This window comes from Desmodus rotundus, chromosome 1 (assembly GCF_022682495.2).
Source record: "Desmodus rotundus isolate HL8 chromosome 1, HLdesRot8A.1, whole genome shotgun sequence".
NCBI classification, from domain to species: domain Eukaryota; kingdom Metazoa; phylum Chordata; class Mammalia; order Chiroptera; family Phyllostomidae; genus Desmodus; species Desmodus rotundus.
Genome location: NC_071387.1, coordinates 89,750,980 through 89,817,758, shown reverse-complemented (window position 1 = coordinate 89,817,758; position 66,779 = coordinate 89,750,980). Strand labels below are relative to the sequence as shown.

Sequence of the window (66,779 nt, the reverse complement as noted above, 5' to 3'; positions counted from 1 at the left end):
AGGAATCTCCATGATGTTTTCCACAGTGGCTATACCACCTTACATTCCCACCAACGGTGCACAAGGATTCTCATTTCACCCCATCTTTGTCAACACATTTTCTGTTTTTTTGATAGTAGCCATTCTAATAGGTGTGAGATGGTATCTCATTGTAGTTTTGATTTTCATTTCCCTAATGATTAGTGCTGTTGAGCATATTTTCATGTACTTGTTGGCAATTTGTATATCTTCTTTGGACAAATGTCTGTTCAAATCCTTTGCCCATTTTTGAATCAGGTTGTTTTCTTGTTGAGTTTTAGTTCTCTGTATGGTCTGGATATTAATCCCTTATCAGATAATATGATTGGTAAATATTTTCCTCCATTCTGTGGGTTGCCTTTTTACTCTGTTGATAGTGTCTTTTTTATGAATAAACTTTTTTTAATTATAAGAGTTTCATTGTTTTAGGTCTCATATTGAGGTCCTTGATCCACTTTGAGTTAGTTTTTTTATATGATGTTAAGTAAGGGTCCAACTTCATTCTTTAGTATGTGGATATCCAGTTTTCCCACCATCGTTTGTTGAAAAGACTGTCATTTCCCCCATCGAATGGTCTTGGGAGCCTTGTCAAAAATCATTTGGCAATATATGTGAGGGCTTATTCATGGCCTCCCTATACTATTCCATTGGTCTGTATGCCAATACCACACTGCTTTTGTTGTTGTAGCTTTGTAATAGGTTTTTTTTAAAAAAGAAAGTGTGAGTCCTTCTGTTTTGTTTTTCTTTTTCCAGATTGTTTTGTCACCTGACCACGGTGGCTCAGTTGGCTGGGCATCATCCTGCAAAGCAAAAGTTCTCTGGTTTGATTCCTGGTCAGGGCACCTGCCTAGGTTGTGGGTCAGTCTCTAGTCAGGGTGCATGGGAGAGAGGCTACTGTCAACATTTCCCTCCCTCCCTTTCTCCCTTCCCCTTTATCTCAATATAAGTAAATGAAATCTTTTTTAAAAAGAAATTTAGCCCTGGCTGCTGTGGCTCAGTGGATTGAGTGCCGGCCGGCAAACCAAAGGCTTGACAGTTTTATTCCCAGTCAGGGCACATGCCTAGGTTGTGAGACAGGTTCCCAGTGGGAGGTGCACAAGGGGCAACCACACGATGTTTCCCTCTCTTCAACCCTTCCTCTCTCTCTAAAAATAAATAAACCTGTTAAAAATTTTTAAATTTTAATAAAAAATCTTAAAGATTGTTTTGGACTTCCAGTCAAGATGGAGGCATAGGTACACAGCCTGCCTAGCACAACCACATCAAAATTACAACTAAACTAGAACAACCATCACTCAGAGCTATCAGAAATCAAGTTGAATGGAAGTTTGACAATCATGGAATTAAAGGAACCACACATCCATCTAGACTGGGAGGAGGGGCAGAAATATGGAACGGGCTTGTCCCACATCCACATGTGGTGGATAAAAAAATTGGGAGTAATAACTCAGGAGTGAGGAGTTTCAGCCCCACACCAGGCCAACCAGCTCAGGGTTCCTGTGCCAGGAAGATGAGTCCCCATTACTTCTGGCTGCAAAAACCAACAGGGATTGAGTCAGTGGAAGAAGCTGGTGGAGTCCCAAGCAGTTGCTCTTAAATAACCTCCACATAGACTCCCTCAGACTCACTCCTGAGCTCCAGAACTAGGGTAGCAGCTGGAAAGGCACCAGTGACACAGTGAGGAAATGAAGTGTCTGACATCAAGGTGAGAGCTGGGGGACAACATTCTCCCAGACAGAAAGGTGGGCAGAGGTCATTGTCCTTTTTCTGAACTCTTTCCCCCCACAGAGCCACAGAGCTGGCATGCTGGTGCCATATCTGGGTCTCCATCAACCTGGCTAACACTGTTTGCCCTGCCTTGGAGATCCGGAGGCTCCATCCCATCCAACTTACAAGCCTACCCAATCTATTAACAGTAGCTTTTCCCTAAGAATGGCTGGCCCTGGCTCATGCTTTATAACTTTCTAAATCCTCTCAAACAAGCAACAGCCAGCATCAATTAGCACCCAGTCCCTGTAACTCTTGCTGAGTGGCCCCAGGCCTGGCATTGGCAGCAACCAGCTTAGGTTCACATCTTGGCTTTGCCTCACTGGGGTGCTAAAAGGAGAAGAGAAAGAGCAATAAATTGGAAATGTATTTGAAAAAATAATGAAAGAAAGCTTCCCTAATTTGGTGAAAGAAATAGATATGCAAGTCCAGAAAGCACAGAATCCCAAACAAGATGGATACAAAGAGGCCCTCTCTAAGACAAATCATAATTAAAATGCCAAAGGTTAAAGATAAGAGAGAATCTTAAGAGCAGCAAGTGAAAAGCAAACTATAGGGGAATTCTCATAAGACTGTCAGCTGATTTCTAAAAAGAAACTTGACATGCTAGAAGGGACTGGCAAGAAATATTCAAAGTCATGAAAAGTGAGGACCTACAGCCAAAATTGTTCTACTCAGAAAAATTATCATTTAGATGCAAAGGGCAGAGAAAGAGCTTCCAGACAAGAAAAAGCTAAAGGAGCTCATCTTTACCAAACCATTATTATATGAAATGTTAAAGGCTCTTATTTGAGGAAAAGAAGAAGATCAAAACTATAAACAATAAAATGACAATAAAACATATCTATCAACAACTGAATCTAAAAAACAAACAAAGCAAACAAGGACAGATCAGCATCACGGATACGCAGAGCACTTTGATGGTTTCCAGACAGTAGAGGGGTTTTGTGGAATGGCTGAAGCGGTGATGGGATTAAGAAGTACAGCTTTTTTCCACTGTCACAGAAGAAATGAGGACTAGAAGAGCAAGGGAGCCAGAGCAGTTTTCTCAGAACACCATATGGATTGTAGGTACCTGGCATTTGAACTCTCTTACTTTCAGAATGTCCCTTTGAGGTCACTTCCCCTTTGGGCTGGACGCAGGCCAAACCTGAGGCAGAAGTTGGACATCCTTCTGCGAATACACCAGATTTGGTTTATATTGAGATTGCGAGAAGATGGCGGTAAGGTAGGTGGAGCAGAGCCCAGTTCTCCCTGTGCCCAGCTGGAACACTTAGCCAATCTTCTGAGGAACAGAGTTGAACAGCCAACAGAATCCCACCTTATATGAAGTTTGGAGGCCAGAAATTATAGAGGACATTGAAAAACAGACAGTGAGGAGATTGCACTGGGAAGGTAAGGTCCCTGGGATCTGTGCAGCGCCCTAGGCTGCTGTGGCCCCCCAGCCTGGCGCCTGCCACAGGATACGGGGAGGAGAGTTAGATCACCAGCACCCTCCCCTACCAGAGCAGGGTGGGCAGGCCCGGCAGCAGGAGGGACCTGGATGCTGGAAGTCACTGGGGAGAATAGAAATGAAGTGGGAAACACACAGAGGTGGTACACATCCGCTGGGACTATGAGCACCAGCACCAGAGAAATTGGGGTGTCAGGTGACATCTGGAGAAGGGAGGAGTAGGGCTGTGTCAGACCCTGACTTGGATAGGCTCCAGACTGGTTGGAAAGTTGGGCTGAGTGAAAAGCTGTGTGCTTGTTAAGAACGGAGGGCAGCTGCTTTGTAAGAAACTCTCAAGCAATGGCTGGCTCTCCCCAAAGGTGATTTGAGCTGCACACACCCAGAGGCTGAGTGGAACAGCGCACCCGAGACTGATTCCCACTGTGTGCCCAGAGACTGAGTGGCTGATTTGAGCCTACAGCACACTGAGGACCTGGGCCAGAGGCTGGGCAACTATGAATATTGTGGCCCAGACTTGGTCCCCATCCACTCAAAACCATAGGAAGGGAGAAAAGTGAAGCCCAGCCCCGCTCTTCCTGTGGCATCTAGGAAGACCAGCAGAACTCGCTGAACAGGTTTAAAGTCAGCAGGAGGCTTATTTTTTTTCATCCCTCTTTTCTTTTCCTTTTTTTTCTTCCCCCAAGTAAGACAATAAGATGTGGAGTTACAAAGGGTCCAGAGACAGATCCAAAGGGGAAGCACAAGGATAACCCCCCAAAATTGAGAAAGTGAGACAAATGTCACTTTGCTATCCCACAGAGCTGGCATTTTATTGTTTATGTGTATTATTATTTTTTTCATTATTTTTACTATTTTTAGTTTATTAGTATTTCTTTTATTTCTCTTATGTTTAGTTTTCCTTGTTTTATTTATCTGTTTAAATGTATTGTTTGACTGGGTTTCCTTATTCTCTATTTATTATATTTTAATTTTCCTTCTTTCACATCACCCGTGTTCCAATAACACACAACTCTTGATCATACACTTTTTATTCTGGTAATCCAAATTATATATTTCTTGTCATATTATTGTTCTTTCAGTACTATTGTAAATAATTCTTGTTCCATACAATTGTACATACTACACAGCAACCCTCCCTGATCTTAGCCCACTGCACTTTATTCCTGAGCATTATTACTGTTGTGGTTAACTCTAGTCTCTCTCAGACTATGCCTACTTTCTATCCTATACTCTCACTATATCTCATCATCTAACCTGGCACAAGCGCTTGATTTTCTGGATTCAGCTCACAATTGTCCTCCCTTATAACAAGAGTCTTATCTCTCTTTCACCTTTTATAAAAGGTGGCTAGTTGGGTGAAATATCACAGTTAATGCTATACTTACACAAAGAATCTCCTATTGCTCCTCTGCTTGCTGGTATTTTAAATCCCATAAAATACTCTCCTGCTGTCTTAATCCATTTTGCCCACCGCTAGCTACTGATCACATACAAGAATAGGTGGGAGCTGTGAACGTCAGTAACCTGTTGGAGGAGAGAAACCACCAACAAAGGAACCACCAAAAGGTAAAAAGCCAAATACAAAAACAAATCCAACACAAACAGAAGAAAGGGAAAAGGGCAACCGTAGAGCGTCCAGAAAAGGAGATCAAAGAGACCACACCACTGAACCCCACAGAATTCCTACCATAGAATTTAACCCTACAAAGACAGCTAGTAAAGTGAAACATCAGGAAGCACAGAAACAAACAAAAAGAGTCACCTAAAATGGGAAAACAAAAAAAAGAACACGCAATCAAAAGGAACGGAAGACTCCCCACTAAAAGACCTAAAGGAAATGGAAGCAAACAAACTATCAGATATAGAAATCAAATTAATGGTAATAAAGATACTTAAGGAACTCACAGACAACTAAGAGGAACTCAGCTACAACTACAACAGCATGAAAAAAGAAATAGAAACTATAAACAAACACGAGGAAGAAATGAACAATAAAAACTCGGAAATAAACAACACACTAGAAGAGATTAGAAGCAGGCAGGATGAACCAGAGCATTGAATCAGTGGGCTGGAGGACAAGGTAGAAAAAAACACCCAGAAAGAGCAAGACAAGGAAAAGAGGCTCAAAAAGAACGAAGAGGAATTATGGGAAATGCAGGACAATATAAAACATAATAGTATATATATATAATAGGGATACCAGAAGGAGCAGAAGAAGAGCAAGGGATAGAAAACTTGTTTGAAAAAGTAATGATGGAAAATTTCCCTAATTTGATGAGAGAAAAAGTCACACAAATCCAGGAAACACAGAGAGTCCCAAGCAAGAGGAACCCAAAGAGGCCCACTGCAAGACACATCATAATTAACATGGCAAAATTCCAAGACAAGGAAAGAATCTTAAAGGCAGCAAGGGAGAAACAGGAAATAACGTACAAGGGAGCCCTGATAAGGTTAGCAGCTGACTTTTCAATGGAAACACTCCAAGCCAGAAGACAATGGCAAAAAATATTCCAAGTAATGAGAACCAGAGGCCTGCAACCAAGACTACTTTACCCAGCAAGGCTCTCAATCAAGATAGAAGGCCAAATAAGGAGCTTCCCCAGACAAAAGAAGTCTAAAAGAATACACCTCCACCAAACCAGCTCTGTAAGACATGCTAAAGGGACTGCTTTAAGGAAAGGAAGGAAAAGAGAGAGAGGAACAGAGGTATGAAAAAATGGCAATGAATAACTACCTATCAATAATAACCTTAAACGTAAATGGATTAAATGCTCCAATGAAAAGACATAGAACAGCTGAATGGATAAGAAAACATGACCCACACATATGCTCCCTACAAGAGACCCACCTCAGGACGAAAGGCCTACACAGACTGAAAGTGAAGGGCTGGAAACAAATTTTCCAAGCAAAAGGACAGGGAAAAAAAGCAGGGGTAGCAGTACTCATATCAGACAAAATAGACTTCAAAAGAAGGGCCATAAAGAGAGACCCGGAAGGTCACTTCATAATACTCACAGGAAGAATCCACCAAGAAGACACAAACATTGTAAATATGTATGCACCCAACAGGGGAGCACCCAAACACATAAAGAAAATCTTGGAGGACTTCAACAAAGATATTGACAGCAACACAATTATAGTAGGGGACTTTAAAACCCCACTGTCAAAATGGACAGAACTGCCAAACAAAATATCAACAAAGATACTGTGACACTTAACAATACCCTAGATGAAATGGACTTAACTGATATATAGAGAGCTTTTCATCCCAAAGAAGCAAAATACACGTTCTCTTCAAGTATACATAGAACATTTTCAAAGACAGACCACATGATAGGCACAAAGCAAGCCTCAACAAAATCAAGAAAATTGAAATCATATCAAGCATTTTCTCTGACCACAAGGGACTGAAACTAGAAACCAACCCCAAAGGAAAAAACCCAAAACACTCAAAATCATGGAGACTGAATAGCATGCTATTAAACAATGAATGGGACAAGAGTAAGATTAGGGCAGAGATCAAAAACTTTCTTGAAACAAATGAAAACGAACTCACAACAACCGAAAACCTATGGGACACAGCAAAGGCAGTCCTGAGAGGGAAGTTCATAGCAATACAGGCCTACCTCAAAAAGACAGAAATATTTCAAACAAACAACCTAACCCTATGCCTAAAAGAACTCGAGGAACAACAACAAAGACAGCCCAGAGCAAGTAGAAGGAAGGAAATAACCAAGATCAGAACAGAGTTAAATGACATAGGGACTAAAAGCACAATTCTAAGGATCAATGAATCCAGGAGCTGGTTCTTTGAAAAGATAAACAAAATCGACAAGCCTTTAAGCAGGCTCATCAAGAGAAAAAGAGAGGACCCAAATGAACACAATTAGAAATGAAAGAGGAGAGATTACAACTGATACCACTGAAATACAAAGGATTGTAAGAAATTACTACAAAGAACTATGTGCCAAGAAATTTGAAAACCTAGGTGAAATGGACAAATATCTAGAAAAATATAACCTTCCAGAACTCAATGAAGAAGAAGCAGAAAGCCTGAACAGACCAATAACAGCAGACGAAATCGAAGCAGTCATCAAAAAACTCCCAACACACAAAAGCCCTGGACCAGATGGTTTCACAGGAGAATTCTACAAAGCATTTAAAGAACAGGTAACTCCTAGCCTTCACAGGCTATTCGAAAAAATCCAAAATGATGGAAGACTCCCAAACTCGTTTTACGGAGCCAACATCATCCTAATCCCAAAACCAGATAAAGACACAATGAAGAAAGAAAACTTTAGGCCAATATCTCTGATGAACATAGATGCTAAAATTCTCAACAAAATATTGGAAAACAGCATCCACCAATACATTAAAAAGATCATACACCATGACCAAGAGGGATTCATCCCAGGGATGCAAGGATGGTACAATATTCGCAAATCAATAAACATAATACATCACACAAACAACAGCAAAGACAAAAATCACATGATCATATCAATAGATGCAGAAAAAGCATTTGATAAGATACAGCACCCGTTTCTGATAAAAACACTCAGCAGTGGGGATAGAGGGAGCATTCCTCAACATAATAAAGGCCATATATCAGAGACCTACAGCCAACATCATATTCAATGGACAAAAACTTAGAGCTTTCCCACTAAGATCAGGAACAAGACAAGGATGCCCTCTCTCACCACTCCTATTCAACATAGTATTGGAAGTCCTAACCACAGCAATCAGACAAGAAAAAGAAATAAAAGGCATCCAAATTGCAAAGGAGGAAATGAAACTGTCACTGTTTGCATTACTTTCTTCAGTGTTGTGTAGATTTCTTATTACAGATATTTTACCTCCTTGGTTAGGTTGATTCCTAGGTCCTTTATTTTTCTTGTTGCTAGATCAAATGGGATTGTTTTCCTAACTTCTGTTTCTGAAGTTTTGTTGTTGGTGTACAGGAATGCCTTTCATTTCTGAGTTTTGACACTGTATCCAGCTGTTTTGCCAAATTCATTTATTAGGTCAAGTAGTTTTTTGGTGGAGTCTATAGGATTTTCTACGTACACTATCATGTCATCTGCAAACAGTGACAGTTTCATTTCCTCCTTTGCAATTTGGATGCCTTTTATTTCTTTTTCTTGTCTGATTGCTGTGGCTAGGACTTCCAATACTATGTTGAATAGGAGTGGTGAGAGAGGGCATCCTTGTCTTGTTCCTGATCTTAGTGGGAAAGCTCTAAGTTTTTGTCCATTGAATATGATGTTGGCTGTAGGTCTCTGATATATGGCCTTTATTATGTTGAGGAATGCTCCCTCTATCCCCACTGCTGAGTGTTTTTATCAGAAACGGGTGCTGTATCTTATCAAATGCTTTTTCTGCATCTATTGATATGATCATGTGATTTTTGTCTTTGCTGTTGTTTGTGTGATGTATTATGTTTATTGATTTGCGAATATTGTACCATCCTTGCATCCCTGGGATGAATCCCTCTTGGTCATGGTGTATGATCTTTTTAATGTATTGGTGGATGCTGTTTTCCAATATTTTGTTGAGAATTTTAGCATCTATGTTCATCAGAGATATTGGCCTAAAGTTTTCTTTCTTCATTGTGTCTTTATCTGGTTTTGGGATTAGGATGATGTTGGCTCCGTAAAACGAGTTTGGGAGTCTTCCATCATTTTGGATTTTTTCGAATAGCCTGTGAAGGCTAGGAGTTACCTGTTCTTTAAATGCTTTGTAGAATTCTCCTGTGAAACCATCTGGTCCAGGGCTTTTGTGTGTTGGGAGTTTTTTGATGACTGCTTCGATTTCGTCTGCTGTTATTGGTCTGTTCAGGCTTTCTGCTTCTTCTTCATTGAGTTCTGGAAGGTTATATTTTTCTAGATATTTGTCCATTTCACCTAGGTTTTCAAATTTCTTGGCACATAGTTCTTTGTAGTAATTTCTTACAATCCTTTGTATTTCAGTGGTATCAGTTGTAATCTCTCCTCTTTCATTTCTAATTGTGTTCATTTGGGTCCTCTCTTTTTCTCTTGATGAGCCTGCTTAAAGGCTTGTCGATTTTGTTTATCTTTTCAAAGAACCAGCTCCTGGATTCATTGATCCTTAGAATTGTGCTTTTAGTCCCTATGTCATTTAACTCTGTTCTGATCTTGGTTATTTCCTTCCTTCTACTTGCTCTGGGCTGTCTTTGTTGTTGTTCCTCGAGTTCTTTTAGGCATAGGGTTAGGTTGTTTGTTTGAAATATTTCTGTCTTTTTGAGGTAGGCCTGTATTGCTATGAACTTCCCTCTCAGGACTGCCTTTGCTGTGTCCCATAGGTTTTCGGTTGTTGTGAGTTCGTTTTCATTTGTTTCAAGAAAGTTTTTGATCTCTGCCCTAATCTTACTCTTGTCCCATTCATTGTTTAATAGCATGCTATTCAGTCTCCATGATTTTGAGTGTTTTGGGTTTTTTCCTTTGGGGTTGGTTTCTAGTTTCAGTCCCTTGTGGTCAGAGAAAATGCTTGATATGATTTCAATTTTCTTGATTTTGTTGAGGCTTGCTTTGTGCCTATCATGTGGTCTGTCTTTGAAAATGTTCTATGTATACTTGAAGAGAACGTGTATTTTGCTTCTTTGGGATGAAAAGCTCTCTATATATCAGTTAAGTCCATTTCATCTAGGGTATTGTTAAGTGTCACAGTATCTTTGTTGATATTTTGTTTGGCAGTTCTGTCCATTTTGACAGTGGGGTTTTAAAGTCCCCTACTATAATTGTGTTGCTGTCAATATCTTTGTTGAAGTCCTCCAAGATTTTCTTTATGTGTTTGGGTGCTCCCCTGTTGGGTGCATACATATTTACAATGTTTGTGTCTTCTTGGTGGATTCTTCCTGTGAGTATTATGAAGTGACCTTCCGGGTCTCTCTTTATGGCCCTTCTTTTGAAGTCTATTTTGTCTGATATGAGTACTGCTACCCCTGCTTTTTTTCCCTGTCCTTTTGCTTGGAAAATTTGTTTCCAGCCCTTCACTTTCAGTCTGTGTAGGCCTTTCGTCCTGAGGTGGGTCTCTTGTAGGGAGCATATGTGTGGGTCATGTTTTCTTATCCATTCAGCTGTTCTATGTCTTTTCATTGGAGCATTTAATCCATTTACGTTTAAGGTTATTATTGATAGGTAGTTATTCATTGCCATTTTTTCATACCTCTGTTCCTCTCTCTCTTTTCCTTCCTTTCCTTAAAGCAGTCCCTTTAGCATGTCTTACAGAGCTGGTTTGGTGGAGGTGTATTCTTTTAGACTTCTTTTGTCTGGGGAAGCTCCTTATTTGGCCTTCTATCTTGATTGAGAGCCTTGCTGGGTAAAGTAGTCTTGGTTGCAGGCCTCTGGTTCTCATTACTTGGAATATTTTTTGCCATTGTCTTCTGGCTTGGAGTGTTTCCATTGAAAAGTCAGCTGCTAACCTTATCAGGGCTCCCTTGTACGTTATTTCCTGTTTCTCCCTTGCTGCCTTTAAGATTCTTTCCTTGTCTTGGAATTTTGCCATGTTAATTATGATGTGTCTTGCAGTGGGCCTCTTTGGGTTCCTCTTGCTTGGGACTCTCTGTGTTTCCTGGATTTGTGTGACTTTTTCTCTCATCAAATTAGGGAAATTTTCCATCATTACTTTTTCAAACAAGTTTTCTATCCCTTGCTCTTCTTCTGCTCCTTCTGGTATCCCTATTATATATATATACTATTATGTTTTATATTGTCCTGCATTTCCCATAATTCCTCTTCGTTCTTTTTGAGCCTCTTTTCCTTGTCTTGCTCTTTCTGGGTGTTTTTTTCTACCTTGTCCTCCAGCTCACTGATTAATCGAGCGTGGTTTTGATTCTTTCTACTGTGTTGTTCAGTTCCGAAATTGTATTCTTCATTTCCTGTTGGCCGTTGTTGATAGTGTCTATTTCCTTTTTCATGGTGATATACTTTGCAGTGAGTTCATCGTAGTTTCCCTATAGTTCCTGGTTATTCTCTGTGAGCTCATTGAGCTTCCTGATAACCATTGCTTTGAACTCAATATCCGATAGTTGACTTGCCTCTATTTCATGTAGCATTCTTTCTGAGTCTTTCTTCATTCCTTTCATTTGGGGCTTGTTTCTTTGTCTTCCCGTTGTTTGTGAGACTCTTCTTGTTAGCCTCTGCTTCTTAAATTGATCTTTTCTGACTCCCTGGGTTTATGGTGTGAACGTCTACAGTAGAATACCTGTGAGATTCAGTGCTGGTGTCTCCTTAATCTCCTGAACTTGCTGGTCTTGGGCTGTGGTTTATTTTGGCTCTCTGTATGTCTTTGGGTTTAGATTGTTGTTGGGTGTTTCTTTGGTGGGTCCTTCCCTCCAGCTGGTTAGCTGAGGGTCACTTCCTCCACCACGTTTTGTATGCTACTGTGCAGGTGTGGACAGATTGTGTTGAAGGTGATTCTTCTGTGTGTACAGTGTTTGATGGTTCTCTCTCACTCTTGTTCAGTTGTTTGTCGTGGGTAATTTCTGCACCATTTAGTTGTATTTCCAGATCAGTCCTGGATGCGTTTAGTGTGGCTTCCACTCCCTCCTTCACCTTCTTCTGTTGTTATCTGTTGGTGGTTCCTCTATTGGTGGGTTTCCTCTTCCAGCAGTTTACTGGTGTTCACCGCTCACACCTTGGAAGTACTCTGCAGTAGCAAAGTGAAATTTGTCCTTCTGTCTCATGATGTTAGGATGACCCCTGTTTGGTTCTAACTCTGGCGTTTTCACAGTTCCAGGTTTTATTGTCTCACCATCTGATTTTTCAAAGTCCTCCACAATTTTTGGTCTCCCATCTTCATATATGCTGGAATACCATTGGCTGTTTGGTCTGTTCCTCAGAAGACCAGTTAAGTGTTTCACCTGTGCACAGGGGGAAGTGGACTCCATTCCCATCTATCTTGCCGCCACCTTCCCCTTCTTAAAATCATATTTAGTCTATTTTTTTAGTAAAATGATTAAATTTCCTATTTCCTTTTGTGAATTTTCTAAAGCTATTTTCTTTGGGGTTACCATGGGGATTACATTTAACATCCTGAAGTTACAACACTAATTTGAATTGATAATAGCTTAACTTAGGTAACATAAAAACTCTGATCCATCACAGCTCCATCCCCATCCCTTTCATTGTTGATATCACACAATCACCTCTTATACATTGTGTACCCCAAAATATAAACTGATAATTTTAAAATACATCTATCTTTTAAATTACATAGAAAACAAGATTTGGAGATACTAATCAAAATTGCAGTAATACTACTTTTTGCACTAATAATTGTAGAAAACAAAAAGTACCATTACACACCATTGTTAATAATACTACCTTTTATAATTTTCCATGTATTTGCCTTAATTGAATTATTTGTTTCAAAAAATCTTTGTATGGCTTCAAGTTACTGTCTAGTGTCCTTTCGTTTCACCCTGCAGGATTCCCTTGGGCATTTCTTTCAGGACAGGTCTAATGGCCACAAATTCCCTCAGCTTCTATTATCTGGAAATGTCTAAATTTCTCCCTCACTTTTGAAGGACAGTTTTGCTTGACATAGGATTCTTAGTTGAATTATTTTCTCTTTGAATATATTGGCCTGATGCCTTCTGGCCTCCAAAGGTTCTAGTGAGAAATCTGTCAGCTTATTGTAGATCCCTTGTATGTGATAATTCACTTTCCTTGCTGCTTTCAGGATTGTGTTTGGCTTTCGCAAGTTTGATCATAATGTGTTTCAGTACGTCTCTGAGTATATTTACGTTGGAGTGTATTGACCTCCTTGGTTGTTTTATATTCATATTTTTCATGACATTTCAGATGTTTTTAGCCATAGTCTCTCTACCCCTTTGTCACTTCCTCTGGGACTCCCCTGATATGGTTTTTCATTTGATGGTAGCCCACAGGTCTCTCAGGCTCTGTTCACTTCAATCTTTTTTCTCTCTGTTTCTGACTCAATTTCCACTGTCCTGTCTTCAAGTACACTGATTCTTCTGCCTGCTCGAATTTGCCTTTGAATCCCTCCAGTGAAATTTTTATTTTCTTTTCAGCTTCAGAATTTCTTGGTTTCTTTTTAGGTCTCTAGATGGATAGATAGATAGATACAGATACATAGATAGATAGATATAGATTTCTTTTTTGTTCACACATTGTTTTCTCAACTTTCTCCACATCTTCCTTTAGTTCTTTGAGTATCTTTAAAATGGCTGTCTTGAAGTTTGTCAAGTATATATGCCATTGTGTCTTTTAGGAACACTTCCGGTTGATTTTTTTCTTCTGAATGAGCCATATGTTCCTGTTTTTATATGCCTTGTGAATTTTTTTTTGTTGAACACTGGGCATTTGACTCTAATAATGCAGTAACTCTGGAAATCAAATTGTTCCCTTTCCCTGGGGTTTGTTGGGGTGAGGGGACTTGTTTTTGCTTCTTCAGTAGTTGTAGGCTGTGCCTATGCTGAGGGTACCTGAGGTGTAAACTTAAGGTCTTCTCTGTCTTTTCTGGGCCTTCAACTTGGCATGCATGGGCACTTTCTAATTTTCCCCATATATGCATTTTTTAAATATATTTTTGGTTTTTAATTATATTTTGTGATTATGCTATTAGTCGTCCAAATTTTCCCCCACTTTCTGCCCTCCACACAGCACCCACCACTCCCTCAGGCAATCCCCCCACCATTGTTCATGTCCATGGGTCATGTGTGTGTGTATAAGTTCTTTGGCTACTGCATTTCCTATACTGTAATTTACATCCCCATGGCTATTCTGTAACCACCTATTTGTACTTCTTCTTTTTAAAATTATTTTATTGTTGTTCAATTACAGATGTCTGCATTCCCCCACACACACTTCCCCCACCCCTTTACTTGTTCTTCTTAAGCCCCTCACCTCCTCACCCATTCCCCCTACACCCTCCTCCCATCTGGCTCTCCATATCAATGATTCTGTCTCTGTTCTTCTTGTTTGCTTAGTTTGTTTTTTAGATTCAATTTTTATATGTATTTATTTCCATTTTATTGTTCATAGTCTTGATCTTCTTTTTCTTAAATAAGTCCCTTCAACATTTCATATAATAACGGTTTGGTAATGATAAACTCCTTTAGTTTTTTCTTGTCTGGGAAACTCGTTTTGAAGGAAAATCTGTCCTTCAATCCTAAATGATAGCTTTAATGGGTAGAGCAATCTTGGCTACAGGTCCCTGCTTTTCATGACTGAATATTTCTTGCCAGTCCCTTCTAGCATGCCAAGTTTCTTTTCAGAAATCAGCTGAGTCTTATGGGAATTCCCCATAGGTAATTACCTACTTTCCTCTTGCTGCTTTTAAGATTCTCTCTTTATCTTTAACCTTCAGCATTTTAATTATGATGTGTCTTAGAGAGGGCCTCTTTGCATCTGTCTTGTTTGGGGCTCTCTGTGCTTCCTGGACTTGCATGTCTATTTCCTTTACCAAATTAGGGTAGTTTTCTTTCATTATTTTTTCAAATAGATTTTCAATTTTTGAAAATCTATTTCTGGTGCCCCTATGATGTGAATGTTGGAATGCTTGACATTGTCCGAGAGGCTGCTTATACTTATCCTCACATTTAGGGGCATCCTTTTTTTTCTTGTTCTGATTGGTTGCTTTTTGCTTCCTTATGTTCCAAATCATTGATTTGATTCTTGGTGTCATCCAGTCTACTGTTGTTTCCAGTCTACTGGCATCATCCAGTCTACTATAAATTGTTCTTTATTTCAATTAGTGTGTTTTTAGTTTCTGACAGAATCTTTTTTAGGCTATTGAGGTCCTCACTAAGTTCCTTGAGCATCCTTAAAACCAGTGTTTTGAATGCTGCATCTGATGGATTGCTTTTCTCCATTTCATTTAATTCTTTTTTCTGGAGTTTTGATCTGTCCTTTCATTTGGGCCGTTTCTTTGTCTCATTTTGGCAGCTTATCAGTGTTTGTTTCTATTTATTAGGTAGAGCTGCTTTGACTCCATGTCTCACTAGCGTGGCCTAATGTAGTAGGTGTCCTATAGGGTCCAAGGGCACAGCCTCTGCTATCACCCAAGATGGGTACTCCAGGTGCACCTTTGTGAGCTGAGTACGCCCTCATCTTTTAGTTGAGCCTTGATTGCTGTTGGCAGATCAATGCGGGTATTTCCCCAGGCCAGTCAGCTGCAAGGTCTGGCTGTGATGACTGACCACCAACCTCAGCCCTTTGCAAAGGATCAGCTGTGCTGTGGCAGGGTGGTGGTGCTCCAACATGGTCTGTAGCTGTCCACTGGGTTCACAGGCTCTGGGGTTTACTGGGTGGTGCAGGCCAAGGTCATCCCCTACCTGTGTTTTGCCCAGGGCCACCCTCCCTGAACTATAAAGCGGTCTGAGATGGCTGCTACTTGTGCTGGGCTTGGAGATTCCCAGGTGAAGCCATGCTGTCAATCTAGGCTGGATGCTGCTAGTGCCAGGCCTGCATCCACTTAGAAATGGTATGGGGGCTGAGGGCTCACTGAGTCTGGCTGTCACTTGAGTGGATTTAGGAAGTTGTGAAGCATGAGACAGGGCCACCTGTTCATGTGGAAAACCAGCTTGGGTGGGCCTGTAAGTTGGATGAGGTGGAGTTGGGATATTCAAGGTGGGGCAAACAGTGTTAGCCAGGTTGATGGAGTCTCAGATATGGCACCAGCCTGGCGGCTTCGTGGCTCAGTCTGGATGGTTGTAGTTTCTTTAATTCCATAGTTATCAGGTTTCCACTCAACTTATTTTCTAACTTTATTTTCTGTATTTCAGTTGTAATTTTGATGTGCTTGTGTCAGGAGGCGAGCCATGTCTGCCTACGCCCCCATCTTGACTGGAAGGCCCCTGCAATTGTTTTTTAATGTCCTAGCCTTTAATGTCTGGATCCCCAAAGGGAAAAACATGAAAACTCATGAGGGGTGGCATGCCAGGCTTTTAAATCCACTGGTATTACATAGGGGTAAGAGCTTGCAGCAATGGGGGGAGGTACAACAATGGCTGCCCAACTTTTGTCTGCACCTGTCTTCAGAATCAGTAATCAGAGCACAAACTGCTGTATTGGAGCAGAGTCCTTCTCTCCAGCACAGGATCCCTGCCTACAATGTGGTGCAAGCTGCTCCAGGAATGTGACTAGGGGTGGGAATGGGTAGTTGCTACTGTGCTACGAGCGGAAATTGAAGAAAAGTAACTGCATTGACAGTCCAAGTTTTCCCCTGAAAAGTTGCAAGCCTTCATGGACTTGAGTTCATTTATATCAGATGTATTCTGTCAACGCAATTGTCTAGGCGGAGAAACAGATTTGTAGTGCTTCCTGTTCTACCATCTTCCCAGGATCATCTTAAACGTCATTTTAAATATATTCCCCAACACTTGAAATAGCATTAAATTTCTGTACATGAATTTGAACTTATTTCTTGAATGTACTTATGTGCATTATGTGTACTTATTTCTTGAATGTACTTATTTCATGAATAAGTACATGAATTTGAACTTATTTCTGTTCTAGGATCTCATTTTCATGCACCTATGACAATTAGTTGCTATGCAGCTTGACACTGTACTTTCTTATCTGGCAAGGGGAAGTTACTCTCATTGCTTCTTCACAATTTTCCTGGATTATTTTGCATTTTTTCCCAATATGAACTTTAAAATTAGTTTTAACTGGTTCTCAGAGAAATAGTTATTTTGTTGCAATCAAGTTAAAGAAATAGGCTAAATTGAGAACAGACTATGACACAGAGACTTTGATCCAAAAACATGGATTTATGCCTTCCTATTTGTTCAAATGATTCTCTCTCATCAGGTTTTCGAATTTTATCATTTAGGCCCTATACATTTTAATAGGCTCATCTCTTGGATGTTGCAAGTTAAGATCTTTTCCATTTTCTATTTGCATATAGAAGTTATGATTTCAGCTATCTTGAACTCTCTTTGAGAATGGCTTTTAGTTGATTCTATTGATATGCCTGAAAAATGTTAATTTTGACTCCTTTACTTTTTACACTTTCTTCCTTATTCTTGTGTAACTGCTCTAACCAGTATCCACAGAATATTAATTATGGTGAGTAAACATGTCTGTCTCAACCCTAAGAAATATGTCCAATGTTTGATTTACAATGTTAGTTTTCCATTATTTAAGCACTTTTATGAAGAATCTATTGCCCTGACTGGTGTGGCTCAGTGGATTGAGCACGGGTCTGCGAACCAAAGTGTCGGGGGTTCATATTCCCAGTCAGGACACATGCCTGGGTTGCAGGTCAGGTCCACAGCTGGGGGCATATGAGAGGCAACTGCACACTGATGTTTCTCTCTCTCTCCTTCCCTTCCCCTCTCTAGAAATAAATAGATAAAATCTTAAAATAAGATTAGATAGATTTTTAATTTTTTTTAAGGACTTGTATCTGGAATGAATTGTACATTTTTGATCCCTGAGATGGTTTTCTTCATTTGGCCTGTTCATAGTGTAAGCTGTTAGTGGACACCTTGCTATCACCCTTGTATTTGTTTCAGTAGTTGTTTAGTATTATCATCCTTACACAGATGGAACATGGTAGTTACTTAACATGCCCCTGGAATTCACTATTATAATTTTTATTCATATCACGCTGCCCTTGTCTGGTTTTTAATCAGTGCTTCCTAAGAATTTGGAGGGTTGTTACACACTAAAGTTTAAGCCTTGTTTATGTTTTAAAGATGTGATATAATTCATCTGAGTTACCTGGGCTTTTTCTTCTCTAAGAGTTGGTCTATTGCAGTTTTTTTTTCTAGCTACTTTGTTTTTTTAAGATTTATTTCATTTATTTTAGAGAGGGAAAGGGATGGAGAGAGGGAGAGAAAGATCAATGTGTGGTTGCCTCTCACATGCCTCCTACTGGGGACCTGGCCTACAACCCAGGCATGTGCTCTGACTGGGAATTGAACTGATGACCATTTGGTTTGCAGGCCAGTGCTCAATCTACACCAGCCACGGCTCTAGCAAGTTTTAACACTTCATATTTTGCTTGTAATTGTCTGATTCCTCTGTAACATCTTCCATTTCACCACCTACTTGGGTTTGTGTCACTTTCATTGGTTAATCGTTGACTTATTTTATATTCATTTTTACCTCAATTTTTGCTTTCCACTTATTTCCTCCTATGTTTCTTGTGTTTATTGTTCTGTTTGAATCCAATGTTTAATGCACCCCTCTTTGTTTATCAGTGTAACTATTTAAGGCTAGGCCCGAGCACGGCGCCCTGTGTTTTGCTCTAAGGTTGTGCTGTTTCTGCTGCACCACAAGGCATCTCCCCTTTGCAATGCGCTAACAACAACAGCTGGATATACTCCACAGTAAGTTGAGTAATTTTTTACTCCTTTCAGCCTCATGTATGTTAACAACTAGAACTAAAAGCATAATTTACAATCAACCTGTTAAAACTATGTTACCAAGTATTAGATGTTTTTTTCTTCTTTGATGGTTGGGGCAGGGAGATGCACAGGCCAAGGCTGTCTGAGACCATGAGGTATTCAACCTTTTGGTGCTTTGGAAGAAGAGTTGTCTTGGGCCACACATTAAATACACAAACACTAATGAAAACTTGATGAGCAAAAATAAAAGTTTTAAGTACATTTATGATTTTGTTTTGGGCTGCATGTGGCCCACAGGCCATGGGTTAGACACCCCTTCAAGTGGGGTGGTTGTTGCCCCAAATAGATAATGGTAAAGGCTCGGTAACCAAATTTCACATCTTGCACAACCCAACTTACTCTTCTTACTTTTTCATAATCTTCTGGGACTGCACTGTCCAATAAGGTCACCACATGTGGCAACTGGGCACTTCAATTGTGGCTAGTAAATTGAGAATACTGTAAGATATCAGATTTTGAAAACTTCATACAAAAAAAAATAGTGAAAATTTTTATTACATGTTAATGTTTTAGCCTTATTGGGCTAAATAAAACATTACATTTAAATGATTTCTTTTTACTATCTGAATGTACCTACTAAAAAACCTTTGTATGTGTGATGGCACAGCTGTGCTGAGCTGTGCTGCTCCCCAAGCTCTCCCTCCCACCTCCCCCGACACACACACACACACACACACACACACACGGCTCGGCACAGGGATGACACTCCTTCCTGTATCCAGGTAAAGACAGCAGCACCATGAGGCCAGGTTAGTGTTAACATTTACTTTAAAAATACACAAAATATAAATTTTTTACATCAAAGTGTGATAACCTTACTTATACATTGTTCCATACTTACCTGATTTTGTTTGCATCCTTCTGCAAACATTAAGAATAGATGGATTTGATTCTGATTTTTTTGCTATGGTTCATGTAAACAGTTGAGACTGCTACACAGAGTAGGTTGTTTTACAAGGTAAAGTGGCCACAGAAACCCAACAGTAAAACAATTCAATTTGGTTTAATGAAATTGGCAGAAGTTTTAGCAGAGAGATAATCAAAGACTAAATATTGGCTTCTAGGCATTTTAAATATTAAAAACCTTGAGGTTTTCTTCATCTTGTAAACATAACTTAGACCTCTGTTGGCATTACATTTGAAAAGTAATACTAAACCATGATTTTCATCATCCTGCCCCATCAGAATACACTCTAGTATGAGAATGAAACCAAAAAATAAGCGAAATACATCAGGAATTTCAACTTGTACTGCAAAGAAGGTCCCGATGGTTTCTTCTGGGAGCAATGCAACTTTAGGTGATCCTACCATGGGCTGAGTGAGGTCCCCTGTCTGCTGGACAGTGCAACGCCACAGGCCACGAGATGGTCAGTCCCTCTTGCTCTATGTCTTCTGAAGCAACTGAGACTCTACTTCCTCCTCTACTGGCTCTGCTGTCCTTCCTGGGGCTTAGATTCGCTGGGGTAGTAGTTTGTGACAAGTGTCAAGACTGTACTGTCCCTTTAAGGTACCACATGCCACCATAGCTTACACAGCAGTCCTATGGAGAGAGAGAGAAGCATGTTAAGGGCACTTCAGCAGCAAAGGTGGCTACCACATTCTGTGCAGAATTTCTAGTGACCTAGCAACGGAACACAAACAGGAAATCGAGAACTGCCCAGTTTCTTCAGTGTTTGGGCCTCAGGCCCCTCTTCCTCTCCTCACTGAGGTCTTAAGAGTGAGGAACTACAAATGAATGTGCTTTATAAACACAAAATACAAAAACCATGAATAAGCTGACCAGAATAAAGGTGCTTCATAAATAGTGTCACTATAAATGGCCTTGGATGTTTAAGACACTAGATCGGAATATAAGGTAACTGTCACCAGCTTTCCATGTTCCAGTGCTTCTGCAAATGTGGTATCTGGAGCACAGTCAGATCACAAAAGCATTATAAGTAGCAGTACACTTACAGACTTCAGCATACTGAACAAATATAGTTTCAAAAGGAATGTATTAGCCCTGGCCAGGTAGCTCAGCTGGCTACAGTGCTGTCCACAGCTCTGTCCACATATGACAAGGTTGAGGGTTCGATCCCTGGTCAGAGCACATACAAGAATCAACCAATGAATGCCTAAATAAGTGAAACAACAGATTGATGTTTGTCTATTTCTCTCTCTCAAATCAATCAATAAAAAATTTGTAAAAAGGAATATATTCAAAGGAATATTTGAATTAGAATATATTTGAATTAATATATTGTACTGAAATTAATTCAGTAGAAAATGAAATTCTACTGAAAATTAAGTAGTATAGGAGTTAACGTGGCTATGGCAGAAATCAAGAAAGTAGTATGAGATTCAAAGGAGGAGTGAAGTCAGGACTGTAAAGGGCAGGGATGACCCACTAGACCACATTTTTTGAAGGTGGAGAGTACATCTTACTTACTTTAGTCCTTCTGCACAGACCCCCCACCCCACACCAATGCCAATCATTACCAGTTTCTGAGGACCTGAGTTAATATTCACAGAGTAGCAAGAAAGGCACCGGACTAGAGCCCTATCCACAAACTGCCCGCCTCCATCTAAGACTCTGGGTGTTGTTATACACAAAACAGACGTACCTTTAGCACTTTATCCACCTCCTGTTTACTTAGATCTTCTCCACACTCCTGAGTCAACCGAGACTGGATCATGTTCCGGCGTACTCGGTAGTTTTTGGAGAAAATTTCAAGCAAAACCTGTCGATGCTTTCGTAGCAAAAACATGTTATCTCAGGAAGCAATCCCCAAACCAGAAATCTAAAGCTATGACCCTAACTCCACACTGCAATCTGTGATAAAAGTCCTTGCTCAGGGACTCTGGTTAAAGATGAACATGTCTGGCAATTTGTCCTCTCAAGACCCCCACGAAAATGAAGAATAAAAATAATGGTATATGCCTGAAAGAGCTGGTGAAGAGCTGGCAGAGCACAAGCAGTTTAGACACTCTTGCATCACAAATAGGAGAGAGTGCTGATGTAGCAGGTGGGTAAAGCCACCACCTAAACTACATGAAGTCAGAGAAAGGGGTAAGGAGTGCGTGGCTGAGAGTGTTGGCATATAGACATACATGGTATTACACCCCCAAATCAAAATTAAATAGGATAGAAGGTAGCTGAAACCCCCCCAAAAGGCAGAAAAGGTGTTCAGTGAGAGAGAAAATTTGATCCAGGATGTCCAATGTGGGACTTAAGATTTAGAAACAGGTAAATTATCAAATCTATCACATAACTTGACCTAAGAATGACCTGTCTAGTTCATTACTGACCCACCCCAGGGTTTACCTGGAATTATACTGATGTACAATACAGAATAAAGAAAAAAAATCTTTAAGTTTGGGATAAAGGGAAGGGTACAATTTAAAAGACCAAGGAGCAGAATATCATTGAGCAACTCTAAAAGCTTGAATCCAATGGAAAATATCTTAAAATCCAGAGGGAATATGATTTACCCTCTAAAAATTACAGCTCCAGACAAACAACACTTAAGGACAAAAGGTCGCCATTTTAAGACATGAAAGAATACAGACAACTCCTCTGCCCCTTAGGAGCTGAAATGAATCAAGGAGGAAGACATGAGATTTCATAAGCCAGTCCTGCTGGAGAGGCTCCCCAGGAATTGGACTCAACAACAGTATTATCGTAGGCATCTGTGTTCAGGAAACCATGCCAGTGGAAACAAGGAGTGGCATAAAAGAGCAATGTAAGTATAGCACGGTACTGATATTTGCTTCTACTATGATGCTACAAGCATTGAGACCCGATTTAACTATGTTCTCCCAACAGCTGAGGACTGTCGTCACCTATCGCCAAGGGAAGCCCATAGATAACGTCAGGTTGATATATCTAACAAATATATTTTGTATTTTTTAAAAAATGGAAATATACCCTTTTGCTGGTACCTTTTGGTAGTTAAAAAGTGACAGCCTCTGAAGAATGGAAATCGGGTCAGGCAGGGCAGGGGACAGTTTCCTACAAAGCTTTGTCTTACTAGATTTTTAAATATGCACTTACTACTTTTAATTATCAAAGTATTTCAAGAGTAGGAAACCCAAATGCCCCCTACTCTGGCCAAAGCACACAAGGTTGCTCAGGAAGACCGTTCCAGACTGCTCCCCACTTACAGCCCATCAAAGCCCCCCACAGGGGACCAAGAACTCAGTGGGGGCTCTTGCTGACTCCCTTCCCCCCACATCTTTGGAGTTTTAGCAATTAAACCTTAACCTTCACAATTTAGGGAAAACTTCTGGACCTCAGTGGCCATGACTGCACAATTACAGTCTGCTGGTTTAATTCACCTTCTGTCCACTGGACCCCCATGGCGCTTCCAATTTCTACAGGAAATGATCAATTTCTATAACTTAAAAATCCAGCAGCCGAGACCTGAGAAGGAATCCTTGTGATCCCTATTGCCAGAGGCCCCCTGAGCGATGGGGTCCACGGCGGTCTGCTAGCCAGCTGGACGTCAGAATCATCCAGGAAGCTCTGTAAGAAATTTAAGTACCTAGGATGCTACCCGATTCCTGATGAACTGAATTCAATGTCTGGGGTCAGTCCTGGGACTCGTCATGTTTTTTTAAAGGCGATTTGCTGGCCCAGAGACTGGCATTTGGGAGCCACTGACTTGGGCTCAAACTACTGGTACCTCCAGCCTGTTTGACAGCAAACAGAATATTTAGAATTGGGAGGGGCTAGAAAATACAAACCAAGACTGCACCCCAAGTCCCCCAAAGCCCTCACCCCTACAGGAACACCTCCCAGCAGCAAAAGTTACCTCACCTGATCACTCATGTCTCCAGACTCCCAGAGGGCAAACACCTTCTGCTCATCCGGGGAAGCAGCTGTCTGTGGGGGAAACTAACCAAGATCCAGGTATGAGCTGGTCTCTTGTCTTTACCACGTGGACCCACCCTCCCTGCCCCATCTCCTCTCTCTGGGAGAGCAACAGCCATCCCCTTAAGGGCCTTGGAGGGCTGCAATGACAGAAGCGTGACACATCTGGCTTGAAGCCCACAGTATGCTCATTAAGGTGGGGACATGGGCTCTTCTGTTTTTCCCCCTAGCTCACCTCTCTGTTTTAACATCAACGTTCTCCTTCCCTAAATACCAACCCTCAGATATGTCCTAAGAAGCCTCCCCCAAAACTCCCTGGGGAATCTGGGCTCCTTTTAGTCCCTTCCCACAAGGACTGTGTCAGTGGTGGGTTTGTGGCCCTGCCCACTTTCCAAGCAACCCACTGCACTGGGTTTGGTAGGGACTGGAGGTGGCCTAGGCTCTGGGTGCCTGGGGATGGGGAGCAAGGAAGATGGCACCTGGCACAGTGGGTTCCAGAACATAGGTAACAGTAATGGTTACTACCCCATATATAGTCTCATTTGATTATTAAAAACCAAGAAGATAGTGAAGTATTATGCCCCAAATGTCCATGAGAAAAGTCCAGATCAGAGAGGTTTACTTTCTGCCTCTGGCCACACAGCTATTAAGTAGAAGAATAAGAAGCTAAACAAGTCTGTGAAAGTCTATTCACTTTCCCTGGGCCTCAGCTCCCTTGTGTAAAAACATGAGGCTGGATAGACCTGAGGTCTCTTCCACCTTGGTTATCACTGTGATCTGGTCCCCACATCAGGATCACAGGGAGGGAAGGCAACAGGCAAGCTGCAGAGAAGGCCACAGTGTCCCACAGACACTAACCAGACCAGGAGGAAGGAGTGCAACAAGGGCAGGTCCTGGGGGCTGAAGCAGGGTATCCCTCACCTTATTCTCTCCTGCTGCCTAGGACAGCACACCTCTCCTGCCAGGCCAAGCTCAGAGGAAGGTGACCCTGCAGATAACTGGATCCATCTGTCAGGTGGTCAAGGAGCAGGGCCTCCAAATAGGGCAGGCCCCCAGTACCTTCTATAAGAGGCGGCCCCATGCCACGAGAGCCAATTCTCCTACAACAGCCCAACCAGCCTGGCATCCAGCCCAGGGTCTCTTATCCTAGTTTCTGTTCCTTGCAACCCAGGGATGGACCTTTGCCTCAGCTCACCCAAGGCTACAGATGCTTCTGACCTTGGACTGCTAACATCAATGCTCCCTTGTTAAGAGGTGGCGGCAGCCTACCTCACCCCATTTGCTGCTAGGCCTGGATTGAGCCTGGGAGGAAAGAATAACCAGCACAGCTTCCCTAAGGCCACAGCCTGGCGCACTCCACCCTGAGCTAAGGAAATGATCTCCAACACATGCTCTGCTCCTACATTTCCTGCACTCTGGGGCCCCACCAACAGCAAGACAAGAGGCTTGGCCCCAGAAATGCTAACGGAGCCTCTATGGACAGGGAGGCCCTCCAGGACCCAGGTACAAGCTGGGGACTCTGGTGAAAAGCTCAGATCATCTTAGCTGAAGCAGAAAGTACTTAAGAGCTGGAGCCACTATGCTGACATTCAGAATCTAGCTCTGTCACTTCCTGGGCACTTGACCTTTAAATAGGTTCACCTCACTTCTCTGAAACTCGGTCTCCTCAACTGCAGGCTGCAAAAATCAACGATACTAGAAATCATCCTAAAAATGGCAAAACTGACAGGAATGAACTGAGGTGCAGGCAGTGGTGCTTGGCCCTTATCTGAGTCCTCTGACAGAAAAACAAACGTTCGTCCACTTTAGAAGAAGGTGCAGAGCCCAAGACTGGCCGGCCCAAGGTCACTCAAGGCTACCACATGACAGCCAAGATTCCAACCCAGGGCAGTGGTCTTCTCAAGTCCCCACCCTCTCGCTGGCAGGACTCAGGCCACTCCAGAGCACCCTGAATTCCTTCTCTCTTTGGCTCCTTTCTGCCATCCACCCTCACTCCGGGGCAGAGGGTAGCCATGTGTTTACAGCCCCACAGCACAGGCCCCACTTACAGGCACCAGGATCTGCTTGCAGCCAGAGGCCAGCACCGTGTCCTGAAGCATTCGGTCTGAGATGCCACTGAAGAGTGTGTGGCCCGGGGGCAGGCTGGCCAAGTGCAGGTTGAAGAGGCGTTTCAGCTCACTCAGTGTTAGCACAAACTGTCTCTGGAAGGTGGTTTCCACAAAGGCCCGCAGCTCCTGGGCCACTGGGGTGCTAGCGCAGCCGGGGGATGGGAGCCCATTGAAACTGTCCCCACCTGCAACCCACCCAGCAGGCACCCCATTGGTCAACCTGCTGTGAAGGTCCCCACTGGGGGTGGTGTCCATGGGCTCGCCTTCCTCTTCTTCCTCTCCCTCCTCACTCAGGGGCTCCTCCTTGATCCGCACACCAGGCAGGGCCCCAGACGCCCAGACCTGCTCTTTCCTCTGCTGCAGCTCCTGTGCCAGCAGCATGGAGTTCTGCTGGGCTCTGCTCTTGGCCACTTGGACCCGCTGGTCCCCAGAGACCAGCCCTGCAGGCCCTGCGGGGAGAGGAGGGCTGCTTAGGAAGACAGAGATTGGCCAGCGGAGGTCCTGAGACAAAGGTCCACAGCCCCTCTGCCCCAAGGCCAAGCTCTTCCATCCCGACAGGGGACATTCTGCTGTCTGGAGCAAGGGGAGAGGAACAATGCAGGCCAGCTGGGGCTGTAGCAAGTGGCCCAACCTTGCTTTACCTCAACCTTACCTAAGAGGGTTTAGCTACCCCAGCAGTGAGGGAAGAAAGAACTGGGAAAATCAGTCTCCCATGCGCAGCGATCCAAGCCAGGATGGGTTAGTGACGAGCCCGGCCCCCACCCCCCACCATCTCCTGGCAACCCAAGAGAGCAAGCAGATCTCAGGAGTCTGGGACCTAACACCATCCCAAGTACAGAAGTGCTCAGTCCCTGCAGCTAAGGTCAGTGGGAAGGTAATAAACCCTTTTCCCATACATCCTGTCCCCAGGCCAAGCCCCGCTGAGCCCACTGTCAGGTGACAGCCTGCCCAGCCAATAGTCTGCACACCTGATTGTCCATCCAGCTTCTTTGGCATGGTTTCATTCACAAGGTTATAAACTTTTTCTAATCTGAAAAGAAGAGTAAACACTTAATCCTAAACCATGTCCCCATCATGTAAGCCATCCCACCAGACACTGTGTGCTGGGACCTCTGGCAGCCCTGCCTGCAGGGGACAGGCCCACCCACCCAGGCTCTTGCTCCTGAGGGCCCCGCTCCCTCCACATGACAAACATTCTGCCCCCAGCAACGCTGTGACCAGCAGGGAGTGGCTATGTCAGGCCTCCACTGGGATTCTGGGGTCAGCTAGCAGTGCTGACCTGAGTGTGAGTGAGGCATGTGGCCCCAAATCTGCCTCATGCCCAGCAAGTCCTTACTTGGCCTGGATGCCCGCCCATAGCATGTGCTGCCGTTGGACCACATCTGGGTGCTTCTTGATGAACTCCCCATCAGGCGGCAAGACAAACTCCCAGCCTCTGTTGATCCTCACCATGGCCATGTGTTCCAAAAAATCCTTTACATCCTCTGCACAGAGCTGGGGGTGGGGCAAGGATGAGGTTGGCTAGCCTCCAACAGCCAACAGCCACTCCCCCGCCCCTCCCTCCAGATTGACATCACTTACTTTTGTCACTGTTGCCACCTCTTTCCTTACCACCCACCGGCTCTGCGTGAACTTCCACATCTAAGGGAGAAAGAAGTATGTTTCCAGGAAGCAGACATGGTGCTCCTGAGACTCCCCTGAACCTAGGCCACTGTTTGGGTACCTGGGGTCTGGCAGACTTGGGTGTGGATCTGGCTGTGGGCAGTCACATCAACTCCGAGACCCTGATTTTCTCCCTTGTAATGTAAAGACCCCCAGGGTTGTCTCCTTCAGGGGGGATAGCTGGACCCCACCCACCTCTACCTAGACCGCAAAGACTCCCTGGTCAAGGATGTCTTGCCCATTTGTCACCTACAATAACTCCGATTTGACCAGCCCCTCTTCCAGGCACCCAGACCAGACGGCATCTGCATGAACAGAGAATGGCTAACAGGCAGGGAGGGGCAAATGGTACACGTGCAGGGTAAGCGAACCTGGGAGTGAATACACACTGCACTCTGACCCCCCCAGAGACAAAGATAAAGCACACAGGCCCCTGGACAGTGACTGCCAAGGAGCTGGGCCAGTCAGAAAAAGAGAAACCACAGACATACTCTTCAGCTTAAGGCTGCCCTGTGTCACCAGGCCTGCCCATCACAGGTATGGTGGGCACTCTAAGGAGACAGACTAAGCAAACCCGAGAATACTGCTGAGGCAGGGACTGAAGTTCTGGACATGGTCAAGGAGCAGCTGGGTGGTGGAATGGAAGGATGACCTAGCTCTGGAGCTGCAAAAGCCCATGGCAACAATGAGAACATGCCCAGTACTCTGTAAACTGGGAATTGTCAGCCCTGTCCAAAGTGAGTGCAGTTCAGGGCTGTGGGTCAGTCATACCAGACTCTCCAATTATTGATAAAGAGCTAGAAATCTGGTCTGCATCATAATTTTGATTTGTAAAAATCAACAGCCAAATCAAAAACACCACTCAAGCCAAATGAAACATGCTTCTTGGACAGAATCCACTCATGAGCCACCAATTTGCAACTCCCAGCGAGAGAAACTCAAAGGTTCATATGAAGCCAAGACTCTAGGATTCCAAGAGGAGGAAGGAGAAAGGCAGAGTCCAGAGCCTCCTGCCCTGCCCACACATACTTGCCCTTTGCCCACAGCCAAAGTCCTAGAATCCCTGTGCTGTCCCCACCCTCCTCCCATGGCCACCTCTCCCACAACCCCGGAGGCCAGAGCGCCTGGACACTTACAACAAAGTCTCGGCCCCTGCAGAGCACCTCGGCGGGCACACCACTGTGAGGACTGGAAGAGTCCTTGGGGTACAGGATGTCACTGCCAATGAGAGTAGGGGTGGCAGGTCAGCCTCTGTCTTCAGCCCTATCTGACTCCTGTCCCCTGCCCAGGCTCCAAGTGAAAGCCCAGATCTCTTTCCAATATGGGCTAGCACAGGCTTGGGCCCGATAGCCCCCCTCAGAGCCCATGCTGTCCCCCAGGAGCCTGGCTCTTGTGAGCATATGTAGGAGAGAAGCTCCCTTCCCCCACACACCTATCCCTCACAATCCCTACCTGACGCCCCCCACTCACAACTGGCCCAGCCTCAAGGCCCACTACACAGACATGAAGGGCCCAGGGGCTCAAAGCCAGATATAGCCAGCCCAGGCCTCTGGGAAACCAGTGGGTCCCACATGGAAAGCAGGTGCAAGCTCAAGAGAGACTGGTGGTGGAGAGGGGTTGCAGGGCACGGGGCTGGGACCTGGACAGGCCCTGAGCACAAGTTGGGTTGAATCCTTGGGAGAATGGGGCCATCATGAGGCTCAGAGAACTTCATGGCCCAGAGGCGAATGAACAGGCTCTGAGGCTTACTACACGCATTTCCATAGCACAACTGTGATCCTCTTGCCCAGGAACACACAAACCACCCCCAGACACCCCATGCCGTTGGGGCCTCTGCCCCTGATACCCCACAGTGCCCCCCACCCAAATCCTACCTGGCCACCAACTATGACCCATCCTTCAAGGTCAAGCTCTGTGTCCACCCCCTCCCCCCTGTCCCCAGAGTTTCATAAAAACTCTCTGGGGACAGGGACCTGGCCTATGTTATTCATTGCTACCACAGAGAGAGGAGGTAGCTGCTGAACAGGTGTTGAATGAACGTGACCCAGGCCCTTGACCTCTACATTCAATGTGCTCGCTCTTGCCCCTCCAATCTGAGGACAGGGACAATGTCTGAATGAGAGTGCCCCACAGGTCAAAGGACAAGCAATTAGACACATTAAACAAATATACGAGCTTTACATCATCTCCTCACAGGAACCCAAAGAACAGGGCAAGGAAGGGGCATTACAGGCCTTGGTGTGGCAGTGAGGGCAGCATCAGGGCAGAGATCACAGCAGGACCTGATAATATGAAAGGTCCCGGAAGTCCTACCTTCAAATCACAGGGACAGACCACCAGCAGCACCAGGAGCACAGGTGGCGCTGGGCAAAGCTCCAACCCTAGCTGTGTGAGTCTCACTGCCAGGCTTTGGCAAGTGTCTGCCTCTCTGGGCCAGTGTCCTCCGGTGTATAATGGGATGACGCCTGGATGCTGTTCATGCATGACATAAATATACACAGGGCCCCATCTAATGAATGATATGCCATCACAAAGGTCTTCTATAATTAAAGCACAGGTACATGAAGCCTGTGCTTCCAGTGAAAAGGTGCCACCATGTGGCCCAGACACAAATATACTTTACAATTTACTTAGCTAACCAACTAGGAAATGATGGACTTTTTGCAGTGAATTACTTTCTTAAAAATTTGTAACCATTTTTTGACAGATTTTTCACCTTAGACCGTACTTTATTACAAGTGAGTACTTTAGCTCAGTGTGGCTCAGCAAACTGAGCGCCAATCTGTGAACCGAAAGGATGTGGGTTCAATTTCTGGTCAGGGCACTTGCCCAGGTTGTGGGCCAGGTCCCCAGCTGGGGGTGTGCAAGAGGCAACTGATCAACGTTTCTCTCCCTCTCTTTTTCCCTCCTTTCCCTTCTCTCTAAAAATAAATCTTTTCTTAAAAAAAGTGAGTACTTTATATTATATCATTTAGAACTAATATAATTCAAATGCACATAAAAAGACAATCACACTGTATTTACCAAGGGTCTCTCCTGAGCCAGGCATTATACTGAGTACAAGGGAAGTAGGGGAGTCAACACAGACAGCTCCTACCCCCTTGAAACTGGCAGTCTGGTGCAGGAGGCAGACAGACCAGTGGAGGAATCCCAAGAAAAGAGAAACTACTGAAAGTCACAAACTCAAGATCAGTGAACTGCAACAACGCTCATCAAAAAAAACTTCACCCTCAGGCACATCTTAGTGAGCCGTGGAAAGCCAGAATGAGGGGAAATCTTAAAAGCAGCCAGAGGGACACAAAAGTAGAATACCTTCAAATGCTATACCTAGAATTTACACCCAGTAGAAAATACCCTTCAGGAACCAAGCTGAAAGAGACATTTCCAGATAAACGAACACCAAGGAAATTCACCCCCTGCAGACTTCATTAAAAGAAATACCATGGCATTCTTTAGCAGAAGGAAATATCCCAGACAGAAATTCAGAGACATAGAAAAGAATAATGAACAAAATCAAAAGGCAAATATGTAAGCAGATGGAAAGAATACTGACCAGATAATATAATGTCTTGTGGGGCTTAAAGTAGAGAATTATACAAATACAACAGCAAGTGCGTTGGAAGACATGCATAAAACATTTTGAGTTCTTTGAATTATCCTGGATGAGGGTAAAAAGCAGCAGTTAATATAAACTGAGACGAGTCGTGAATGCACGCTGAAATCTGCAGGGAATCACTAAACAATTAAGAAAGGGTAACTTCCAAATTAACAGGAAAAACTGGAATAATGAAAGAATCCAGTAGGAGGTAAGAATGAATATAAAATGCAGTGTGGGCAGGACAAACAGAAAGCACTGTAGTAGATTTAAACCCCAAATATCAGCATTCACATTAAACTTAAGTGGATCAAGTGCTCCCATCGAGGGGCTAGAGCTGATCTTACCTCTTAACCACCCAGTTTCCTTGGACTAACATTGCCACCTTTTGGATGCCACGCAAAACAGCCACGGAGTCAATGGAGGGGCCCAGGAGGCTCATCAAGTTGGCGAAAGGCATAACCTTCACTGAGGATACAGAAAAGGGAAGTCTCAAGAGGGAAGAAGAGCTCTGGGCCGTCCCCGTCCCCCACCAGGTCTGCCGTGTCAAGTTCACACAGCAGCCCCAGCACATGCATGACAACCAGGGTACCGGTACAAATAACAGCCCACAGGACCCTGGAGGAAATGCCTATGAGGAACTGGGTACCAAGAGGCACACCCCCTTCTACTCATGCCCAGAGGTTTCAAAACTCCCCCATGATCATCTGGCTAGTAAATGGCAGAGCGCAGGACTGGACCCCAGAACGGTCCAGAGTCCATGCATGCACTTAACCACTGTTCTCTGTTCACCCCAACTACCTGAGCCCCCTGCCCAGGTGAGCAGGGTAAGGCCTGGGGAAGGCCCTCAGTCCTCTGTAGGCCCAGGCATAGCTGGGAGCTCCCCTCTGCTCAGGCCCCAGAGATCCCTGAGTGAGCCCCAGGAAAAGAGCCCAGGGCCTAGGGCTCAGCTCGGAGGGGTCAAGGTTCAGGTTTCCCAGTCACCAGCTTCCAGTCCCTACATATTCTGGCCCTCGAAGGTTCAAGAAAAACCCCAGTCCCTGCTGTGTGGGTGGCACAATACAGCACAAGTGAACGTGTTTAAGACTGTACCTCATGTCCACACACAGGGCTCAGCATTAGCCTTCACCTCAATGAACCCTCATCTTAGCCTCCAGGAGCTACCTTAGTCCCATCTTAGAGATAAGCAAACTAACGTCAGGAAAATGAGTGACCTGCCCAAGTTCACAGCAGGGGAGTAATGAGGGCAGCATGGAAAGGCTGACCCCCGAGGGACGCCAGTTTGCTGGAGAGCATCCTCACAGACCAGGATGCAGATGAGATGAGAAGCTGGGCAGCTCGGGTACAGGGAGCCTCTGGCCTCAAACTTGGTCCTCAGTCTGTGCCAGACTTAGGAGGTGGAGGATATGATGAGCAAGCGTGAGCACCCACCATTCTTCATCAGGATCTTGATCTGATCGGCCAGGGGCAGGGTGCGCAGCTGGGCCATGGACAGGACGTTGCTAGGGGCCACAGGTTTGTCTCTGTTAGAAATAAAAGCACTGTGTCAGAGGCGGCAGGCAGGGAGCCATGGCGGATTGTCCAGCCGCCTTTACTTACTTCTCCTCCTCCTGGCTGGGTGGCATCAACATCATGAGGTAGTCACTATGGAAGAGAGGAGAGGGCAGGGTCAGCAGCCCCAGGGCATCTCCAACCCACTGTGCCCATGAGCCCATGCTGTTTCCAGGCTGGAGCCTCCTTACCAGCAGTCAGTGAGAGGCCCATCCCTACCCCGCCCCCAGCTAAAAAAGGAGGACCAATCTCTTTGACATGGGGCCCACTCCCACAGCCCTCCCCCAGTCTACAGAAGGGGCCACAGTCCCAAGGGAGGACCCACACCAGTGTCAGTCCCAGCCAGGCTCACCTGGGTGACTTGACAAGCTCTGTGTTCTCGACCCCGTTGGAGCCCTGGCACAGCAAGTACTGGCGCTCGTGCTCAGAACGGCTGTCCTATTGGGCGGGAGGAGGGGCGGGGAGGACCCTTAGCTGAAGCCCCAGGCCTGACAGCCCCATGCCCTCTGCCTTCCAGTTCTCACCCCTGCATCACTATGTTCCAGTCGCCCAAGGCTGGCCACGGGATCACGTGCAACCCAGTAGGTTCGCCTCTCCAGGCCTGTGATGTGGCCTCAACCAACCACCTTCCAGGCTTTATGGCTGCACGGCCCCAGCACTGCGCTCAATGCCCTGTCTGTGTGACACAGGGACACTAGGAGCAGTGACAAAAATGACAGCTGACATTCGGTGAGCACCTACTGCGCGCCAGGCTCCGTACCAATGGCTGTATGTATACTAACCCACCTTTCCTCAAAATAATGCTACCAAGTTAGGTCCTACTATTATTCCCATAAGAAAAAGATTCAGAGAGATTAAGTAACTTGCCCAAGGTCACACACTAGGAAATAGCAGAGTTTCTGGGAGTCTGAGTCTGACCCTAAATCAAGCCTCTGTCAATACATTTCTCCCAGGAAGGTTCCAGAAAATCAGGACTCCACCCCAAGAAAAATGCTGGGGACCCTACCCTGTGGTGTGTTGGGAGCTAATACTCAGTTGCTTCCCTCCCTTCATATGTATTCAGGAACTAGGGTCTCAAGTCAGTGCATGAGGTGAAAACCAAGCACAGTAAAAACCACCCTTAGCAGGGAGTATGGTGACTCTGGCCATGTGAAAGGCGGCCAAATGAAGTGTACTTGAGTTGAGGGCCCACAGTGCATGAAAAATTATGTAACCAAACCCCAACCTCACTCTGAACCCAGCAAGATGTTCACGCTGGGGAGAGCCTGGGGCTGCGCCCAAGACCAGGAGCAGCAGACCCACCCCCGCCTCACACGCCCTTCCTCTGGGGTGCAGAGTGGATCAGCTAGCATGGAGGACAAACTGCCCACCAGACTTAACCTCCTTTCCCTGTGGTGTTATCAAGTGGCCACAACTGAAGTAAGGTGGAGGTGAGATAGTGAGGCCACGCTGCCACACTTCCTGAGCACTGGGCTCTTCCCCCAAAACTCCGTGCTAGGAGGGTCAACAGTGGCCTGAGGACCCAGCTCACCCTCAGGCCGTAGTAGTGCAGGTGGACCCAGGGCTCCTCAGCGTGCTTCTTCTGCAGGAACTCATAGGACTGCACACGGCGCTGGCGAGCCTGCTCCGACTCAGGCCGAGAGAACCGCACCTAGGGGATGGGAGGCAGCATGGCCTCAGGCCTCAGCCCCACCAGGAGGCCAGATGACCCCACATCTGGGGCATTTTCCACTCCCACCTTCCCCTCATTTCCTGACACAGGTCTTTTAAATTCAGTTCTAACCATGTCCCACTCTGTGATCTGCCAACACAGTCTAGGAAACAGCTTTTTCATGGTACTGCCTGCCTAATGCCCAATCTGTTTCCAATCACTGTTGGCTGCACCCACATTTTCCTAAGAAAAAAACAGTTCCCCTTTAGTTCCTACCTAAGAAGATTCTCTGCAAACACACACTCCCAGCTACAAGAGTGGGCAGGTAACTCAGACCTGGACAACTTGTGCACCAAATCCTCTTAGCCACAGGGACTGGTTCAGGGCTGGCCAAACCAGTGAGTCCAATCTGAAACTACTTAGAAGTAATGGAAAAAAGTTTACTCTCCCCTGGGTCTGAGAAGCTGGGAGGAGGTAAGCCTGGAGCTGGGACAACTCTCTCTACCACTGGGGACAGACACCTTGCCTAAGAAAGATGCCAAAGAGAAAAACAAAACCTAGAGATGGAGAAATCGGTCTCAGTGAGACTCTCAGCACCTAAATTCAACCATACCTAAAGCTGCCCCTCAATTTTTCAGTAACAAGAATCAATACATTCCATTTATTCAACTGTGCCATTTAGATCTGGTGTCTGTTGCTTAGAGTTCAGATGGAGCCAAGTTGCCAGTCACCTCTCTGTGAATGGATTATAGAATTCAGGGACTCTACAGGGGGCCTCGAAGGCATACAGGCATCTTTCAGTAACGCGAAAGGTCACCAGTTTGATTGCTGGTCAGGGCACCTGCTTGGGTTGCAGGTTCAGTCCCTTGTTGGGGTACGTGTGAAAGGCAACCAACCAACTGATTTTCTCTGCCTTTCTCCCTCCTTTCCCCTCTCTCTACAAAGAAATACATTTAAAAAAAAAAAAGGACCAGAGTCCCCAAGAAGGGAAAGAGTTATCTAAGGTCATCCAATAAGCTCCTGAGAGAACAGATGGGTCCCCCACATTGGTTATGCCAGAATTCACTACGTCTTCAAGGATATGCAAACATTCATAACTTTAGCCACACTATGTACTGTCCACATCATTTGTGCAATATTTTTCTTTAAATACTTAATCATTTTAATCTAAATATACTTAAATGGGGGAGACTTTATAAGCCATACATGGAAGGTCAATATTCTTCTAACAATCTTTAAAACACAGAAATAACTATTAAGATAGGAATTCTTCAAACATGCACTGCTTAAGAGACAGAATCACATGGTAGTTAACACGGGGCTGTGGCCCTGTCAAAGCAAGGGTGTCAGGGCACAGGCAGTGTCCGTGTGTGCACTGGGTCCCTGAGCCCCTGGGCCATGGCTTCCTTTTCCCAGCAATTCCAGGCAAAGCCACACACCTGGGGCTGCCACCCTATTTACAACTGGGACAGCTCGGCTGGGCAGAGGTAAGGCTGTCTCTCTGGACAGTCCAGCAGGAAGGCTCTGAAGAACACATACTGTTTCTACATCCGTTTCACACAGAGTGCACATTCTACACAGACCCTCCTGCTCCTGCTCCTGCTCTGTAGACCACTGAGCTACATAACCAGCCCTGCTGCCTCCCTGCACACTCCCTCTCGGGCTGGGGCTCACCGTGATCTGCTTCACATCTTCTTCTGCCTCGTCCTGCGAAGAGTCCCCTGCAGCAAGAAAAACCAGGCCTGCTCAAAGCCTCTAGTGGAGCCCCCATTTGCCGCTCTCGCCCCCGTCCCCATGGAGGCCCCAAGCAGAGGTGTCTGTGAAGTTTCCTTCTAGATGCAGGTAGATGAATGTCAGTGGTTCTCCAGCTGGCGCAATGTTGCCTTCACCTCCACCCCAGGGGACAATGGAAATGCAGAGACATTTTGGGGGGTGAATACTACTGGTACCCAGTGGGTAGAGGCCAGGGATCCTGCTAAGTCTACAGTCCATCCCTTTAATACTTTCCCCATGGCCAACCCATCCTGCCAAGTCACAGACTGACAACAGGTTTGGGGGGGCAGGGGTCAGAGCTCACCCTCATTGGCTACCTCCCTCTCTCGGTGCTTGGCATCTGCCTTATCCAAGTAGGAGAAGCTGGGTCGCAGCTGCAGGATGCCGTGTAAAGGTGTCAGGTGGAGCTCACCTGACAAAAGAAGAATTGCTTGGACCTGACTCTAGGAATTGAGCCAACCCACCCAGCCTGGCTCAAGGCAGTCCCAGACTTCCCAAAGACCTTGGTCCAAAGCCAAACCACCTCCCACCTCTGATCCTAGAGCCCTGGGACCACTGGGATGACCCAACTGGCCCTGCTGGACACAGCAAACACACAACTGGGTCAGAACACAAATCCAGACTCAAAGCCACTTCCTTAAAGCCTGCCTGCAAACCCTCCTCCACATGCATTCAAGGCTCTCTTGACCCTCATCCCACTGCCCTCCCTCCAGCTGCTTGCTCTGACCGCAGCAGGCAAGTAATCTAAAAACACACATGCTCTTTCCCAGCCAGGCCTTGGCTGGAACTCCCTCACTGCCTTCCCAATCCCATATATACCCGGAGTTCCTCCCTCTCTCATCCTCCCACCTCTTCCTGCCAGAATCCCACCCATCCCATTAAATCAGCTACTGCAAATGTGGCCAGGGAAGTAGCTCCTGAGGTGAAGGAGCATCTATACAGTCTCTGATGAAGGTCATGGCATTTCCCTGTGAACCAGACCGTGCCCTGGGAGGCAGTGCACAAAATCAATTTTACAGATGAATATGGGCTTCAAAGAGAAGAAATCAGAAGCTAGAGCTCTGTGAAAGCTGTCTGGACCCCAGAAGGAGCAGAAAGCTCAAATAAGGAGTAAATACATGGGTGTCAGATTCTGGTTTGGGTGCCAGAATGTGGTGTTAAAGTAAAGTATAATTACTTGATGCTACTTTGATCCTATTCTGTTTCCTAAGTGCTCTAATTTGTTTCATTTATTACTTCATAAACTCTAAATATACTTCCAGGACCTTGTACTTTGAAACAGCTTTGAGATATAACTCACATGCGATACAATATACCCACTTAAGCCATACAATTCAATGTGCTCTAACTTTTGGAATTGTGCAACCAGCACCACAATAAATTTAAGAACGTTTCATCATGCCCCCCAAAGCCCTGTATGCATCATGAGTCCCTCCGCAGCCCCTGGCAACCACTCCTCTGCTTTCTGTCTCTGCGAACTGGTCTGTTCTGTACATTTCATAGGAATGGAATCACAAAGTGTGGCCTTTATGACTCGCCACTTTCACGTGGCCCATTGCTCTCCAGGCTTATCTGTGGAACACGTATCCATCCCTCACCCTTTGAGATGACTAAGATTCTACTAAGTGGCTACACTACATTGTCATCCGGGCATCAGTTCATGGACAGACAGTTGGATGTTCCTTTTTTCGCTATCACGAATAATGCTGCTGCGAATGTCTGTGTACAAATTTTGATGTGGACATAGCTTTCATTTTCCCTGGGTAGATGCTGTGCAGGAAGAAATTGCTGGGTCATAAGTACCTTGTTTTTAAAACATGAATCTACTACCTGTCTCAAAAGTTATACTGGGTATGTCTGTGTCCCAGGAGGACAATGACTTTGGAGCCCCGTCCCTGTCAGAACAAGCAATGAATGACTTGTCAGAAGTTCCCCCAAGATAGTCAACTCTGGTCCACGTACAACCTGTTATTTGCACAAGCTGCCTGGCCCTGTAGGTGTCTAGCATTTGGGGGAGGAGGGTATGGACACCAGACTAGGGCAGGCCTCTCCCCATCCCGGCCCCCGCCCCACTTTCCTCTGCCATCAGCCTCCTTGCTCCATAGAGCCTAGGGTGCCCAGCTGAGGTACCTTGCCTGTAGAGTGCGGCGGCATAGCGGGACGTGTTACTGGTGGTCTGGGAGGAGCAGAATGTCTGCTTATCCATCAGCTTCCTGAGAGCACAGGGAGAATAGGCGTCCAGGGGAGGAAGTGCCTAACCCAGGCCTGGCAGGCACAGCCCCTCCACCCCAGATAACTTCCAAAACCCAACAGCCAGGGACCAAGCCCACAGGACAGGCTACGTGTGCTACAGGAGGGAAACTGGGGCAACAGAACCCAAAGCTTGTGTAGGCCCCAAGAGACAAGCAGGAGATGGGAGCCCCCACTCCTCTCAAGGTGCCTGGGAAGAACTTGGTAGGAGGAACCTTTTCCCAGAAGATGTGTCTTGCAAGGAAGGGACTGCACTAGGCCCAGCTGCTCCACTGTGGTTGCTGGTGGGGAGCCCAGCCGTGGCATATAAGGCCTCAGTGTCTTTAAGTCCTTTGTAAGGCTCACTCTGGAACACAATGAAGCTGGAGGCCTGGGGCTGGGGACTCACGAGGAATATGTGCTGGTCTCGTCTGCGCAGGCACCGTCCACATTCAGCGCAATCTGCTCCCCTTTGCTGCGGCAGTAGTTGGGGTTCAGGGTGTCAATGGCCATCTCAAGCTCTACCTAGAGGTAGGAAGCACCCCCACCACCAGCTATGAGGACCCCCACCCACGCCAATCCTGGCCCTACCCAAAAGTAGGACACATGTCCCTCCCCAGGGGCATCTAGGCTTCAGTCTATACCACAGAACACAAACGCCAACTCTAACAGAAAAGGCCAGAGTAGTTTTCTTGTATAATAGTTTGCCCCTTCCCCCAAGCTCCACTCCCAGAGATCTATATCTGGGATTAAAAATCAAGAGGCTTCTCATAAAAATCTTACTTCCACTTTCTCTTGAAAAGTCAGTGGCACTGGCAATACTAGAAGGACATGTCTCTGCGGCAATGGGCCTTGCGCTGCAGCCGCCCCGGCGCCAGGTCTCCAGCTGTCCTAGTCCCCACCACTCTGCCCCTTCAAGGCCCTGGATGTCTCACTAGGCCTGCTTCACACTGGCCCCCACCATACCTGTGAACATGAGCCCCCAGTGCCTTTTGCTAACTGGAATCTCACTCTTCCTGGCCTCTCTGGAGCTGCCCGCCCTCTTTATTTCTGGAAACTCCTCCCTTTCTCAGCTTTCAAGGCCCTACAAGTTGCTGGTTCTCCTAACTCTCCATTCACTCTTTCTCTGAGCTTCCAGTCACCAAAGGGCTCATCTCCTCACCTCCACCAGCTCCCACCCAAACCGCCCACCTCCACCACAGAAGGCAGCCCCACCTTCTGCTGCTTGGGCTTGATCTTGGCTGAGAGGTGTGGAATGTCACCGTAGGTCATCGAGGCTGGACGCACGGGGTACTGGGGAGGGCAAGGGAGCTGTCAGTGCGCCTTGCCCAGCCCCAGCCAGAGCCACTCAGGGAACTCCAGCCAAGAAGCCCCACCGACACCCCACCCCCACCGAGCCCAGAGACCCCTGGTCTCCACCCAGCCTCCTTCCAAAGAGCTTTTAGATGTCTCTGACATTCAAGGTTCATGCCCAAGCCTCAGGAACCCAAAGCCCACACACATCACCCTGTGGGCTCACATAACCACCGCCATGGGAGTCAAAAGTGAGGTTGGAGGTCAAACTACCAGTCTGCAGGCCACCAGGTAGGAGAGGACAAAGGAAACAGACCACGAGAAAGCAAAGAGGGAAAACAAGACTGGCTAAATGCTACTTATTGCTGAAGCCAGACAAGGCCACACAGGAGTTCATTATCCCAGTCTCTCCCCTTTTGCGTCTGTGTGACTTTCCCATTGCAGAAAGTTACAGACAGAGAAGGTCTGCATGCTACTGGGTGGACAGATGAGGCAAGGTTTAGACCGACTTTCAAAAAGCACCATGACAGCCTCGGGAGTGAGCCTGCAGAGGCGTGGCAGTATATGAAGTTAGTGTTCCTGTGGGAGCCATATTAGGTCAACTACATTCTAGTGAAGGAAACGGCTGCTTCCTAAAAGCTCACTTCAGTAGCAGCACAGTGGCCCTTCCATGCTTCCTGGGCTGAGCCTGGGGCAGGAACCTGGAGTGTAGGTGCAGGAATGGCCTGCAGCCCAGCCCAGCCCATCTGGCTGGAGCCCCTGCAAAGGGCCTGGGCTGGAAAGAGTGCTGCTGAAGGGCACAGGTTCTGCAATCAGACAGCCTGAGTCCTGGCCCTAACTCTACCACTAGCTTCTTATGACTTGGGCAACCCCCTCCCCTCCATCCAGCACACTTAGCCTCACCGCACAAAGCGTGGCACACCCTGAACACACATGGGGTCACTGCCACCAGCACCAGTCCCGCCATCACTGTATAGTCAGGGAAACAGGTGCAGAAGTCCCAAATGAGGGCCTCCAGCCCCAAAGCCCATAAAAGCAGAGCCTAGGGGATGGGCGGCAGCCCTCATCCCAAGCACAGGCTTGGAGCACTGCTGCTGCCGTGGACAAAAAATACTTAAAACAATACCCCGATTGTTAAGAATACAAAATGGTACAGGCGGTTCCTCAAAATGCAGAGTTTCCACGTGACACAGCAAACCCATTCCTAGGGGTACACCCAAGAGCAATGAAAACACACATCCACCCAAACACTTGTACAGGAATGTTCACAGCAGCATTCGTTATTCCTTGGAGTCAAAAAGTGGAAACAACCCAACACCCTTCAAAGGGCATGCATAAGCAGAAAGTGGTGTGCATATGTCCATACTATGGGCTTATTCTTCCATGGCTGCCTCAGTTTCCTGTCTTGGAAATGACAGACTACCTAACCCACCCACAAGAATAAAGAGAACTGTCCTATCATACACTCTGAGGTCTCCCATTGTTCCTGGTCCCCACTTACTGCATTTCCACCACCCCACCAACACCTGTTTTCCCCTCTTCATCTCCAGGTCCCACAATTACCTGAAACAGATAGAGCTTCTCTGCCAGACTTTTGGCCAAGTAGACATCGATCTGGGAACAAGGGAAGAAGACTTAACCAGGACGAAGAACCCTGAGCCTGACCTGCCCTGCTCGCATGAAGGGTGGTGGCCCCAAAGCAATCCGGGATCAAGGGAAGAGCTCAGCTATTGCTAAAACAAAATGGAACCAAGTCTCCAATCTGGATATATCCAGGGCCCCCCTCCCTACAGCTCTCAGGGGGCCAGTATAAGAGTCTAGCTGGCCCCCTACCCAGGTTCAAAGTAATCCAGTAAAATGCCTCTTCCCTGGGGCTGCCCAGACCAGGCAGCATCCTGGAGCTGGAGTACATACTTTTCTGATGCAGAGGAGACAGGGAAAGTATCTTCCATGTGCCTTCCACCACCGAGTCTGGATCAACCTATCACCCTGTCTAGAGTAGTCTACAAGCCCGTCGGAGACTGACCAGCCCTACTTCCTTTCTTCTCAACACTAACCACCCTGCCCCACCATGCAGTAGTTGACCTTCCTGCTTCCCAACTCCTTCATAGGAACCATGTACTCTCACATCCAGGCCTCAAGGACTAGTGAAGGGTCATCAGGCACAGGGGAGGCTTGTGTGAGGGGCCTTCTAGTGGAGGGAACAGCACGTGCAAAGGCCCAGAGACTCTAGAATGTGCCCTGATCTGAAACTGCTTTCCCCACTGTCTGCTTCTTACGACTCCTCCCTCCTCAGTCTCTCCCCAGAGATCCTAATCTGCCTGAAGGGGGGATAGGAACAGTGCCTCTCCTCACTGTTGTCACAGCCCCAGATGGATCCAGTAAATAACTGCTAAATGAGTAAGGTAAAGGGGAGATGTCAGACTCATTCATTAATTCAACAAACAATGCCACTAACTATGTATTATGTCCAAGGAACTGAACCCGGCTTTGTGGACACAGTGAACAGAATAAAAGCTCTGCTTTCACAAGTTTACATTCTAATGGAAGAATAATTATGTCTAGTAAGTATTGTGGCCAAGTGCAAGGCAAGTCCAACATAAGGGGCTAGAGTGCTGTGGGATGAGGGGCAATGTGCAAGAGGAGAATGCTACATGAGCACAGGAGTGGTCAGGGGGCTGTTCTGACAAGGAGATGCTGCATCAGAGATCTGAAGGGAGCAAGAGGCTCAGCCAGGCAGGTACGTGGGAGAAGAAGCTCCCAGGCTGGCCTGAGGGAGGACGGAAGGAACCCAGCCCCGCTGCCTGCAGCCCTGGGAACAGGCAAGTCTCCCTGGCAGCCCGGGCAGAGGGTGGGGAGCAGCAGTTACCTCCTGTATGACTGGGTCATCCTCTTCATTGGCCATACTAGGGGGGAGTCAGCTGTGAGATCCTCAGACTCAGCCTGTAAGGAAGAGCGAAAGACTTGGCCTGTCAGTCGGTTGTTCAGCCGTCACTCCGCAGTGCCCACTCAGTGACAGATGCTGCTCTGGGAGGGAGGAGCCTAAGACAAACAGAAGTTGATCTTCTTTCTACATATACCCTGAAGTCAACAGAGGATGGCCAATTATATAATCCACAGCTCCCCCCAAAGAGAGACAACCAAACAATGGGTGCAAACAGGTGGATATGAGTTGTACCTGTGGGAAAGAATGACCAGTTTTAAGGGGTTTTTGACTGCTGACAAAGAATTTGCCACCAAGTAGGGAAATGGAGGCTGGCTGACCCATAGGCATGAATACAACACTCCAGAACTGACTGGAAGCCATAGGGAGGTTTTAAAAAAAGAGTCAGAGATTTCTAGTCAAGGTGGTAGAGTAGGAAATCATTCCTCCCACAGCCACATCAAAATTACAACTAAATTATAAAACAACCACCCTTGAGAGCCACATGAAGACTATCTGAAAAGAACTCTCACAACTAAGGATATAATGAAGCCACATTGAGGAGGGGCAGAGACCAAAACAGGCTGGTCCCACACCCACATGTGGAAGTGAAGAATTGGGAAGGATAGCTTGGCTGCAGAGCTCTCCGCTGAGGAGCAAGGGGTCCTGGCCACACACCGAACTCCCCAGCCTGTAGCACCAGTGCCAGGAAGAAAGCCCCCACAACAGCTGATTGTGAAAATCAGCAGAGTCTCCATGCAGGTGAGATGAAGGGCTGCTGGAAACCCAGTTGTACTGTTAAGGGCCAAGCACAGACTCACTCACAAACACACTTGCCCTGGGCTTAAGCACTGGGGTAGCAGCTCAGAAAGTGCCAGGGACATAAAGAGTGAGCCTGAACTGACTAGCTTCAGGACAAGGGCTGGCAGAGCAGTTAGGGGTGGTTCTCTCCGGGGACAAAAGTGCTGGCAGGTGCCACTGTTTTTGTTGAGCCCTCCCCGACCCAGCCAGGACACAGCAGGGTATTAAATCTAGGCTCTCCATTAACCTAACAAACATCTTTCACCCCACAGAGGTGATTCCCTGAGACCCTGTCCCACCCAACACAGATGCTCAGCCAGAGCCTCTTTCAGGGGCTCCTTCACAGAAGCATCCTGCCTTAAGCTCATGCTAAGGACTTTCTCAAAATCTCTCTAAGGCCCACAAAGCTCCAACAAGTGGCGGCTGGCCTCGGTGTGCCCCATACCTCTTACGATGTGTCCTCAAGCCTGGCATAAGCAGTAATTGGTCTCAGCTTGCATTGTAACTCCCATGACGTAGTCCCAAACCTGACATAAGCTACATTCAGTATCGACTTGGAATGCAGCTTCAGCCAAAAGGCCACAAGCCCAGCACAAGTGGCAGTGGGCCTCAGCTCAAATCATGGCACCTACCAAAGGGTCCCAAGACAAGCATTAGTGGCAGCCATCCTGGGTTCTCAGCATAGCCTCTCCCAAGCACCACAAAGCCCAGCACAACCAGCAACCAAAAGCAGATCACTTTGTAGCTTCTACCAAGAGACCCCAAGCCACTCACAAACAATGCCCACCTCAGCCTATACCAGAGCCCCTCCTAAGATGCCCCAGAATCAACAAACCCAGTGGCCAGCTTCAGACAACAGCAGAGCACTACCCAATTAGCCCCACAGACAACACATCCGAAGGATGAACTACGCAGGCGCAGAGCCCCACTAAAGCAAATCTCATTCGGTGGGGTCAACACCTGCAGAACAGCTTGTCCGCTAAAGTCATGCTCAGCTGTCAGAGCCTGTCAGCCTGAGGGTGAATCCTACCCAGTGATGTACCAACAGTAATAAAGGTTCAACTACAATAGGAGGACACACACAACCCACACAAGGGACACCCCTGGAGCACCAGACTCAGATGACCAAGACTATTAGGACACTATACCAAGACTGGAAGATGTAGCAGCTCTACCTAATACACAGAAACAAACACACAGCCAAAATAAAACAACAAAGAAACACATCCAAAATAAAAGAACAAACAAAACTACAGAAAAAAGTACTAAACAAAATGGAGGCAGGCAATCTATCAGATGCAGAGTTCAAAACACTGGTTATAAGGATGCTCAATGAACTTAGGGGAAAAGTATTAATAGATTAACTCAGTGAGAATTTACAAAGAGATAGGAAACATGAAAAAAGTCAGAAATGAAGAATACAATACTGAAATAAAGAATACACTAGGAGAACCAAGATGGCGGCATAGGTAGACACACTGCGCCTCATCGCACAACCAGAACTGACAGAAAATCGAACGGCAAGGGGGTCCAACACCAAGGAAATACAAATTAAACATTCATCCAGACCGGTAGGAGGGGTGGAAACGGGCACTGGGGTGGAGAGGACTCCCGTGGCCGTGGAGGGACTGAGACTGGCGGAGTGTGGGACGAACAGGGCAGGCAGTCCGAGTACTAGCAGACCCTGCAACCCTACATTTGTGCAGATAAACCAAGAGGGCCCGACTCAGAGTGGCGGAGAGCGGGGCAGGCAGAGCAGTGGGTAGCACCCCGGGGCCCCACATTAGCACACAGATAAACCGGGCGAACGGCGGGGAGCGAAACAGACTGCGCAACCCAGGGCTCCAGCTCCGGGAAATAAAGCCTCAAACCTCTGATTGAAAGCGCCCGTGGGGGTTGGGGCGGCAGCAGGAGAGACTCCCAGCCCCACGGGAGAGGTTGTTGGAGAGACCCACAGGGGCCTAGAGTGTGCACAGGCCCACCCACTGGGGAACCAGCACCAGAGGGGCCCAGTTTGATTGTGGGTAGCGGAGTGAAAGACTGAAATCCGGAGGAGAGTGAGGCAGGCGCCATTGCTCCCACTCGGCCCCTCCCCCACGTACAGTGTCACAGCACAGCTACCAGCGTTACCCCGCTCTGGTGAACACCTATGGCTCCGCCCCTTAAAGTAACAGAAGCGCCAAGACCAAAAAAAAAAAAAAGAAAAAAATGGCCCAAATGACAGAACACTTCAAAGCTCCAGAAAAAATACAACTAAGCGAGGAAGAGATAGCCAAACTATCGGATGCACAGTTCAAAGCACTGGTTATCAATATGCTCACAGAATTGGTTGAATCTATTCGAAAAATAGATGAAAAAATGAAGCCTATGCAAATAGAAACAAAGGAAAATGTACAGGAACCAATAGTGATGAGAAGGAAACTGGGACTCAAATCAATGGTGTGGACCAGAAGGAAGAAACAAACATCCAACCAGAAAAGAATGAAGAAACAAGAACTCGGAAAAATGAGGAGAGGCATAAGAGCCTCCAGGACATCTCAAAATGTTCCAACATCCGAATTATAGGGGTGCCAGAAGGAGAAGAGGAAGAACAAAAAATTGAAAACTTATTTGAACAAATAATGAAGGAGAACTTCCCTAATATGGCAAAGGAAATAGACTTCCGGGAAGTCCAGGAAGCTGAGAGAGTCCCAAAGAAGCTGGACCCAAGGAGGAACACACCAAGGCACATCATAATTACATTACCTAAGATTAAACGCAAGGACCTACATCCAAGATTACTGTATCCAGCAAAGCTATCATTTAGAATGGAAGGGAAGATAAAGTGCTTCTCAGATAAGGTCAAGTTAAAGAGGTTCATCATCACCAAGCCCTTATTATATGAAATGTTAAAGGCAGTTACCTAAGAAAAAGAAGATCAAAAATAGGAATAATAAAAATCACAGCAAACTCACAGTTATTAACGACCACACTTAAAACAAAAACAAGAGCAAACTAGGCAAACAACTGGAACAGGAACAGAACCATAGAGATGGAGATCACATGGAGGGGTGTCAATAGGGGAGGGGGAGGGGGAGAGGGAGGGAAAGGTACAGAGAATAAGTAGCATAGATGATAGGTGGAAAATAGACAGGGGGAGGGTAAGAATAGTGTAGGAAATGTAGAAGCCAAAGAACTTATAAGTATGACCCATGGACATGAACTATAGGGGGGAATGTGGGAGGGAGGGGGTGGGCAGGATGGAGTGGAGTGGTGGGGGGGAAATGGGACAAATGTAATAGCATAATCAATAAATATATTTAAAAAAAGAAAGAAAAGAATACACTAGAAGGAATCAACAGCATATTAGATGAAGCAGAGAATCAAATCAGCGATTTGGAAGACAAGGTAGTAGAAAACACCCAATTAAAACAGCAAAAAGAAAAAAAGAGTCCAGTTTTTTTTTTTTTTTAAATGACGATAGTTTAAGGAACCTCTCGGACAACATCAAGAGTAACAGAATTTGCATCATATGGCTCCCAGGAAGACAGCAAGGGACTGAAAAACTATTTGAAGAAATAATAATGGAAGGCTTCCCTAACCTGTCCAAGGAAACAAGACATACAAGCACAGAAAGTACAGAGAGACCCAAACAAGATGAACCCAAAGAGGCCCACACCAAGAAACATAATAATTAAAATGCCAACGGTTAAAGACAAAGCAAGAATCTTAAAAAACAGCAATGGGAAAGCAGTTAGTTATGTCCAAGGGGAATCCCACAAGACTTTCAGCTAATTTCTCAACAGAAACTTTGCAGACCAGAAGTAATTGGCATGAAATATTCAAAGTTATAAAAAAGCAAACTATAACCAAGACTACTCTACCCAGCAAACATTATCACTTGGAATCAAAAGAGAGATAAAGAGCTTCCCATACAAAAAATTGAAGGAGTTCACCATTAAACTAGTATCACAAGAAATGTTAAAGGGAATTCTTTAAGTAGAAAAGAAAACATAAGAAATATGAGTAAGAAAATATAGGAGGAAAAACTGCCTACTGACAAAGGCAAACACATGGTACTGGGTTGGCCAAAAAGTTTGTTTGTTTTTTTCCATAGGATGGCTCTAGTAGTACTTAGTTGCCTTTAACTTCATTTGAAACAATTTTGTTAGATTGTATTGTGGCAGCTGTCATATCAGTGTGCATTAAAAAAAGAACTTACCAAAATCGGTGAATTTTTGTGCAGCCATTTTAATATTAAAGACGGAAGAAAATGCTTTTCTCTTCCGGTCTCAGGCGCTTCGAGAGCCGTGGGCTTGGGTGCAGAGATGGCCAAGTCCAAGAACCACACCACGCACAACCAGTCCCAAAAATGGCATCAAGAAGCCCCGATCGCAAAGATACCAGTCTCTCAAGGGGGTAGACCCCAAGTTCCTGAGGAACACACACTTTGCCAAGAAGCACAACAAGAAGGGCCTGAAGAAGATGCAGGCCAACAACGCCAAGGCCATGAACGCACGTGCTGAGGCTATCAAGGCCCTGGTCAAGTCCATGGAGGTCAAGCCCAAGATCTCAAAGGGCAGCAGCTGCAAGCTCAGTCGACTTGCTTACATTGCTCACCCCAAGCTCAGGAAACGTGCTCGTGCCCGCATCGCCTAGGGTCTCCAACTCTGCCGGCCAAAGGCCAAGGCCCAAACCAAGCCCCAGGCTGCAGATGCACCCGCAGCCCAGGCTCCAGCTCAGGCTCAGTCTCAGGCTCCCAAAGGTGCCCAGGCCCCTGTGAAGGCTCCACAGTAGAGGCCTCTGTCTGCCGACATGAGGACAGAAGGACTGGTGTGCCCCGGGGCTGGGGTCCTCCTGTGGCGTTTGTGCAAATAAACCTGAGGCAGGGTCTGTCCGTCAAAAAAAAAAAAAAAAAAGATGGAAGAAAATGCAAAACATTTTCCGCATATTATACTTTATTATTTCAAGAAAGGTAAAACTTCAACTGAAATGCAAAAAAAGATTTATGCAGTTTATAGAGAAGGTGCTGTGATTGATCCAACATGTCAAAAGTGGTTTGCGAAGTTTCGCATTGGACATTTCTTGCTGGAAGATGCTCCACAGTAGGGCAGACAAGTTGAAGTTGGTAGCAATCAAATTGATACATTAATTGAGAACAATCAACATTGTATCACACAGGAGATAGCCAACATACTCAAATATCCACATCAATAGTTACTACTGAAAATGAAAAAAAGGTGTGCCTTTTATTTTATGGAAAAAATGAAATGGACTCTTTGGCCAACACAATAAAAGCAAGTGATTCAACCAACTATAGAGCTAGTACCAAGGTTAAAAGACAAAATTAGTAAGATCATGTGTAGTTACCATAATAAATTAAGAGAAACACACAAAAGTAGTAAAAAATAGTGACTAAAACATAAACGTAGAGGGGGAAAGTAAAAATTACAGTGATTTTGGAATGTGTTTGAACTTAAGTGACTCTCAACTTAAGTAGACTTCTATAAACATAGCTTGGTATATATGAAGCACCTCATAACCATAAACCAAAAATCTACAAAAGATAAACAGTCACATCTCAGTACTAGTTGGCTTCAGAATTTGTCAAACCTTGTTTTCGTTGCATTTTGACAAGAAAAAAATGTTTCAGCAGTAGGTGACTGCTCAGGACTCATTGCTCTTGCTGTAACTTGTATGAGTCACAACACCGCTCTGCTAGAGAAGGTGCTTCACTGTTCAGGACACATGGGTTTTGGCACTCATCATGACCTCTGGAACAAATTAGAAATGACTACCAAGGCACCACTCTACAAGAAATAAAGAGAAAGGAATCCAAATTATATAGAAAGTCATCAACTTAGAAGACAGAACAAGAAGGGAACAGAGAAGAACTACACAATCAGAAAACAATAAAATGGCAATAACTACATAACCATCAATAACTGCTTTAAATGTAAATACACTAAATGCTATAATGAAAAGACACAGAGTGGCTGAATGGATTAAAAATAATAAGACCCACACATATGCTGCCTGTCAGATCAAAACACACAACAGAGACTGAAAGTAAAGAGAAGGACAAAGACACTTCAAGCAAATGAGGGGAAAAAAACTGGGGTAGCAATAAGCAATACATATATCAGACAAAATAGACTTTAAAACAAGGGATCTTTGTCTTCTTTGTAGTAAGAGACAAAGAAGGGCACTTCATGATAAAGGGATTATTGCAGAGGACATAATACTTATAAACATGTATGTCCCCACTGGGCCCCCAAACTATATAAAGCAAATATTGATGGATATAAAGGGAGAGACTGACCATAAAAAAGTCACAAGGGACTTAAAAACTGCATTGACATTAATGGATAGATCATACAGACAGAAAATGAACAGGGAAACAGTGTCCTTAAGTGACACAGTAAGCAAAATAGGCTTAATTGATATTTTTAGGACATTTCACCCCAAAACAGACAAATATACATTCTTTTCAAGTGCACCTGAAACATTTTCTACAATAGACCATGACAGGCTACAAAACAAATTTCAATAAATATGACAAAAATCATATCAAGCACCTTCTCCAATCACAATGGTATGAAACTAGAAATCAATTACAAGAAAACTGAAAAAACACAGAAACACATGGAGGCTAAATAACAGACTATTAAACAATGAATGGGTTAATAGCAACATAAAGGGGGATATCAAAATACCTTGAGACTAATGAAAACAATCACCTCAAATCTACTGGACACAACAAAAGCAGTTCTAAGAGGAAAATTCATAGCCTACTTCAAGAAACAAAAAATTCAAGGTCTACTTAAAGAAACAAGAAAAATTTCAAATAAACAATCTAATATATCTGCAGAACTTTAAAAAAAGGAAGAAAAAGTCCAAAGTGAGTAGAAGGAAGGAAATAATAAAAATCAGAGAAGAAATAAATGAAATGGTCTAAAAAATAAAAAAGATCAAAGAAATTGAGACCTGGTCCTTTGAAAAGATAAAGTGGATAAAGCTTTAACCAGATTAATTAAAAAAAAGAAAAAGTGGGGAAATAAATAAATAAAAACAGAAATTAAAGAGGAGACATGACAAATAACTACTAACAAAATCAAATCAGGACTTCCAGTCAAGATGGCAGCATAGTCAGATATGGCTCTCCTCTTCACACAACCATATCAATATTACAACTGAAATATAGAACAAATATTACTCAGAACTGCTAGAAACTGAGTTGAATGGAAATCTGACAACTACAGAATTAAAGAAACCACATCCATCCATCTAGACTGGTGGGAGGGGCATAGGTGAGGAACAGGCTGGTCCCACATCCATGTATAGTAGATAAAAATTTGGGAGGGGTATCTTCAGAGCAAGGAGTCCCAGACACACCAGTCCCCCCAGCCCAGTGTTCCAGTGTCAGGAAGATAAGTCTCCACAACTTCTGGCTGCAAAAACCAGAGGGTGTTTTGTCAGTGGAAGAAACTTCTGAACCCCAAGCAGTTCCTCTTAAAGAACCCACATACGGACTCACCTATTCAGACTCACTTCTTCTGAGCTCCAGCACCAGGGTAGCAGCTTGAGTGGCACCAGTGGTATAGAGGAAGAAAATGAAGTATCTGGCATCAGGGTGAGCAGAGGCCATTGTCCTTTTGCTAAACCCTCCCGCGACAGAGCCAGTAAGCTGGGGCCATATCTGAGACTCCATCAACCTGGCTAACACTGTTTGACCAGCCTTGGAGATTGCAGAGGCTCTGCCCCACCCAACTTATGGGTTCACCCAAGCTGGTTTTCCATAATGATGGCTGGTTTTGGCTCATGCTTCACAACTTACTATCAAACAAGCAACAGCTGGCCTCAGTGGGCCACAGGCCGGGCACTAGCAGCAGCCAGCCTATGTTCACAGCTTGGCTTTGCCTGGGAATCTCCAAGCCCAGCACAAGTAGCAGTCATCTCACATTGCTTTATAGCACAGGTGGCAAACACAAGGCCCTCGGGCCAATTCTGGCCCTCCACCTTGTTTTATCCAGCCCAGCACCTGCACCAAGCTCTGGCTTAACTGTTAAGGAGTAGTTACATTTATAGACTTAATGTTATATTCAGCCCTTTGAAAGCAACCATGAGGCTGATGTGGCCCCTGGTGAAAATGAGTTTGACACCCCTGCTTTATATGTCAGGCAAGGTGCCCTGGGCAAAACACAGATGGGGGCTGACCTTGGCCTGCACCACCTAGGAAACCCCAGTGCCAGCACACCCAGTGGGCAGCTACAGACCACATCGGAGCAGCACCACCACCTTGCCCCTGGCACAGCTGACCCTCCACAGAGGGCAGAGGTTGGTGGTCAGTGGTCCCAGTCAATCCTTGCAACTGACTTGGGTAAATCCCTCCCACTGACTTGCCAATAGTGACCAAGGCTCAATTACAAGAGAAGGGTGTACTCAGCCCACACAAAGAGCACATCTTGAGTATTCAACTTAGGTGATGGGGTGGCTATGCCACTGGACCCTGCAGGACACCTACTACATTAGGCCATACTACCAAGACACAGAGTCATAGCAGCTCTTCCTAATACACAGAAACAAACACAGGGAGGCTGCCAAAACGAGGAGACAAGGAGACATGGCCCAAATGATAGAACAGATCAAAACTCCAGAAAAGGAGCTAAACTAAGTGGAGAAATGCAATTTATCAGATGCAGTTCAAAACACTGGTTATAAGAATGCTGAAGGAACTCTGTGAGGACCTCAGCAGCATAAAAAAGATCCCATCAGATACGAAGGATACACTAATTGAAATAAAGAACAATTTACAGGGAAACAACAGTAGAGTCGATGAAACAGAGAATCAAATCAATGATTTAGAACATAAGGAAGAAAAAAAACAACTTCATAGAACAACAAGATCAAAAAGGACTCCAAAAAAACCCCCGAGGATAGTATAAACAGCCTCTGGGACAGCTTCAAGCATTCCAACATTTAGCCATGCCTGATGTGGCTCAGTGGATTGAGTGCCAGCCTGCAAACCAAACCAACATTTGCATCACAGGGTTGCCAGAAGGAGAAGTTAAAGAGCAAGAAGTTGGAAATAGACATGCAAATCCAGGAAACACAGAGTCCCAAAAAAGATGGACTCAAAGAGTCCTATTCCATGACACATCATAATTAAAATGCCGGAGGTTAAAGATAAAGAGAGAATCTTAAAAGCAGCAGCAGAAGTTAGTTATCAGATGGTTGCCAGATGGGAGGCGGGTTCAGGAGAATGGGTGAAGAGGTGAGGGGATTAAGAAGTACAAATAGCCCTGGCTGGTGTGGCTCAGTGGATTGAGCATGGGCTGCAAATTAAAAGGTCGCTGCTTCAATTCCCAGTCAGGGCACATGCCTGGGCTGTATCAGGTCCCCAGTGTGAAGCGCGTAAGAGGTTACTATACATCGATGTTTCTCTCCCTCTCTTTCTCCCTCCCTTCCCCTCTCTAAAAATAAATAAATAAAATCTTTAAAAAAAATGAAGTACAAATAGGTGGTTACAGAATAGCCATGGGGATGTAAAGTACAGCATAGGAAATGGAGTAGCCAAAGAACTTATACACATGACCCATGGACTTGGTGGGCAGATTTCCTGAGGAGGTAGAGAGTGCTGGGTGGAATGGAACTAAGGGAGAAACATCAGAACAACTGTGTTAGCATAATCAATAAAATATAATTTAAAAAAATAGTTAAAAAAATCAAATCAGTAATAAAACTCCCAACAAAAGTCCTTGCCCAGAAGTCATCAGAAAATTTTACACAATATTCAAAGAAGAATTAACACCTACACTTCTCAAACTATTCCACAAAATTCAAGAGGAGGGAAGGCTCCCTAGCTCATCTTACAAAGCCAGTATTACTCTGATTCCAAAACCAGATAGAGACACTACAAAGAAAGAGTTATAGGCCAAAATCCCAGATGAACGTACACGCAAAAACCCTCAACAATATACTAGCAAACCAAATCCATCAATGCATTAAAAAGATCATACACCATGATCAAGTGGGATTTATTCCTGGGAGGCAAGGTTGGTACAATATCCACAAATAAATTAACATGATACACCACAAACAAACTGAAGGATAAAAACATATGATAATACCATCAGAGACAAAAATAGCACTTGAAAAAATCCAGCATCCATTTATAATAAAAACACTCATGAAAGTGGGAATAGAGGGAACATACCTCAACATAATAAAGGTCAGATATGACAAATCCACAGCTAACATAATACTCAATGAGGAAAAACTAAAAGCATTTTTCTTCAAATCAGGAACAAGACCAAGTTGTCCACTTTAACCACTTTTATTCAGTGTAGTACTGGAAGGCCTAATCAGACAAGAAAAAATAATTAAAAGGCATCTGAAATGGAAAGAAGTAAAACTCTATAGAGAATCCTAAAGATTCCACCAATTCAGTAAAGTAATAGAATACAAAATTAATATTCAGAAATTGGTTCCATTTTTACACACCAATAATGAATTATCAGAAAGAGAAATTAAGAAAACAATCCTAGCCCTGGCCTGGTGTCTCTGTTGGTTCGAGCACTGTCCTGTGCACCCAAAGGTTGTGAGTTCAGTTCCTGGTCAGGGAACATACCTGGGTTGCAGGTTTGATCCCTGCATACAAAAAGCAAATGATTGATGTTTCTCTTTCTCTCCCTCTCTTGCTCTCTCTCTCTCCTCCTTCCTGTTTCTCTAAAATCAGTAAATATATCCTCAGGTAAGGATTTAAAAAAAAAAAAGAAAGAAAACAATCCTAGGCCCTGGCCAAGTAGCTCAGTTTGTTAGCATATCATCCTGATACACTAAGGTTGCAGCTTAAACCCTGGGTCAGAGCACATACTAGAAGCAACCAATGAATGTATAAATAAGTGGTATAACAAATCAATCTCTCTCTCTCTAAAATCAATAAACACTCAGAAAATTGTAAGACAGCCCTGGCTCATGGGGCCCAGTGGGTTGAGCACAGGCTTGCAAACCAAAAGGTCACCAGTTCGATTCCCAATCAGGGCATATGCCTGGGTTGCAGGCCAGATCCCCAGCTGGGGGCTTGCAAGAGGCAACCGTCAATGTTTCTCTTACACATCAATGTTTCTCTCCCTCTCTTTCTCTAAAAAATAAATAAAATCTTTTGTTTAAAAAAAGCACAAATTTATTTCAAAAAAGAAAATTATATGACATTAAAGAAAAAAAGAAAAAAAATACTAATAAATGGAAGCATATACCTTGCTTATGGGTAGGAAAAATTAACATCATTAAATTGTCCATACTACCCAAAGCAATCTATCAATACAATGCAATTCCTATCAAAATACCAATGGTGTTTTCCACAGAACCAGAACAAATAATCCAAAAAGTGATATGGAACTACAAAAGACCCTGAATAGTCACAGCAATCTTAAAAAAAGAACAAAGTTGTAGTTATCATGCTCTCTGGTATCAAGCTATACTACAAGGCTATAGTAATCAAAACAGCATGAACTGGCATAAAAACACACATCCATCATTGGAACAAATGAGAGTCCAGAAATAAACCCAGCATATATGGTCAATTAATCAATGAGAAAAGAGGTAAGAATATACAATGGGGTAAAGACTGTCTCTTTAATCAATGGTGTTGGAAAAACTAAACAAACACATGCAAAAGAATGAAATTGGACTACCTTCTTATACCATATAAACTCAAAATGGATTGAAACTTAAATGTAAGGCCCAAACCCATAAAACATCACTCTTAGTAATATTTGTTTGGCTATGTCTCCTCAGGCAAGGGAAACAAAAGAAAAAATAAACAAATGAGACTATACCAAACTAAAAATTTTTTGCACAGTAAAGGAAACCATCAAGAAAATGAAAAACAACCTACCAAATGGTGTAAGGTATTCACCAACAATACATCCAATGAGATTAATATCCAAAATATATATAAAGAATTCATACAAACTTAACACCAAAAAACAATCAAAGTTTAAAAATAGGCAGAGGACCTGAACAGACATTTCTCGAAAGAGGACATACAAATGGCCAACAGACATTGAAAAAGATGCTCAATGTCACCAGTCATCAGGGAAATGAAAATTAAAAACACAGCGAGCTAACACCTCACACCTGTCAGAATGGCTATCATCAAATCAACCACACAATAAGTGATGGCAAGGATGTGGAGAAAAGTGAATCGTCATGTACTGTTGGTAGGATTGAAAATTGGTGCAGCCACTGTGGAGAACAGTTTGGAGGCCCTTCATCCTCAAAAAATCAAAACCAGAACTATCATATGACTCAGCAATCCCACTTCTGGATATTTATCTAAAGAAATCCAAAACATTAATTCAAAAAGATAATATGCACCCCTTTATTCACTGCAGCATTATTTATAATAGCTAAGATATGAATGTAACCTACGTGTCCATCAATACAGGATTGGACAAAGAAGATGTACATATGAGTATATACAGTGGAATATTACTTGGCCATAAAAAGGAATAAAATCTTGCTGTTTACGAAAAAAAAATGGATGGACCTAGAGGGTATATACTAAGTGATATAAGTCAGAGTAAGACAAATACCATTATGATTTCACTAACATGTAGAATCTAAAAAACAAAGCAAACACACACAATAGAAACAGACTCAGAGAAACAGATGACCAAGGAATGGTTACCAGAAGGGAAGGGGAAGGGGAGGGGGTAACGTATGAAAAAGGTGAAGGGACTAAGAAGTACAAGTTGGCAGTTACAAAACAGTCACAGAGATATAAAGTACAGCATAGGGAATATAGTCAATAATATTGTAATAACTATGTCTGGTGCCAGTGCTACTAGACTTCTTAGGGGGATCACTTTGTAGATTATATAAATGTCTAATCCCCATGCTGGGCACCTGAAACTGATATAAAATAAAACTGAAGGTCAACTGTAATTGAAAAATAAAAAATAAATTTTAAAAGACTCAGATGTCAAACAGTCCCAAGACTTTTAAGGTGAACATGTCTCTGATATTTGATTTTAAAGTTGACTTTAAGCCCAACCCAAAGTGAAATAACTCTCCTCTCTGTGGTAGTTTTATGTACGTATAAAAACAACCGTCTTAAATACTTTTCTCCAATGTACTTAATAATCCTGTGAAGTGACTTGACTGTCCCCATTTCATGAGGAGTAGACTGGAACTCACAGACATTTTGTGTCTTACCCAAAGCCACACGCAACCAAGAGCACTCACTGGGTTTCAGAGCCAGGCCACTGGACTTTAGGCAACAGCAGCTCTATTCAGAAGAGGGAAGGGAGGGGCCTTCCTGCTGGGGAGTGGGTGTTAGGACTTGGCTTTAAAAGATAGAAGGATTTGGAGGAGCAATGAGAGCAAAGGAGGGATTCCAGCAACAAGAAGCACTTAAAGTACCTGGGGGAGGGAAGTCTCAGGTCTCCATGATGGAGGATGAGTCATTCAACTGGGCTGATCCTCCATATGCCCAAAGCAAGGAGACAGTTAACAAGGCACTGAGGTACCCTCAGATCTCAGCAGTCCCCAAGACCTCTACTTTTGGGTAAGACCAGCACAATCTTTGCCTTATCTACTTAACACTTAAACTATGTAATATGTAAATGAGCATAACACCTTCACCATGGGATTCAATGTCGTCTAGGACCTTTGTCCCAGCCATCATGTGAAACCATCTCACTTATTCCAGATAAACGTTCTGAACTTAAGATTGCTCAAGCTAAATGGTGATCATCCTTGGTCTCTTCCTTTCATCCCACACTGGCAAATCCTACCTTCAGAGTGTGTCTGGGACCTGGCCACTCCCACTGCTGCCTCCCCAGTCCAGCCTGCTCATCTCCAGTTACAGCCACAGCCTCACGCTCTCCCTGCTTCCACCCTCGACCCAAACCATCTTTGCTCAACCCCTCAGCCAGTGATGCTTTTGAAAACCAAGTCAGATCATGTGACTCCTCCATCTTCAAAGGCCTCCCATCTCACTCAAAATAAAAGCCAGTCTTTACCATCCTGAGAGGCCAGAAACAAACCTACTCCCTCCCTTTACTTCTCAGGCCTCACTACCAACAGGCCTCCTCCTCTCCTGTCCCCTCTTGCTGTACTTCTGAGGCTTGGCAACTGCTCTACTACCTGATAACAGCATGGCTTCCTACTTCATCTTTCTTGTTTTTGCTCAGATGTTACCACATCACTAAGACCTTCCCTGTTCACCCAATTCAAAACTGCACCCTGCCCCTTCCCTGCTCTGGTTTTCTCCATAGCATATATCACTACTGTGACAGTTATAGCTCTGTATTTATTATCTGTCCCCATGCCCCACTCCCACTAAGCTGTAAGGCTCCAGGAAGGCAGACATTGGTCTATTCTGTATCTCGCTGTACCCCCAGTGCCTAGCACAGAGCAGGCACTCAACACATATTTGTTGTCTGAGTAAATTAATCACAGGAATGTTATTTAATAAGGAGCACCCAAGAATCTTGGTAAAAGACGATCTTAGGGTGGGGGATAAAAAGCCAGACAAGTGGGAAGCAGGCCACTGCAACAAGGCAGGTGATAGAAGACTGGGTGAAAACCAGGAGCCCCAAATCCACAGCTGTAGGTGCTTTCTAAGGCCCAGACAGGGGGCAATGGATGGCAGGGCCAAGGACCCCACCCATTTGCACTGGGTGCCAAATGTCACAGATGTCAAGTATCTACCTTCTCTCCAGCTGGTTCTGTGGACAACTGAAAGACTGGGGACTTAAAGGTATGGTCTGGGAGTTAACCAAGATGCAATCATTCCCAATCATAGGCTTTCTCAGCCATTGTTGGGCTCTGTTGGCCTCCTCCCAGTCACAGAGGAGATCCTCCCTCCAGGTAGGTCATCTGATTGGGTAAAAGCAGGGGTGTTCACCTTCCTTCACCCTTCCACCATCCCATCCAACTCAGTGGCTTTCAAAGTTTTCAGACCTACAGTAAGAAATATAGGTCTTCAGCCTAAGACCTATAGTAAGAAATCTATTTCATATAAATGACCCAGAACATATATATAATCATGTAACAAATTAAACAAGGTTTAACAACCATAATTGTCCCCACTCCATGTGAGGCTCTCTACGGTTGCTCATTAAAATTAAAAATGCCGACTAATATCCCAAGTTGATTTCACATCTCACTAATATATCTTGACCTGCAATTTAAAAAGTACTGCTTCATCAAGTGTTCCTATGGCCCCTCCTTCTTACCTCCAATCTTCCCAGAAAAAGCCAGAGTAGTCCTTGTAAAAAAAGTAAATCACATCACCCCCACACCCTGCCCAAAACCCTTCAACTGTCACACAGAACAAAATCCAAACTCCCTTCCGTGGCCCCGAGGCCCTGCATGATTTTGCCCTGCGTTTCCCTCACCATCCACTTGGCCAGGCAGCCACCAGGAGGAGAAATGTTCCCTGACCACCCCACCTTACAGCATCCCCACCCCATACCCCTTCCCAGTCACTACCACCCCTCCCCCTTCTATTTCCTTTGTGGTTCTTCTCACAATCGGGAACCACCTAGTCTGTTTGCTTATGTGTTGTCTATCTTTTGCAGTAGAATATAAACTCCATCAGGGCTTCTGTGCTTCAACCAGAAAGTGGAGAGAATTATAATACATGTATTTCATCAAGTTGTTAAGGAATTATTCTGTGTCTCTTTTTTTTAAATTCACACTGTTTCCCCAATGCCTGGAACAGTGCCTGACATGAAGTAGACATATTGTTATTTTTGCCATGTATAATGTGCACCCACGTTTTTGGCCCACACTTTCAGGAAAAAAAATCTTTCATTTTAATTTTTTAATTCAATTTTTATTTATTTATATCTAGATACTGGGTTTTTTAAATTATAAAGTTATCTTAGCATTTATTTTTTAACATATTATCTTATTATTTAACAAGAAGTTTTATGTAACAAATAATTACAAAACACAAGTACAGATACAAGGTATTTCAGGCACTACCCATGTATAATGCACACCCTTATTTTTCCCTCAAAAATTTGGGCAAAAAATGTGGTCATTACACAGCAAAATACGGTAATATAATACAAATAACTGAGCGACTGAGTACATGAAAGGAGGCAGTCACAAAACCTGAACCCAGAGAGCCTAACTCAGCCCCCACCAAAGGGCCCGACTCATGGTTTGGGCCTCATGGACCCTTGAGACCAGACAAGGGCTGTGACCCAGGCGGCAACAGGCTTCTAACCACCAGAAGCCAAGGTGTGCCACAACAACAACGTCCATCTGGACCTAACAGGGTGTCCTGTGGCCATAACAGTACTGTGGCAGTGGTTCCATGGCCTTGGGTACAAGAAACTTCCCCCGACAGTGAATGGCTCAACAAATGCAAAGGGGACAAGGACACCAGGTGGAGCTAAGAGGAGGTCCAGAGCAGAGGAGGTACCTGAAGTCCACAGCTGGGTCCACCTATGTGGTACCCAGGAATCTAACCTGTCAACCAATCATAAAAACAGAAGCAACTTCAAAAGCTCTCCAGCTACTAGAGGGAGTCAGAGAGGTCTGAGGTGACAAAAGACAATGCAGTAAAGGGGGAGAGGGCCCCAGGGCCAACAGTCTCAAGGCAAGGCTTCTAGTTGGCTCTATGCCCCTAAAACAGGCATCTTCCTTCTCTGAGTCTCCTGTTTCCAACTTTGTTAAAGGCAGAGTTGGCCTAGGAGACAAGAAGAGCTAATTAGCCATAAATGAAAGTCAGTCCCTTCTCTATGGAGTTCACATAAATTCTCATTTGTCTCAATAACCCTATAAATCAAAATTTATCATTCCACCCCTGGCCAGCTAGCTCACTTGGTTAGAGTGACTGTTGGGCCATTCGCCAAGATTGCAGGTTCAACCCCCTCTCAGGGCACACACAAGAATCAACCAATGAATGCATAACTATGTGGAACAACGAATCAATGTTTCTCTCCTTCTCCCTCTAAAAATCAATAACATTTTTTAAAAGGTTTTAAGTTTATCATCCTCAAATAAGAAATGAGGAAACGGGGGCTCAGAGAGTAAGTAACTTGCCAAGGTCACAGGACTGGAGAATGGCAGAGCCAGTACAGAAACCTGGGTCTAGCTGATGTCAAATACCCTTATTTTCTTTGTTATCTACTGTACTGCACCCCAACTTAACAACAGTCAGAATGGTACAGTGGGCAAGAGCTCTGGACTCCAGAGCAGAGCTGTACAGGTTCAAATCCCAGGTTTGCTGCTAAACACCCGTGCCACACTTGAAATGCCACGTCCTGGTAACCCGCAGTAATTTTCATCTCTAAAACGTTAAAAACAAATACAGACCTCCAGATGACCACCATAAGGGCTCAATACTGTAATAAATGTAACCCGTGGAAAATCTGTTACTACTTGGCAATCTGTTTTCTTCCATCGTTAAAATGGTCTGAGACGTAGCAAAGCGTCACAAGCAGCACGCTGGGCTCCCCTTGCCGGTCTTTATTCCGCTTCCACCACACCCCCAGGAGGAAGGATAGGTGTATGAGCCCATTTCACAGATGATGAACTGGAGCCACTGATGAGACTTCGGGGGAAACAGAGGACAAGGACCGTCCATATTTAACTTTTAGCCTAAGTGCTCAATAACACTGTCTCCCACCGAACGGTCAGGGCCGGGCCAGCGCACACAGCGGGTTCCCTTACGAACGCCGAGCGGTGTCCGGAGGAAGAGAACACAGAATCCGAGCCGGGCGGGGCTGATGTGAACCTGCTCGAGGATGGCGGTGTGGCACCCTCCCCCTGTCATCAGGGCAAGCCGCAGCCCCGAGCCTCCCTTGTGGGTGGTGAGGACCCCACATAGCCACAGCCTAGGGCTGCCACGACAGGACAGCAGCTACCTCCAGACAGGTGCTCCCGTAGGAGGTCCGGGCCAGACGGGGCAGGGGAGCTGGACCCTGAGTCACCGCCAGCGACCGCATCCTCCCAGACTTCCAGGCCGAGGTCAGAGTGCACGGCCGGCTGGGTCTCCTGGGGCAGGCTGTCCGTACTGTAGCCCGAAACGCGGGCGGCCCCAAGCCCAGGAGCTCAGCGTGGGCCTCTCGGCCTACTCGGTGACCAAGCCCCAAGCCATCTCTCCAGTGCACAGAGAGGCTCATGCGCGGGGGGCGCTGCCACGTTGGCACTCACCTCTGCGCGGCGGCCGCGCACGGGCTGCGGCAACGGCCCAGGTTCCCGCAGTCTGCAGAAGCGGCAGCGGCCGACTTCTCCGTTCAGGCAGCAGCCATGTTGCTGGTGGAGAAACTCTGTCGGACACGTGGGGGGAGCAGCGCCGGGCCTCGCGCTTCCTTTTACCCAGAATGCCTTGCACGCACGCGATTGGTTCCGCCCCCTTACCGTCACTTTCGTGGGGTCGTGTCAGTTAGCTACGCCCGGCGGTAGAGGGCGCTGATGTATTCGCAAAAATGGCTAAAAACACCCTGGTGCGAAGGCAGCAGGGTTAAAAGTGGTTACTTTTGGCAGCGGTGGGATTCGAACCCACGCCCCCGAAGAGACTGGAGCCTTAATCCAGCGCCTTAGACCGCTCGGCCACGCTACCTCGATGTTATAACCCTTCTCCAGACAGTTACTTAGTACCTTTAGAAGAAATTGCGATGTAATTTTACTACATTTTAATGTGTATTTTATTTAATTTTGATGCAAATAGAATATGCCAAGTAATTAAAAGAAAATACTTGCTCAGATATTTAAACCCAGACTTGTTCCACATGGATTTTAGAGTGAAAAGTAGTTTAAGAACCTATATTCTGAGTAGGGGGTTTAACCTGGAGACTTTAGGTTAATCCATACAACTCGGTTAAGAATATCGGAGAAATGATGGATTGCGGCAGTAATCGCCTCCCTCCCCCAAACTCCAGCAGTTCGAAAGGGTCTGGGCACAAATAGTACGTGAATTATTGCAAAATATTAAAATCTTGGACCCCAATCCTAACTAAGCCCCTCCACAAAAGTAACCATTATTATCAGCTTAGTATATGTCCTTCTCTATCTTTTGCTGTGTATTTGTATGGATATATTCATATGGATAAATGTATCTGTAGAAAATAGATATTCTGGGGTTTTTTGAGTATGGTTTTTTACATAAACATTTTCATACTATTATGTAATTGACTGTTTTTCACCCTATTATTTAAAAATAATCACTCCTATTCTTTAAAAATGTCTGTCCATGTTGATGTATATAGATATTTAAAATACAGAAAAAGTACAAAGAAAAAATGATCATCCATATTCTTACCATCAATTCTTTTCTTATGTGTATACTTTTTATTTAATGTTACATGGGGAATGATATGTTATCCTTTTAAAAATCCATTAAGATTATATTAGACCATTACAAATAAAAAGCAAGCCCCCTTCTCAAACATCCTCCCCTAGTTATAAGTATTATCATAAATTTGATGTGTATCCTTCCGATCCATTTCTTATACTTCCATGTGTATATATGTATAATGTATAGTATGGTCTTTTATATGTTTTTCACTTATATCAACATTCCTACATTGCACCAATATCATTCTACAGCTTGTTTTTCTACTCCAATCTTATATTTTTGAGGTCTATTATGACACACATAGATCTAACCTATTACGTGTTATGAAAATGGACATTTAAGTTGTTTATATCAAGAAAAATAAAATTAAAAAAAGAATGAGAAGGTGTTATCTTGAAGTTTCTGGTTGATATCCAGTTGGCATACACTCTAACATTTGGGCATTCCCTATTTCTCCTTCTCTTCAGTTCTTTCTTAAACTGTTTTATTTCTCCATTTACCTTCACCGTAAGTGTTGATATGCAAAGATTTCACTGTACTAGGAAAGTTTGTTGCTTTTAAAGGAATTTTTTAAAGTACAGAAGTAGCTACCTATTGGGGATGCAGGCCAGGCATTGTGGGGGGTGGGTTTTAACGCTAAATGAGGAATAGTCATTGAGATCAATGGAAGCATTCATTGGTGTAGTCAGGGTGCTTAGTACTGGGAACGACTGTACTTGTTGGTAAATTGTGTTAGGGTGGTTGGTGACCCGGGCTGTGAGAGAATTCACAAAGAGAACAAAGTGTAGAGAATAAAGTTTTTTATTCACTCTCCAAGAAAGGAAAGGGACATGGTATGGAAAGATACACCAGCATTGAGGGGTAGGGGCTTTGAGTTTTTATTGGATTATAATTGGATTAGAAAAGGGTGGGAAGAATTGTCGTTGTGAGGCCCCTAGGCTGTTGGGGGCGTTTTAACACTGGGCTGCTGTTTGTTGTAATGTTGTGTTCTGCCTGTGGCTGTAGGGAGGGGTTAGTTCTCTTCTTGCATTCCAGTAATTTCCAGTCCTGGGGACACAAGCTCAGAAGACTAAAATGGCAGTCAGGTTTAGCAAGGTCATAGGCCTGCTTAGGCAAATTGCGCCACAATAGCAAATGGTGCTGACTTTATCCTTTCAAGTTGCATGCTGGGTTTTCTAAAATGAAAAATCCCCATAGTGAAAGATAGTTGCTGGAGTCTCTGCCTAATCCCACTTTTCTAGGAATTGCCTGACCGGCCCAGAGAATAGGTCCCTGGAAGCCACTTTTGTGTGTATCTTGTCCATACCACGGCCCCATGGGAGACAGACAACTCAGGATGGACCAGTCAGAGTGAATCTGGGCTGAGACTTGGTAAATTACTGATTTATTATTTTGACTGTTTTGTTGGAGTTAGTCTCTGACACTGACTGGAACAAGGGGAAGAGGGAGACTTGGGGTGGCCACAATCTGTGACAGGGATTGGAGGGGAGAAAACCAGTGCATAGAAAAATAAAGAATGGTAAGATTAAAAGAAGAGCAGAGTCATAGAGAAATCCAATGGTTTTCTGGCTGCCAGATCAAGACCCTTCCCAGGTCCCAGTGGGATTCTTGCAGACATCCCTTTATCATTGTAATAAATTCCCTTTTTATGCTAAAGATAGTGCTACCTGGTAGCTGTCAGTTGTAACCAATAACCCTTCTTTCAAGGTAAGAAATCATATTACACTAGAGATATTTCTGCCAAAACATTCTGGAGCAGCAATTCAGGTCTGTCCCTACAAATACATACTGAATGGGACACTTAACAAGGAGTTTCTTGGCAGTCTTGCAGCCCCATTACACAGCTGTTTGGTGTGAAGCTAATGAGCAGAAAGCAGAAGCAGAAAGCAGAACCAGAACTCCTAGACCCATAGGGTCCCAGCAGCTTTCAGTAGGGGGGAGGAGGGAAGGGTTGAAACCCTGGCTATCCCTTGGTGTGTCTACTTCTCTGCCCCTGGGACAGAAGGAGAGGGGCAAGAGCAAGCACCACACTTGCCTCCCAACCACAACGTAGGGGCTGTCTGGTAAAGAGCGTGCCCGTATCGTAAGCCCTCAGCTGTGGGCAGTGAGGCTGGACATACGGGCACAGTACTAGAGTCCCTCCATTCTTTACTCTCTTGCCCCTGTAAAAGGAACATCAAACCAAACATGGTCTGAGTCCAAAGCTTACTACATGAATCTCCTTCTGGAAATAAATTAATGTTCCTGATAAAATGCTTAAACATTTTTCTCATGAAATTTAATAGTATTGAGATTTGTATCAGGAAACTAGTTCTCTAACCACCTAAATGACATTTGTCAATCAAGAGCATAATCAACTTAAACTGAATATTCTTTTCTTTTCCTTTTCATTTAATCATTCTCTTGTCCTATAAAATATCTCTACCAAAATAAACATCAAAAGAGTGGTTACCTTGTGCAAGGCAAGGTGGGAGCATACTGCTTGAGAGGGGACCTGAGAGAGCTTTCTGGGGTGCTGCAAATGTTCAAAAATTCATCAAGCTGTATGCTTAAGATTGTGCAATTTATTCTATGTAGAAGAGACTGTAATAAAATATAATTTTTTTAAAATGTCTCTACCAACTGTGAATCTTTGAATCAGCCTCCAGGAGGGTTTACACTACAGCAAGACTGTAATCAAATTTTGCGATAAAACAATCTAAAAATTTTTTTGGTGTCCTTTACCTTTTTAAAAGGAATACTCTCTCTGGGTGGGAAACTTATTTTTGCCTTCCCAGAAGCCTTTCCCCCATTTTCTATGAACAATATTGATTTTTACTTTGAGGAAACACTCCTACCTGTGGTTCTAGAGAAACTGTCAATTAAAGCACTAAGGGGGCAGGCACCAGATCCAAATATGGCCAGTCAAAGGCTTTGTCCTGGTCTGAATCTGGCCACTTGAGGATTTAGCCCAAAGGCACAGCCATGAAGAGAACTTCCAGGCTGTTTGTGACCTTCCGCTTCCTACATAGATCTCCACACCTGCCCCAGCACCTCCTTTTCCAAGGCCTAATTCTTTCACTTTTACCTTTCATTCTGTAAACTACTACTTCCTTCCCCCTAAAATGGCTTGTTAAAGTTAACCAGCCTTGACTTCTGTTACCTGCAACCAAGAAACCCACACAATCACCTACACCTCCCCCAAAGGAAATTTGTTCTTGCAGAGGAGACACACGTTAGTTGTGTGCAGTGCACACACTCTTAGCAGGGTTCCCAGCATACTTTATTCCTGGAACAAATGCTTAATTCAAAGACATGAACTAGGATGTTCCCTGGTAAAATGGGTCTTTTTATCATCTTACACCTTGCCCCTCAAAGTTCCATCTAAGTTGTCAGATGTAAATGAGATTTGTTGTGTTGAGTCCAGGTAAGCATCAGGCTCCATGACTGGTGGCATCCTTCATCAATTTCTTTAAATTTTAGCATTGCAAACAAATGCCTGGTGTCTCCAGAAGGTGGTTGTAGGTCATGGGAATAATGCATCAGTTGGCATTATGTTGGAACTATGATGATCTGTGATTCTCAAACCTCCAACTTTCCTCTTTGATTAATGAAAAAATTCTTGTCAAATGCTTTCCATATGGGACCCCTTTAAGCTTCATTTGTAAAATAGTCACAATAATACAAGGTTTGTTGCAGGGTTACAGATAATTGTATATACCCAGGTCAATGTTTGACATACATGTATCATTGTTTCTAACACACGTTTTTTCCCACATTTCAGTATCTTTAAGATTGACCTGCATCTTATGATCAATGGCATAGAGTTTATTTTCCATTTATTAAAAAATGTTTATTTGGATTTCTGGCCAAGATGGAGGCGTAGGGAGACACACTATGCCTCCTCACACAACCAAAAGAAGGACAACGACAATTTAAAAACAAAATCCACCAGAACTGACAGAAAATTGAACTCTGTGGAAGTCCGACAACCAAGGAGATAAAGAAGACACATTCCTCCAGACCAGTAGGAGGGGCAGAGACAGGCAGCTGCGTGGAGAGGACTCGAGGCAAGGCGGCGGCTGGTGGACTCAGAGAGGCAGCACATTGTGGAGCTGGAATGGCAAGGCTGTAGCTGGCCTGCAAGGCAGTAACTGGCAGGCCCAGCAACAAACCACACAACCCAGAGTTCCAGCTAAGGGAAATGAAGCCTCAAACCACTGATTGAAAACACCTATGGGGGTTGAGGCAGCAGCGGGAGAAACTCCCAGCCTCACAGGAGAGTTTGTTGGAGAGACCCACAGGGTCCTAGAACACACACAAGCCCACCCACCTGGAAATCATTACCAGAAGGGTTTAAAATGATTGTGGGTAACGGAGGGAGTGACTGAAAGCCAGCAGAGAATGGAGAAAGC

General features: G+C 44.7%; 2 protein-coding genes and 1 non-coding gene across 4 annotated transcripts; 1 reads left to right on the top strand and 2 right to left on the bottom strand.

The window, feature by feature from the left end:
* Positions 1 to 19,386: 19,386 nt before the first annotated feature.
* On the bottom strand, positions 19,387 to 61,394 carry POLR3E (RNA polymerase III subunit E). Of its 2 annotated transcripts, XM_045195432.2 has the most exons (22): positions 61,242 to 61,394; positions 50,596 to 50,639; positions 42,225 to 42,298; positions 40,919 to 40,969; positions 39,278 to 39,355; positions 38,472 to 38,587; positions 37,964 to 38,046; positions 36,138 to 36,245; positions 35,735 to 35,781; positions 33,941 to 34,060; positions 32,762 to 32,847; positions 32,458 to 32,502; positions 32,290 to 32,381; positions 31,206 to 31,326; positions 28,400 to 28,481; positions 27,183 to 27,242; positions 26,938 to 27,095; positions 26,570 to 26,631; positions 25,542 to 26,050; positions 23,440 to 23,517; positions 21,245 to 21,370; positions 19,387 to 20,181 (listed from the first exon to the last, which is right to left on the bottom strand). In XM_045195432.2, the coding sequence occupies exons 3-22, from the start codon at positions 42,258 to 42,260 to the stop codon at positions 20,125 to 20,127; spliced, it is 2,115 nt and encodes a 704-aa protein (XP_045051367.2). In that variant the 5' UTR covers positions 42,261 to 42,298; positions 50,596 to 50,639; positions 61,242 to 61,394; the 3' UTR covers positions 19,387 to 20,124. The 2 variants fall into 2 exon arrangements, with proteins under 2 accessions (XP_045051367.2, XP_024416151.2); XM_024560383.3 differs by lacking the exon at positions 50,596 to 50,639.
* LOC112304760 (large ribosomal subunit protein eL29) lies at positions 46,330 to 48,029 on the top strand. Its single transcript, XM_024560386.4, is given in 2 exon segments — positions 46,330 to 47,436; positions 47,438 to 48,029. Coding segments are annotated over 2 exon segments (468 nt in total). The 5' UTR covers positions 46,330 to 47,386; the 3' UTR covers positions 47,856 to 48,029.
* Positions 61,395 to 61,568: 174 nt separating the features above from the next.
* On the bottom strand, positions 61,569 to 61,650 carry TRNAL-AAG (transfer RNA leucine (anticodon AAG)). Its single transcript has one exon. It is a non-coding gene; the product is annotated as a tRNA-Leu (tRNA).
* Positions 61,651 to 66,779: the final 5,129 nt, after the last annotated feature.

Coding starts and splice junctions, on each gene's coding strand:
- POLR3E (XM_045195432.2), bottom strand. CDS start 42,260: ATGGCCAATGAAGAGGATGACCCAGTCATACAGGAG. Junction 32,382..32,457: donor CCCAGCCAGGAGGAGGAGAA/GTAAGTAAAGGC, acceptor TATTTCTAACAG/AGACAAACCTGTGGCCCCTA. Junction 31,327..32,289: donor CAAGATCCTGATGAAGAATG/GTGGGTGCTCAC, acceptor CTGTATCCTCAG/TGAAGGTTATGCCTTTCGCC.